This window comes from Peromyscus eremicus, unplaced genomic scaffold, assembly GCF_949786415.1.
Source record: "Peromyscus eremicus unplaced genomic scaffold, PerEre_H2_v1 PerEre#2#unplaced_82, whole genome shotgun sequence".
In the NCBI taxonomy this organism is placed as follows: Eukaryota; Metazoa; Chordata; class Mammalia; order Rodentia; family Cricetidae; genus Peromyscus; species Peromyscus eremicus.
Window position 1 is genome coordinate 18,453 of NW_026734322.1, and position 71,470 is coordinate 89,922.

The 71,470-nt window shown below is 45.3% G+C and overlaps 1 protein-coding gene and 1 long non-coding RNA gene across 2 annotated transcripts; both read left to right on the forward strand.

Moving 5' to 3' along the window:
- Window positions 1–16,273: 16,273 nt before the first annotated feature.
- Window positions 16,274–24,754, forward strand: LOC131901430 (uncharacterized). The gene is made up of 3 exons (XR_009376539.1): window positions 16,274–16,469; window positions 16,789–17,055; window positions 24,629–24,754. It is a non-coding gene; the product is annotated as an uncharacterized LOC131901430 (long non-coding RNA).
- Window positions 24,755–27,145: 2,391 nt separating this feature from the next.
- Window positions 27,146–52,884, forward strand: LOC131901432 (uncharacterized). Its single transcript, XM_059252583.1, has 6 exons — window positions 27,146–27,417; window positions 27,502–27,920; window positions 40,193–40,387; window positions 48,388–48,471; window positions 52,110–52,188; window positions 52,509–52,884. Exons 1-5 carry the CDS (start codon window positions 27,146–27,148, stop codon window positions 52,148–52,150), a joined length of 1,011 nt encoding a protein of 336 aa, XP_059108566.1. The 3' UTR covers window positions 52,151–52,188; window positions 52,509–52,884.
- The last annotated feature ends 18,586 nt before the right edge of the window (window positions 52,885–71,470 follow it).

Below are 71,470 nucleotides of genomic sequence, written 5' to 3' on the forward strand. Positions count from 1 at the left end.
CAAGGACAGAGATCCTCGAGTCTGGATTGTTTTTTATGTGATTGAGCCTGGAGGGTTACCTCCCCCCCCCCCCCCCCCCCCGCCAGAGCACGTCAGGCTGTCATTGTTCTTGGAGCTTTGTTGGTTGTCTTGTTGGGGCAAAGTTTTTTCGTGTGCCCTTGGTCTTGTGTGTAATGTATTGTTCTCATTGTTGACTTGACTGTGACGGACCCTATGGGACAGTTCCCTTCTTCTCTACTAGACCTTTGCCTAGCCCACTGGAAGGATGTGTGAGCCACAAAGGAGGGAACTGAGTTCCCCACCCCCACTCCCTGATTGAACTGAGATAAACAGGTAGCTCCTGCCAGGTGGGGCTTGCATACTGCAAGAGGGGCTTGCTGGCTGTGAATGAGGCCGTCGTCTCAGTGCTGATGTTCCGGTTCTTGGATTGTCTGTGTAGATGTTATTTGTTTCTGTCTACTAACCTCCCTTATTTTCCTAGAGGAAGAGGAGGAAAGAGAGGCATAACAAAGGCCATCTCCGTCCCTCCCTAGCTCTCTTGACTGCAGCCAGCCAGCTGCTCTCAGGAGGGTGGGGTGTGTGCTCTCCATACAGGCGGGCAAAGACAGGAACTTTGGACAGGGCAATGGGAACTGCCTGCAATTGACAAAAACTGTGTGAACACTAAAGAGAGAATCTGACCCTCCCTTCCTTTACTGTGATAACTTCAAGGTCTCTTCTGCCGGCCAGCAGCTTCTCTTGTTAACCCTTCTCTGTCCTGGTATTGCTTGAAAAGAAATGTTAAATTACCAGTTCAAGATACTGGGAAAATTATGCTTTTGTTTCCACAGGAAAAATAAAAATTTACATGGGTTTTGGTCATTTGAGTTCAATGGGTTACAAATACTTGCCATCATTTAAGAGACTTGGTTTCAAATTATTGCTGGTTAAGATAAAAAATAATGTTTTTATAAAAAATGACTTGAGATATATATAAAAAAAATGAAACATGTTTCAGATTTCTTTGTCTTGCTATTCTGCTGTTACATTGAGACTCCAAAGGGTCATAGTTGTAAAAATGTCTGTCTACTCTACAGGTATGAATGAAAAATGTGGCCACATGTATGTTTGGTTTTGAATGTCTGAGTTTGTATGTCCTTTGTGTTAAGAAATACAAGTTAATACTAGCCATCTGGCTATTCAGATACTAGTTTAAAGCATAAACTGTTCTATTTAAATAAAAAACTGAGAGGTATATTTGACTAATATATTTATAGGAGAATAAATTGGCCTGGTTATTGTTACCAAACAGAGATATTTTCAAGATCAGGCCTAGATTTGTTTGGCTCAGATACATTTAATAGATAATGGTCCTCAAAACCTGTCAAAGATCTGATAAATATGGCATTTACATTATTTGATAAAAAGCTTACTATAGCAAACAGAGACTCTGAGCTCCCCAGCTCCTAGCAATGACTCCCAAGGTCTCCAAAGAAGAAATGGAACAATGACAAGAAGATGCCACCTGAATTGTGGACAATGCTGTCCTGACACCTGTCCTGCCAACACTATGAAGACTATAGGAGCCTGGGATGATGACAGTCTGGGTAATGGATAATCTATGTTGTTTTTTAAATAGACTTAAAAGTCTGCACTCAGGTAAAGTTTATCCCTCTCAGATCTTTGATGACATTGATGACTGGACTAGCTATAGCTTTCTCAGCTTAGTAATTGATTGATCAATGAATTAATTAATTAAAGCTAATAAGTCTCTTTAAAAAAGGTTCTAAATATAGACTTACAGATGTTTTTCATTGGGCCAAGGAAATTTCAGTCCAATCTATATTTGGTTCTCTAGATAGAAAAGACACTATGGATTTCAGGGCAAATTGATAATACTACAATTACTAAGACTATGGGTCTAAAAGTTCCAAATGAGTTCATAAGTTTTAACTCCTGTTCCTAGTTTATATCTGTCTCAACAGGTTTCCACTTGGCTGACAGATACATCCAAGCATCATTTGCTGGTGACAACCTACTGCAAATGACTATGAGCCCTGAACTTGCTGAAAGCTGATGTGGACCAATTCAGCCAATACGCATACCATCTCTTCAGCTGGTCAATAAAACGTTCCCTCTTGTCTTTGACTAACATTCTGGCTTTCCAGGGCTTTGATAACAACGTCCCAATGTCAGCAGGAAGTAATTATAGAAGAGAGAAAACATCGACCCTGTTTCCCCCCCACCCTGGAATGTTAGCTCAAAAGGGAATTTCTTGTCATAGGGAACCTGAGATAAAGTTCCAAGTTGCTTGAGGATAAGGAACTCTGTCAGCCATCATAAGGCTTTTGGCCTTGTGCTTCTGCTAATTACTGTTGGCTCTTATATCACTGATGTCTTAACTAAATGATGATTCATGTCTGGGTACCACTAAACTGAGGATGCTAGCATTCCAATATCCACCTCTGAACCCATGACACACTTGCAGATGGCAAAAACTAAATAAGGGGAAGCTCGCTTTGCCATTGATAATGGGAAAACTCTTATGCTCTGGTCCAATTGGTCTCCGATATGGAATTCTTTGAGCAGAGAGGCAGATACACTCGAGAACCTGTGTCTATGACTATTGTCTTCTTGTTAGGTATTGGGGCATCACTGCAGGGATTGGTACAGGAACTACTGCCCTCGTGCAGAGTAACCACCTTATGCAGTTACAAATGGCTATGACTACTGACCTAGAGGCCATAGAAAGATCCATTTCTGCTCTGGAGAAATCTTTAACCTCGCTCTCTGAGGTTGTGTTACAAAACATAAGAGGTCTGGATTTACTATTTTTAAAGGAGGGGGATTATGTGCAGCCTTGAAGGAAGAATGTTGCTTTTATGCCGACCATACTGGTATTGTCAGGGAATCGATGGAAAAATTAAGGGAAAGGCTGGCTCAAAGAAAAAGGAAGTTTGAAAATCAGCACGGGTGGTTTGACCTTTGGTCCTTGGGCCTTTCAGTGGTTGACTCAGTTTATCAAAAATCAGATTGATTTGGCCTTACCACAACACGTCTCGATTCATTATCACAGAGTAGATTCTGAGGAGGCCGGCCAGGAGCCCCATCAAGGACTCAGATTCAGTGTCCTAAGGCCCTAACGTCCCCACGGTCCTGCTAGAGGGTACTCAATGACGGGAATAGTACAGGGCCCACGCCGGAGACAACAGCATACAGAGGTCGCCCGAGACCGGCTCAACACGGCATGCTGCCGAGCGTGGGAAGCCCCCTGTGTAGCCTAAGACAGGGACTCTCTCGGACCACCCCAATCACATGGACTTGATCCATTTTTGAGAAAAGAGGGGGAACTGTTGGGGACCGATTCCGGACAGCGGTGTCCTTACTTTATCAAACCTTACAAAGGCAGGAAGTTCCTGGCCTAACCTCGGGCTGTACAACTTCCTGGAGTACCTGCTAATCAGCCAGCTGCAGGGGCCTGGGACCAAAGTGACCTCACCCTCCTTTAGGAATTTTCCATCCTTCTCTCCGTGCTTCCCCTGTTCCCCCTCCCTGCCTGAAGCCCTGTTTATAAGCCTCAACACCCAGTCAATAAAGGAGACCTCGATGCAACTCAGACTGACTCTGTCTTTCTTTACGCGCCTGGTCTCCTTTCTCTCTCGCCCCCATTGATCTTTCAGGAGGTGCCTCCTCGGGTCTCATCAAATAACCTGGCCCGCGGGACTGGGCATCATGCAGGATACATGCAGGCCGCATACTCCTTCTTGTGTTCTCCTGCCTAGCTCCCTTTGCCTTAAACCCAGGGAGAACTCCCAGGGTCAAGTTCAAAAAGCCCGTTGTCCTGCACTGCCCTGTCCAGACATCATTTCAGCAGGAGGAACACTTAAAGAAGGCTCTGATATTAACAGAGGACACTATCTGTAGACCTAGAACTGCTCTGTGTGTGTGTGTGTGTGTGTGTGTGTGTGTGTGTGTATTGGATGTTTGTGTGTTCCTGGTTTCGTTGTGGCCTAATCCTGTGAGTGTCCATAAGCAGTGCCTGAGAGGCACAGTATGTAAGATTTATGGTGGTCAGGCCAGGGTTGAGGGAAGGACAGGTTGGCATGTAGTGGAGCCTTCTAAGGCTCCATCCTTCAGCTCCAGTTCTGGTGAGCACAAGGTTTTCAGTGGTGCATCCTGTGTGTGGTTTGGGGCTCAGGGGTGTGCCCGGGCATGGTGGCTGAGAGCATTGTGTCATAACCATCGGGTAGGTGGCAGGACTGTCCTTTGGAGTAGCCTGCCAGGCAGGTCTAGGAAGTCAGGGCCTCCAACCTCACCCCCTGCACCAGGAAGCTCCCCTTTTAGCCTCACCAAATGTCTCCAGGAGGCTTTGTAGAGATGGAGAGTTGGAAGACCACAGACAAGCTTGTCTCCAGGTGGCAGGGAGAGTGATTTCCTTCTAGGCTCCATCAAGAAGATGTCAGCAGCGTGGAGGATGGCTTCTGGAGACTTTCAGTGCTCATGGAAGGAAGGCTTCCCGTCTGGGAATACAAAGCATTTCCCAAATGAACATGGCCTAGCTACCTTGGATACCAGGGATGGGACTGTACATGGGAGACAGGGACAGAGGGAGACAGAGATAGAGGTGGAGGTGGAGGTAGAGGAGGATAGATAAATGAGAGGGGTTGGGGGGCAACAGGGAGAGAGAGGGGGGAGGGACAGGATGAGAGAGTGTGGGAGAGCAAATGAGAATCTACCTGTGGGGTGTTGGGTGTTCTATAGTTTGTGGCTGTTTTTCATGCAGGCTGGTGGGCAGACCCACTCTGTCTATGGACACTTTTTTCTGTTCCATGGGTCTGGGCCCCTGGTGGGAATTTTGTGTAGGACACCTGGAATGTTGTGGGACATCCATAAGGACAGACAGGGTGGGTGGGTGCTGCAGGCATCCTGGAGTTAAGAGTGAGAATTGCTTCTTGTCCCTCAGCTTTGATGTTACCTGTCCTCGGTCCACTTGAATCTGTTCAGAGAGCTGAGTCCTGTGTGTGCCTAGGCTCTTCTACAGGTAGGTGGGTGTCCATAGTGGATACAGAGTGTTCCATGCCTGACAGGGTCTTGGGGAAGTTAGAGAACGGAAAGAGAAGTTTGCTGAGTAGAGCCTGGTAGTTGGTATAGTGTAGGGTCGGGAGGTGGGAGGTTAGGGGTGGGAGGTGGAGGACTGTGCAGGGGAGAGGGATTGTGACAGAGCTGGAAGTAGGTCACAATGGTTGCCTGGTGTTTCCTAGGAGATGGTTAAGGTGGGGTCCTGAGCCCAGGGTTTGGTAGGCAAGAGGGCAGGTGAGTGCAATGTTTCTTCTTTTGATGTGTCCTTGTCTCCACCTCAGGGCCCTGGCTGGCCTGCCTGTTGAGGCGAGGTTGTGGAAGTCCCGGGCCCCCAGTGGTCCCTGCTTCTGGTGATATGGGGCAGCATCCACCTGAATTCAGAACTTCACCATGGAGGCCAAGGTTTTGGAAGGAAGCCCTTCTCCTCTCATATCGCAATATCAGACCATCGGAGCATGGGACAAGGGACTCAGGCCCCCGTCCCTGGAGTCTTGACCAGTGCACACAGCTGTCTGCCCTTTTGCCTTGTGTCCATCCGGGAGCGGCCTTCTGCCAGGTGGGACTTCGGTACTGGACCTAGCGTCTCATGGAGTTGGGTGGTCGTCTCACTTGGTTTGAAATCTTCCCGTGTGCTCAGGGTTCTGGGTCACCACCAAGGCACTGCCCTAGCAGGACCAGAGTCGGCCTGAGAGGCCCCTTTTTGGGTGGCCGGCTTGACCAGGAAGGGTGGGCCAGAAGACCCAAGGCCATCCTGGCAGCTGTACTGGTCACCCTGGTGGGTGGATTCATGTAGAAAACTGCTGGAACTCTGAAAGCTGCTTTGTGTGTGTGTGTGTGTGTGTGTGTGTGTGTGTGTGTGTGTGTGTGTCTGTGTGTGTGTGTGTCTGTGTGTGTCTGTGTCTGTGTCTTTGTGTGTGTGTGTGTGTGTGTGTGTGTGTGTGTGTGTGTGTTTGGGGTGAGAGCAGGCAAGGACAGAAATGCAGCTGTGAGAATACCTTGGCTTGACAGCTAGGGGCGAGGCTGAGCCCCTGGTCCCCAACCCCATGAGTATGTTTCTGAGGCTTCTCCCCTAGAATCCAGATGTGGTTTGTGGAGGACTCCCTTAGGGTCTGGGGCAAGCTCTCAAGTGTGCCTCCTCCCACATCCACACACACCCCGCTTGGCCCCTTCCATGACACCCTCCACCACCGGCTCCCTCTCCCCTCACCCCACCATACCCTCAGGCAGGGTCTTCAGGGGGTGGAACAAAGACCAGTGTCTCAGGGCAGTGCAGTGCATGGAGGAACCAATGGAGGAACCAGTTAAGGTCTGTGACCCCATTCTACACACCACACCCTTACCCCCTGAACACCCTCGGATCCCTAGCAGCCTCCCTATAGCCCCATGTCTGGCCAGTCCTAGCCTAGATGGTTGGCCTCCATCTTGGAGCTTTGTAGCCCAGCTTTTTTTTTGTTTTTGTTTTTGTTTTTGTTTTTTTAATTTTATTTTTTTTGCTTTGCAAAGAGTGGAGGGAGAGAACCCTTCTGCCTTGGCCCTTGGCATTCTCAGTGCACTGCTGCCATCACGCGGATTCAGTTTGCCGATTCCGCCAGCAAGTCCCTGTGCTTCCCCGGAAATCGAGGCCAGCAGCTTAGGGAAGGGCTCTGACCTGGGTACCCAGGACCAAAGCGGTTCCTCTTGTCAGCTCCATGACCCAGGTGAGTTGGAAGAGGAAGCAGGTGACCAGCTCCGGGCGGGCACTACGAGGCTTAGCTTGCAGGTCACAGAAGCACAGCCTCCCGGGTCCTATGGCCACCATGTCTGGCAGCAGGAGAGGACCTCTCCACAGGGGATTGTGCAGCCTGGGCTGCATGGGGGTCCTTGTGGGGAAATTTCCTACTCTATGCTGGCCCGCCTGCCCTTACTGTGGTGCACAAGGCCACCCCAGGACCCCCTAGCTTTTGTCTGAGCCTCCCTAGCAGTACCCACAGCTCACTTCCGGAGACCACAAAAACTCTGCCCTGCCTCTTTGGGAGGTTTTCAGGGTCTCAGGCCTGGTTGCTGGTAGCCACTGTGGCCAAATGTCTGTCATCCATTTAACTCCTCCTGCCATCCCCTCTCCTCTCTGACTGCCAGGCCTTCTCTCTGGCTTCCCTTTTGTTCCTTTTACAAATAGCTTTCCACTTGAGCTGTGCTACAGGTGGATTTCAGGGACTGGGACCTGTCACAAAATGTTCCTGCTCCAGAGTCACATCCTCAGATCCCTACAAGGGGTCTGAAAGCTCCCCCCGCCCCATTATCATCCTATGGAAGCTGGTTGTGTTTACCCAGTAAGGCAGTGTGGTGGCTCAAGGTGAATCCCAGTAGAAGCATCCAGAACAGGTTTTGGACTCAGGGGTGCTCACAAACAGGCCACGCAGGACTTAGGTGCCATGGAGGCCAGGTTTCACAGCCCCTACCTCCCCTGACAAGCCTCCCTTCTGGGATGCAAGACACATGCAGTCCAAATACTCCTTCCTGTGTTCTCCTGCCTAGCTCCCTTTGCCTTAAACCCAAGGAGAACTCCCAGGATAAAGTTAACAAAGCCACTTGTCCTACACTGCCCTGTCCACACATTATCTCAGCAGGAAGAACACTTAAAGAAGGTTCTGAATTTAACAGAGGACACTATCTGCAGTCCTAGAACTGCTCTGTGTGTGTGTGTGTGTGTGTGTGTGTGTGTGTGTGTGTGTGTGTATGTGTATTGGTTGTTTGTGTGTGCCTGAGTTTGTTGTGGCCTAATCCTGTGAGCGTCCATAAGCAGTGCCTGACAGGCACAGTATTTAAGAGTTATGATAGTCAGGCCAGGGTTGAAGGTGAAGGACAGGTTGGCATGTAGGGAAGCCTTTTAGGGCTCCATCCTTCAGCTCCAGCTCAGGTGAGCACAAGGTTTAGACTGGTGCATCGTGTCTGTGGTTTGGGTCTCATGGACGTGCCAGGGAACAGTGGATGAGAGCATTGTGTAGGAACCATCGGAAAGGTGACAGGACCAACCTTTAGAGTGGCCTGCCAGGCAGGTCTAGGAAGTCAGGGCCTCCACCCCCAGCAGTATGAAGCTCCCTTTTTAGCCTCATCAAATGTCTCAAGGAGGTTTTGTGGAGAGGGAGATTTGGAAGAGCATAGACAGGCTTGTCTCCAGGTGGCAGGGAGAGTGATTTTCTTCTAGGCTCCATCATGGAAGATGTCAGCAGTTTGGAGGAGAGCCTCTGGAGACTTTCAGTGCTCATTGAAGGAAGACTTCCTGTTGGGAGTGCAAAGCATTTCCCAACTGAACATGGCCTAGCTACCCTGGATACCAGGGATGGGACTGTACATAGGAGAGGGACAGAGAAAGACAGAGATAGAGGTGGAGTTGGAGGTAGAGGAGGATAGCTAAATGAGAGAAGGAAAGTAAGGTGAGAGCAAATGAGAATCTGCCTGTGGGGTGTTGGGTGTTTTCGTGATTGTTGGTGTTTTTTTTTTTTTCATGCAGGCTGGTGGGCAGACCCACTCTGTCTATGAACACTTTTTTCTGTTCCATGGGTCTGGGCCCCTGGAGGGAATTTTGGTGATGACACCTGGAATGTTTAGGGAAATCCATAAGGACAGACAGGGTGGGTGGGTGCTGCAGGTATCCTGGTGTTAAGAGTGAGAATTGCTTCTTGTCCCTCAGCTTTTATGTTGCCTGTCCTTGGTCTGTTGAATCTCTTGAGAGAACTGAATCCTGTGTGTGCCTAGGCCCTGCCACAGGTAGGTGGGTGTCCACAGAGGATACAGAGAGTTCCATGCCTGACAGGGTCTTGAGGAAGTTAGAGAATGGAAAGAGAAGTTTCCTGAGTGGTGCCTGGTATTTGGTGTAGGGTAGGGTCGGGAGGTGGGAGGTTAGGGGTGGGAGGTGGAGGGCTGTGCAGAGGAGAGGGATTGTGACAGAGCTGGAGGTAGGTCAGAATGGTTGCCTGGTGCTGCCCAGGAGACAGTTAAGGTGGGGGCCTGAGCCCAGGGTTTGGTAGGCAAGAGGGCAGGTGAGTGCAATGTTTCTTCTTTTGATGTGTCCTTGTCTCCACCTCAGGGCCCTGGCTGGCCTGTCTGTTGAAGCGAGGTTGTGGATGTCCCCGACCTCCAGTGGTCCCTGCTCCTGGTGATGTGGGGCAGCATCCACCTGCATGCACTTCACCTTGGAGGCCAAGGTTTTGGAGGGAAGCCCTTCTCCTCTCCTATCTCAATATTAGACCATCGGACCATGGGACACGAAGCTCAGGCCCCCCACCCTGGAGTCGTGACCAGTGTACACAGCTGCCTGCCCTTTTCCCTTGTGTCCATCCGGGAGCGGCTTTCTGCCAGGTGGGAACCTGGTGCTGGGCCTAGGGTCCCATTGAGTTGGGCGGTAGTCTCCCCTGGTGACACAATTTCCCGTGTGCTCTTGGTTCTGGGACACCACCACCCCACTGCTCTAGCAAGTTCGGGGTCAGCCTGGGATGCCCCTTTTTTGCTGGACCCTTGACCTGGAAGCTTGTTTCAGTAGACCCAAGGAGTTGTAAGGGTCACTCTGGTAGGTGGAGTCATGTAGACAGCTGCTGAATCTCTAAAAGCAGCTGTGTGTGTGTGTGTATATGTGTGTGTGTGTGTGTGTTTGTGTGTGTGTGTGTGTGTGTGTGTGTGTGTTTCTTGGGTGATGGCTGGAAAAGGGCAGAGATGCAGCTGTGAGAATACCTTGGTTTGGCTGCTAGGGGGCTACGATCCTGAACCCCAACCCCATGAGTATGTTTGTGAGGCTCCTCCCCTAGAATCCAGATGTGGTTTGTGGAGGACTCCCTTAGGGTCTGGCTCAGGCTCTCAAATGCGCCTGCTCCCACATCCACACACTCTCCCCTTGGCCCCTCCATGACAACCTGCACCAACAGTCCCTTCTCCCCGCACCCCATTGAAAGGACCAAGCAGATGCCATAACTGGCTGCTCAGTCTTCTCTCAGAGATCAGGCCTCAATTTCAGTTTCCTGAGACTTGAGCAAGCAGTTTCTGGGAGGGCCATGAACAAAAGACATAGTCCTTGCAGTAGCTCCCTTTCTGCACGCACTCTGACTGCTCAAAGTTCAGCCAGATGTTTACTTTCTGGGGCCCCTCACCAACTTAGAGTTATGTGCAGTACGTGCTTGGCCAGCCAGCCCCCATGGTGGCTCAAGGACAAAGCCTGGGACTTGTGCTGGACTGCCCCCAAAGCAATAAATTGTAACCACCAACCAGTAAATTCAAAGGTTACATAACCTCACCCAATTGAAAGAGAACAGAGATAAAAATAAACCAATCCGAGTTGCACCCGTGCAAAACTCCCCCAACCCCCCTGAAGGGCTTGTGGATTTTGCCTTTAAAAAAGCTAGCCACACAAAGAAAAAGCAAGTTCCTCCTGGCCTCACGACTACGAGTGAGTGCTTTGGATCGAGCTTCCCTGCCCGTGGCTTGTAAACAAACAGAAATAAACCATGCTGTTGCATTCTGAACCTAAGGTCTGTGGTGAAGTCTTTGGGGTCCCTATCTGGGCATAACACCCATCATACCCACAGGCAGGGTCTTTAGGGGCTCGCACAAAGCCAAGTATGTCAGGGAAAGTGCAGTGCTTAAAGGTTAAAATGGAGGAACCAGTTAAGGTCTGTGACCCCCATCTACACACCACACCCTCACATTCTGAACACCCTCGGATCCCTAGCAGCAGCCCTAGAGCACAATGTCTGGACAGTCCTAGCCTAGATAAATGGCTTCCATCTTGGAGCTTTGGCTTTTTTTTTGCTTTCCGTAGGGCAGAGGGAGAGCACCCTTCGCTCTTGGCCCTTGGCATTCTCGGTGCACTGCTGCCATCACGAATTTTCAGTTTGCAGATTCCGCCAGCAAGTCCCTGAGCTTCCCTGGAAATGGAGGCGGGCTGGCTAGGGAAGGGCTCCCGACTGGGTCCCCTAGGACCAAAGAGGTTCTCTTGCCTGCTCCATGACCCAGGACAGCTGGAGGAGGAAGCAGGGTCCAGGTGACCAGCCATGTCTGGGAGCAGGAAAGGACCTCTCCACAGGGGATTGTGCAGCCTGGGCTGCATGGGGGTCCTTGTGGGGAAATTTCCTACTCTGTGCTGGCCCGCCTGCCCTTACTGTGGTGCACAAGGCCACCCCGGGACCCCCTAGCTTTTGTCGGAGCCTCCCTAGCAGTATCCACAGCTCACTTCCGGAGACCACACAAACTCTGCCCTGCTTCTCTGGGAGGTGCTCAGGGTCTCAGGCCTAGTTGCTAACCCCTGTGCCCAAATGTCTGTCATCCATTTAACTCCCTTCTTTACATCCCCTCTCCTCTCTGGCTGCCAGGCCTTCTCTCTGGCTTGCATTTTGTTTCTTTTACAACTGGCTTTTCTCTTGAGCTGTGCTACAGGTGGAATTCAGGGACTGGGACCTGTTAGAAAAGGTTCCAGCTCCAGAGCCACATCACCAGATCCCTGTAAGGGGTCTGGACCCCTCAACCCTCCATCATCATCCTATCCAACCTGATTGTTCATACCCATATGGCTGTGTGGTGGCTCAAGGTGAATTCCAGTAGAAGCAGGCAGAACAGTGTTTGGACTCAGGTGTGCTCACAAAGAGGCCAGGCAGGACTTTAGGTAACATAGTGGCCAGGTTTTATGGCCCCTGCCTCCCCTGACAAGCCTCCTCTGTTTCATGCAGGACACACATAGTCCTGTCTTCTCCTGCCTAGCTGGACTTATCTTATACCCGGGGAGAACCCCCAGAGTGAATGTCGAAAACCTCTTGTCCTGAACTCACATGTCCAGACATCATCTCAGCAGGAAGAATACTTAGAGAAGGCTCTGAAATTAACAGAGGGCACTATCTGGAGTCCTACAACTGCTAAGCATGCAGGAGCGCTTTTGTGTGTGTGTGTGTGTGTGTGTGTGTGTGTGTGTGTGTGTGTGTGTGTGTGCATGTATACCTGGGATTATTGTGGCTCAGCTTTGGGACTTGGGGAAGGACCGGTTTGCATGTAGGGGAAGTCTTTTAGGGCTCTTTCCTTCAGCTGCAGCTCAGGTGAGCACAAGGTTTGAAGTGGTGCATCCTGTGTGTAGTTTGGGGCTCAGGGGGCTGCCAGGGCATCATGGATGAGAGCATTGTGTAGGAACCATCAGAAAGGTGGCAGGACTGTCGTTTGGAGTGGCCTGCCAGGCAGGTCTAGGAATTCAGGGCCTCCACTCCCGCCAGCTGAACATGGCCTAGGTACCCTGGATAACAGGGATGGGACTGTACATAGGAGTGAGGGATAGAGGGAGACAGATATAGAGGTGGAGGTGGAGGTGGAGGAGGAGAGATAAATGAGAGAGGAAGGTGACAGCAAGAGAGAGGGTGGGAGAGCAAATGAGAATCTGCCTGTGGGGTGTTGGGTGTTTTCGTGATTGTTAGTGTTATTTTCATGCAGGCTGTTGGGCAGACCCACTCTGTCTATGGACACATTTTTCTGTTCCATGGGTCTGGGCCCCTGGAGGGAATTTTGTGTGAGGACACCTGGAATGTTGTGGGAAATCCATAAGGACAGACAGGGTGGGTGTGTGCTGCAGGCATCCTGGTGTTAAGAGTGAGAATTGCTCCTTGTCCCTCAGCTTCTATGTTGCCTGTCCTCGGTCCACTTGGACTCTCTTGAGAGAGATGAGTCCTGTGTGTACCAAGGCCCTGCCACAGGTAGGTGGGTGACCACAGAGGATACAGAGATTTCCTTGCCTTACAGGTTTTGGGGATGTTAGAGAACAGAAAGAGAAGTTTCCTGAATGGTGCCTGGTAGTTGGTGTGGGGTAGGGTGGGGAAGCAGGAGGTTAGGGGTGGGAGGTGGAGGGCTGTGCAGAGGAGAGAGATTGTGACAGAGCTGTAGGTAGGTCAGAATGGTTGCCTGGTGCTGCCTAGGAGACGATTATGGTGGGGGCCTGGGCCCAGGGTTTGGTAGGGCAAGAGGGCAGGTGGGTGCAATGTTTTTTCTTTTGATGTGTTCTTGTCTTCACCTCAGGGACCTGGACGCCCTGCCTGTTGAGGCAAGGTTGTGGATGTCCCGGGCCTTAGTGGTCTATGCTTCGCATGATGTGGGGCAGCATCCATCTGAACGCTCATCACTACCAAAGCCAAGGTTTTGGAAGGAAGCCCTTCTCCTCCCATCTTAGTATTAGACCATCGGACATTGGGACACGGGACTAAGGCCGCTGACTCTGCATCCCTCACAAATGCACACAGCTGCCTGCCCTTTTGCCTTGTGTCCATCCTGGAGCGGCCTTCTGCAAGGTGGGAAGCCCAAGCTGGGTCTAGGGTCCCATTGAGTTGGGTGGTCGTCTCCCTGGGTGTAACACCTTCCATCCCACTGCCTTAGATAACCAGGTACAGCCTTGGAGGCCCCTCTTGCCGGGCCACCTTGACCTGGAAGCTTGGGTCAGCAGACCCAAGGCCATGCTGGAAGCTGTACTGGTCAACCTGGTGGGAGGAGTCATGTAGACAGCCACTGGATCTCTGAAAGCTGCTGTGTGTGTGTGTGTGTGTGTGTGTGTGTGTGTGTGTGTCTGTGTGTGTGTCTGTGTGTGTGTCTGTGTGTGTCTGTGTGTGTGTCTGTGTGTCTGGGGTGAAGGCTGGGCTAGGGCAGGGATACAGCTGTTAGAATACCCTGGTTTGGCAGCTAGGGGGCGATGCTCTGCCCCTGAACCCCAACCCCATTATTATGTTTCTTTGGCTCCTCCCCTATAGTCCAGATGTGGTTTGTGGAGGACTTCCTTAGGGTGTGGCTCAGACTCTCAAGTGAGCCTGCCCCCACATCCACACACTCCCCACTTGGCCTCCTCCATGACACCCTCCACCACCTGCCCTCTCTCCCTAGACCCCACCATACCCTCAGGCAGGGCCTTCAGGGGCTGGCCCAAAGCCGAGTGTGTCAGGGAAGTGCAGTGCATGGAGGTTACAATGGAGGAACCAGTTAAAGTCTGTTACCCCCATCTACACACCACACCCTCACCTTCTGCACACCACTGAATCCCTAGCAGCAGCCCTAGAGTGGCATGTCTGTCCAGTCCTAGCCTAGATGGTTGTCCTCCATCTTGGAGCTTTGGCTTTTTTTTTTTTTTTTTTTTTTTTTTTTTTTTTTTTTTTTTTGCTTTGTGAAGGGCGGAGAGAGAGCACCCTTCCCACTTGGCCCTTGGCATTCTCGGTGCCCTGCTGCCATCCTGCGGATTCAGTTTGCCAATTCCGCCAGCAGGTCCCTGAGCTACCCTGGAAATGGAGGCGTGCCGCCTAGGGAAGGGCTCCCACCTGGGTCCCCCAGGACCAAAGCGGTTTCTTGGCCCATTCAATGACCCAGGAGAGCTGGAGGAGGAAGCAGGGTCCAGATGACCGGCTCCGCGGGCGACATGTGGCTGGCTTGGGGTTCACGGAAGCACAGCCTCCCGGGTCCTGTGGCCGCCATGTCTGGGAGCAGGAGAGGACCTCTCCGCAGGGGATTGTGCAGCCTGGGCTGCATGGGGGTGGTTGTGTGGAAATTTTCCTGCCTCCGTGCCAGCCCACCTGCCCTTAAGGTGGTGCACAAGGCCAACCCGGGACCCCCTAGCTTTTGTCTGAGCCTCCCTAGCAGTATCCACAGCTCACTTCCGGAGACCACACAAACTCTGCCCTGCATCTCTGGGAGGTGCTCAGGGTCTCAGGCCTGGTTGCTAGCCACCTTGGCCAAATTTCTGTCATCCATTTATCTCCTCCTGCCATCCCCTCTCCTCTCTGGCTGCCTGGACTTCTCTCTGGCTTGCCTTTTGTTTCTTTTACAACTGGATTTTCTCTTGAGTTGTGAAACTGGTTGAATTTAGGCACTGGGACCTATTAGAAAAGGTTCCAGCTCCAGAGCCACATCCCCAGATCCCTGTAAGGGATCTGGAACCCTCAACCCCCCAAACATCATCCTATCCAACCTGATTGTTTGTACCCAGTATGGCAGTGTGGTGGCTCAAGGTGAATTCCAATAGAAGCTTCCAAAACAGTGTTTGGACTCAGGGGTGCTCACAAAGAGGCCTGGCAGGACTTAGGTACCATAGTGGCCAGGTTTCACAGCCCGTGCTTCCCCTGACAAGCCTCCTCTGTGTCATTCAGGACACACATAGTCCTGTCTTCTCCTGCCTAGCTTCATTTGCATTAAACCCAGAAAGAACTCCCACCATCAAAGGTCCAAAAGCCCCTTGTCCTACATTCTCATGTGCAGATATCATCTCAGCAGGAAGAATACTTAGAGAAGGCTCTGAAATTAACAGAGGGCACTATCTGGAGTCCTACAACTGTTAAGCATGCAGGAGCGCTTTTGTGAATGTGTGTGTGTGTGTGTGTGTGTGTGTGTGTGTGTGTGTGTGTGTGTGTGTATACCTGGGATTATTGTGGCCCAATACTGTGAGAAGTCATAGCAGTGCCTGAGAGGCACAGTATGTACGAGTTATGGTCGTCAGCTCTGGAATGTAGAGGAAGGACAGGTTTGCATGTAGGGAAGCCTTTTAGGGCTCCATCCTTCAGATCCAGCTCAGGTGAGTACAAGGTTTGGAGTGGTGCTTCGTGTGTGTGGATTAGGGCTCAGGGGCATGCCAGAGCGTGGTTGGTAAGAGCATTGTGTAGGAACCATTGGGAAGGTGGCAGTACCGTCCTTTAAAGTGGCCTGACAGGCAGGTCCATGAAGTCAGGTCCTCCACACCCACCACCATCACCAGGAAGCTCCCTTTTTAGCCACAGCAAAAGTCTCCAGGAAGCTTTGTAGAGAGGGAGATTTGGAAGAGCATAGACAGGCTTGTCTCCAGGTGGCAGGGAGAGTGATTTTCTTCTAGGCTTCATCATGGAAGATGTCAGCAGTGTGGAGGAGAGCCTCTGGAGACTTTCAGTGCTCATTGAAGGAAGGCTTCCTGTTGAGGAGTGAAAAGCATTTCCCTACTGAACGTGGCCTAGCTAACCTGGATACCAGGGATGGGACTGTACATAGGAGCGAGGGACAGAGAAAGACAGAGATAGAGGTGGAGGTGGAGGTAGAGGAGGATAGATAAATGAGAGAGAGAGAAAGTAAGGCGAGAGCAAATGAGAATCTGCCTGTGGGGTGTTGGGTGTTGTCTAGTTTGTTGGTGTTTTTTTTTTTTTTCTCATGCAGGCTGGTTGGCAGACCCACTCTGTCTGTGGACACTTTTTTCTGTTCCATGGGTCTGGGCCCGTGGAGAAAAATTTGTGTGAGGACACCTGGAATGTTGTGGGAAATCCATAAGGACACACAGGGTGGGTGTGTGCTGTAGGCATCCTGGTGTTAAGAGTGAGAATTGCTTCTTGTCCCTCAGATTCTATGTTACCTGTCCTCGGTCCACTTGGAATCTCTTGAGAGAGCCGAGTCCTGTGTGTTCCTAGGCCCTGCCACAGGTAGGTGGGTGTCCACAGAGGATACAGAGAGTTCCATGCCTGACAGGGTCTTGGGGAAGTTAGAGAACGGAAAGAGAAGTTTCCTGAGTGGTGCCTGGTATTTGGTGTAGGGTAGGGTCGGGAGGTGGGAGGTTAGGGGTGGGAGCAGGAGGGCTGTGCAGAGGAAAGAGATTGTGACAGAGGTGGACGTAGGTCAGAATGGTTGCCTGGTGCTGCCTAGGAGACGGTTAAGGTGGGGACCGGTCCCAAGTTTTGGTAGGGCAAGAGGGCAGGTGGGTGCAATGTTTCTTCTTTTGTTGTGTTCTTGTCTTCACCTCAGGGACCTGGACGCCCTGCCTGTTGAGGCAAGGTTGTGGATGTCCCGGGCCTTATGGTCCCTGCTTCGCATGATGTGGGGCAGCATCCATCTGAACGCTCATCACTACCAAGGCCAATGTTTTGGAAGGAAGTCCTTCTTCTCCCATCTTAGTATTAGACCATCGGATTTGGGACACGGGACTAAGGCCGCTGACTCTGCATCCCTTACAAGCATACACAGCTGCCTGCCCTTTTGCCTTGTGTCCATCCTGGAGTGGCCTTCTGCAAGGTGGGAAGCCCGAGCTGGGTCTAGGGTCCCATTGAGTTGGGTGGTCGTCTCCCTTGGTGTAACACCTTCCATCCCACTGCCTTAGAAGAACCGGGTACAGCCTTGGAGGCCCCTCTTGTCGGGCCACCTTGACCTGGAAGCTTGGGTCAGCAGACCCAAGGCCATGCTGGAAGCTGTACTGGTCACCCTGGTGGGTGGAGTCATGTAGACAGCCACTGGATCTCTGAAAGCTGCTCTGTGTGTGTGTGTGTGTGTGTGTGTGTGTGTGTGTGTGTCTGTGTGTGTGTCTGTGTGTCTGGGGTGAAGGTTGGGCTAGGGCAGGGATGTAGCTGTAAGAATACCCTGGTTTGGCAGTTAGGGGACGATGCTCTGCCCCTGAAGCCCAACCCCATTATTATGTTTCTTTGGCTCCTCCCCTATAGTCCAGATGTGGTTTGTGGAGGACTTCTTAAGGTGTGGCTTAGACTCTCAAGTGAGCCTGCCCCCACATTCACACACACTCCCTACTTGGCCCCCTCCATGACACCCTCCACCACCTGCCCTCTCTCCCTAGACCCCACCATACCCTCAGGCAGGGCCTTCAGGGGCTGGCACAAAGCTGAGTGTGTCATGGAAGTGCAGTGCATGGAGGTTACAATGGAGGAACCAGTTAAAGTCTGTTACCCCCATCTACACACCACACCCTCACCTTCTGCACACCACTGAATCCCTAGCAGCAGCCCTAGAGTGGCATGTCTGTCCAGTCCTAGCCTAGATGGTTGTCCTCCATCTTGGAGCTTTGGCTTTTTTTTTTTTTTTTCTTTGTGAAGGACTGAGAGAGAGCACCCTTCGCCCTTGGCCCTTGGCATTCTCGGTGCCCTGCTGCCATCCCGCGGATTCAGTTTGCCAATTCCACCAGCAGGTCCCTGTGCTACCCTGGAAATGGAGGCGTGCCGGCTAGGGAAGGGCTCCAGCCTGGGTCCCCCAGGACCAAAGCGGTTCTCTGGCCCGCTCCATGACCCAGGAGAGCTGGAGGATGAAGCAGGGTCCAGATGACCGGCTCCGGGCGGGCGACACGTGGCTGGCTTGGGGTTCACGGAAGCACAGCCTCCCGGGTCCTGTGGCTGCCATGTCTGGGAGCAGGGGAGGACCTCTCCTCAGGGGATTGTGCAGCCTGGGCTGCATAGGGGTGGTTGTTTGGAACTTTTCCTGCCTCCGTGCCAGCCCGCCTGCCCTTAAGGTGGTGCACAAGGCCACCCCGTGACCCCCTAGCTTTTGTCTGAGACTCCCTAGCAGTATCCACAGCTCACTTCCGGAGACCACACAAACTCTGCCCTGCATCTCTGGGAGGTGCTCAGGGTCTCAGGCCTGGGTGCTAGCCACCTTGGCCAAATGTCTGTCATCCATTTATCTCCTCCTGCCATCCCCTCTCCTCTCTGGCTGCCTGGACTTCTCTCTGGCTTGCCTTTTGTTTCTTTTACAACTGGATTTTCTCTTGAGTTGTGCTACAGGTTGAATTTAGGCACTGGGACCTGTTAGAAAAGGTTCCAGCTCCAGAGCCACATCCCCAGATCCCTGTAAGGGATCTGGAACCCTCAACTCCCCAATCATCATCCTATCTAACCTGATTGTTCGTACCCAGTATGGCAGTGTGTTGGCTCAAGGTGAATTCCAGTAGAAGCATCCAGAACAGGGTTTGGACACAGGGGTGCTCACAAAGAGGCCAGGCAGGACTTAGGTACCATAGTGGCCAGGTTTCACAGCCCGTGCTTCCCCTGACAAGCCTCCTCTGTGTCATTCAGGACACACATAGTCCTGTCTTCTCCTGCCTAGCTTCATTTGCATTAAACCCAGAAAGAACTCCCACCATCAAAGGTCCAAAAGCCCCTTGTCCTGCATTCTCATGTCCAGACATCATCTCAGCAGGAAGAATACTTAGAGAAGGCTCTGAAATTAACAGAGGGCACTATCTGGAGTCCTACAACTGCTAAGCATGCAGGAGCGCTTTTGTGTATGTGTGTGTGTGTGTGTGTGTGTGTGTGTGTGTGTGTGTGTGTGTGTATACCTGGGATTATTGTGGCCCAGTACTGTGAGAAGTCATAGCAGTGCCTGAGAGGCACAGTATGTACGAGTTATGGTCGTCAGCTCTGGGATGTAGAGGAAGGACAGGTTTGCATGTAGGGAAGCCTTTTAGGGCTCCATCCTTCAGATACAGCTCAGGTGAGTACAAGGTTTGGACCAACCTCTGCCTCCTAAGTGCTGGGAATAAAGAACTGTACCTCTGGATAGTATTTCAAAGTATTTGAAAATCTGAAAGTGAATTTCCCTTTTTTTATACCTGAACCTGTAAGCAATTATCCATTGTACTGATCTCTCCTCTTCTATTTTCTCCATTTTTCTTTTATTGACATTTCTGCCTTTACTTTGCTTTTCAGCACAGAATGATTTATGCAGGAAACATTAGAGAAGTAGGCTTGAGTCTTGATGAGTAAGCCTGGTTCAGAACCATGGAGAGCAGCCAAAGCAGTCCAAATGTGAGAGGTATGATTTGTGAAGGCCATGGTTGGCTTTGTTCCAAGGTTTTTAAATTGAATGTGTGTGTGTGTGTGTGTGTGTGTGTGTGTGTGTGTGTGTGTGTGTGTGCCACTTCTGTTCCTGTCCTCATAGAGACCAGATGAGGGCGCTGGGTTCCCTGGAACTGGAATTATAGGCGGTTGTGAGCTACCAATGTGGGCGCTGTGAACTGAACTGTAGCCCCCTTGCAAGAGCAGTAAGCATTCTTAACCACTGAACCAGCCCTGGCTTTGTTCTGAACAAAGGTCTGGAGCAGTGTCTGATGTATGCAAAGTTTCTGGAACTATCTGTCTGTGCCTCACTTCTTGGTTTTGGTTGAATGGCAATGCCTTTCCTTACTCAACCATCTCATTAGCCTAAATAATTAAAAAAAAATGTGTGTGTGTGTGTGTGTGTGTGTGTGTGCATTACACCATGTGTGTGTGTCTGAGTTATGCCATGTGTGTGTGTTATGTTGTGTGTGTCTGTGTTACACCATGTGTGTGCAGATGTCTTCATGTCAGAACAGTCCAAGAATTGAGTTGTGTGATTATTCTGAATGCTTATGAGAAAACTCCAAGGTAAGAGTCTTGTAAGTCAGTTTCTTCAAAACACAGACTTGTTCTTGGAATGTGTTACCTCCTCCCAGGTATAGCAAACAGGAGTGAGTAACTGGCTCTTGTATTTGTTTATATGCCTCAATGGAAAATATGTTTTTTGTATTGTGCAGCTTGTCCTTGTGATTGTACACAGGTTAAACTCATGAAAACTTTACTCATGTGACCTTTCTTAACCCTCAGAGTATAAATTGTCTGATGCTCTGAATAAAGTTGACTATTGCATAAGACCAGTCAGCCTCATATATTGGCTCCACTCTTCCAAGTTCCACCGCCTCTAGAGAAAGCCCAGCACATGCTAGAAGAGGGCTTTGGCACCCTTAAAGCTGCTGTCTGAGCCAGGTTCTGGGAACCAAACTCTGGGTCTTCTGGAAGAGTAGCAAGCACTCTTAACTTAGCTGCTGAGCCATATCTCAAGCTCCTAACTATGACATGTTAACACTTGGGAAGTGGAGGCAGGAGGATCAGGACTTCAAGGACAGCCTTGGCCACATGAAGATCTGTCTAAAATAAAATAAAATGTGGGCCAAAGTTGAGGTTAGCACAGTAGTAGAGGACTTGGTCTAGTGATAATAAAGCTGTCTGATCTCTAGAACTCTAAAGAATATGAACCAACATGTAGAATACAGGTTTATTATATGTGAGCATACTCCATATGTGTATATTGTGTGTGTATATGTATGTGTTGGGCACTAGATTGAACCCAGAACCTTGTACATGCTATTGCAGACAACAACCATTGAGCTACATATTGCCTTCCCTGATCTCTCTCTCTCCCTCCCTCCCCCTACCCTTTCTCTCTGTCCTGTTAGGGATTAAACCCAGGGCCTTTGTATCTTAGGCAAATGCTTTACCACTGAGCTACATTCACATCCCATAAATTATATATTTAAATCCTCCTTCTATTTCAATGCTTTCAGTTAGTATATCATGAAATATTTGAGTGTAATTAACTTAAAAGCTCCCTTTTATATTATGTGTATTGTTGGTTTCTCTGCATGTACGTCTGAGCACCACGTGTGTGTAGTGCCCACAGAAGGCATTCGATCCCCTGGGCCTGGAGTTACAGATGGTTGTGAGTTACTATGTGTGTGCTAGGAACTGAACCTGGGTCTCTAGTGATATCTATGTATTTTAGAATTAAAAATTTTTATAATTACAAATTACAATGTTCAACAGCACCATCTGCTGTTGGAAAAGGTGAAAGCAGCTAGTTTTGTTATACACTAAATTTGATCTTTACATTTAAAATAATTGGAAGTAAATACAGAGGTCTGAAGAGTAGACTTAGGTGTTCAGCTTTAAATGAATCCAGCAATTCTAGCCTCAACATAAAGTATTTATTATGTGTATATGATGTGTGAGTATTAAGTGCAGTGCCACAGTGCATATGTAGATACAAGAGGATAACTCAGTGGAGTGCTTCCTTCCTTCCACTATGTGGGTCTTGGGGGTCAAACTCAGGTCATCAGTCTTGGCAACAAGCATCCTGGCCATCTCACTGGCCTCTAGCCCCAACTTTGTTTTTTAAAAATATTTTTTAGGAGCTGGAGAGATGGCTCAGGAGCTAAGAGAACTTGCTCTTGCAGAGGACCAGACACTCATACACATAAAACAAAATTACAAAATCTTTAAAAATATTTTTAGGGTTTATTTTTAATGTTACCCCACAGGGGCCAGAAGAGGGTGTTAGATCCACTGGAGCTGGAGTTATATGTAGTTATGAGCTCTCAGACATGGATGATGGGAACCAAACTTAGCTCCTCTGGAAGAGTGGTAGTGCTCTCTTCAAACAAAATGTATATAGACACTTTGCCTGCTTGTGTGTTCATGTCTGCCTGGTGCAAGCCAAAATGTCTGTAGGTGTGTTTGGAACAAGGAAGCTTGGTGGGAAGGCAACTTCCTCACAGTGAAGCCTCTGGGATGAAGGGAAGCTAATTCTGTTTCTAGCTTCATGTTGACTATCCAGGAAAGTTAATTGCCCACATGGTTCACTTCCTACATCAGAAAATTGGTGACTGAAGGTGGTTATAGGGAGTTCAAGGACGCAGCTTTGCTGAATCATCACCCACACTAGGGCAGGTATTTTGATGATACAGCTACCTTAGAGTGATCTATGCATCTGTCAGTAACCTGGTTCACCATGCCTGGTGAAATGCTTTCTTTGGTCAGTGTGGTGGTTTGACTGAAAATGACCCCTAGAGGCTCATAGGGATTAGCACTGTACTCCTTGGAGGAGTAGGTGTGGCATTGTTGGAGGAGGTGTGTCATTGGGGGCAGGCTTTGAAGTTTCAGATGCTCAAGCCAAGCCCAGTGTCACTCTCTCTTCCTGCTGCCTTCAGATCTGAATGTAGAACTCTCAGGTACTTTCCCATGATCATGTCTGCCAGCATACTTCCATGCTTCCTGCCATGATGACAATGGACTAAACCTCTAAACTATAAGCAAGCTTCCAATTAAATGTTTCCTTTATAAGAGTTGCCATGGTCATAGTGTCTCTTCACAGCAATAGAAACCCTAACTAAGACAGTCAGTTATCAGCAATGAGTGGACATTTATTCACATCTCCCCAGGAAGATATCACCTGAATTTGTGTAAGTACACTCTGTGATGTCCAATGGTGACGGACTTGTCTAATGACTAGTGGGATGTGAAATTATTGAATGACAATTTTATGATTTGATTTTGTTTCTAACAAAGAAAACAGATTTCTTTATTATATTGAAAAAGCAAGTGGGCATGGCACTACCAGAAGAACCAACAGCTTGATTTGCTACCCTCCCTTCGTTTTTGTAGTACTGGAGACTAAACCCACGGCCTTGCACATACTAAGCAAGCACTCTACCACTGAACTATATCCACACCTCATGTCTTCACTTTTAACAGCTAGAGGCCAGGCATAGTTTCACATACCTGTAATCCCAGCAGGTTGAGACAGGAGGATCAGGAGTTCAAGGTCTACCTATGACCTAGTGACTTTGAAGACCACATTAAATTCACCCACTTTCTCTCTATATGTATGTATGTATACTTAGGAAGATGCTGGCTGCCAAGCCTGATATCCTGAGTTCCATTCCCAGACCCACATGGTAGGAGACAAAGGTTGTCCTCTGACCTCCACTTAGGTCATGGGTACATGAACAAATACAAATAAATAAACTTCTGTAATGAAATTTGAAAAAAAATATTAGTGTCTGGGATGTAGTTCAGTTGGCAGAATTCATGCCTAGAATGCATGAAGTCCTGCTTTAAATCTCCAGCAACCACATAAAAATGAGCGATCCCAGCCCTGGGGAAGTGGAGGCAGGAAGATTAGTTCAAGATCATCCTTGACTACAGAGTGAGTTGGTGGCCAGCCTGGGCCTGTCTCAGAAATAAATAAAGAAATGAATAAAAAGCTATTGGTCACAGACTATGAAGAAACACATCCAGAGATCCCTGGGTTGGAATTGGCTATGATGATTTCTGTATGGCTGCCTCCACGTAGAAGATGAGTCTGTTTTCAGTAGTAAAAGGGATAATTATTAGGTAGGAGCAGTCTTAAAATCATAGCTACGGAAGAAGGCAATGTGTGGTTATAGAGAAGCCAATGATTAGTTGTGGTGAGATATATGATTTTTATATTTGGCTGGTAAACATTCCCATCTTTAGTTTGATAGTCATAAATCATATCTTCCTACCTAGAAGAATAGAGATATGACCATGACTTGCTGTGGAATAATCTTTTTGTACACTATGAATATGTATTACTCTCATTGGCTAATAAAAAGCTGATTGGCTGATAGCTGGGCAGGAAGAGATTGAGCGCAAGAGAATTCTGGGAAGAGGAAGGGCAGAGTCAGAGAGTTGCCAGAAAATGCGGAAAAGCAAGGTGAGAATGCCATACTGAGAAAAGATACCAAGCCACATGGCTAAACATAGATAAGAAATGTAAGAGTTAGCTAGTAACAAGTTTGAGCTATCGGCCGAGCATTTATTATTAATATAAGGCTCTGTGTGATAATTTGGGAAGTGACTGCTGGGTATTTGGAAACAAATGGTTGGGACAGAAAACATCTGATTACAATGACTAGCCATAGCTAATAATAGCTAACCTTCCTGGAACTTGATTGGCTCAGGAAAAGGCATATGGCAGTGGGGTGGACAGACTGATGCTGGGAATGTGAAGTTCCATTTCTGTTTAATTTGTTAAAATGAGAATGTGGGACCTGGGCACATGGGCAGGCCCTCCACTGGGGAGAAAGGTCCCCGAGGAATGAAGATGGAAGCAGAGATGTAAGGGGAAGACTCCTGCTGATGAAGCCTGGGGTTATTCTTGTCCCAAGGGCCCTTTCCTGTGAGCTATGAGTCTCTTTTACCTACACTTGGTTTAAGCTAGTATAATTTGAACTTCCGATTTAAATTTTTTTTTTTTTTTTGAACAGGGTTTCTCTGTGTAAGAGCCTGGCTGTCCTGGAATTCACTTTGTAGACCAGGCTGGCCTCCAACTCACAGAGATGGGCATGCTGCTGCCTCCCGAGTGCTGGGATTATAGGCTTTCACTACCACCTCCCGGCTACGTTTTTTTTTAAATCACAGGGGATTAAACCCAGAATTTCATGTATCAGAGACAAGTGCCCTAACGCTGAGCTATATCTCCAGAATGTTTTCACATTTATTTATTTTCCAGCATGTTTTACATTTATTTATTCTTACTTTTAAAGACAGGGTCTTATGTAGCCTAGACCTTGTGGAAATCATCTTGCCTCAACATCTCAAAAGCTGGGATTACAGGTGTTAGCCAACACACACACACACACACACATACACACACACACACACACACACACACACACACACACACACACACACACTTTCATACTGTAGAGCAGGCTGGCCTTGAAATTGTGCTGGTGCTCCTGCTTGTCTTCCAACTGTTGGGATTATGGGTGTAGTTACCACTGCCTAGATAACATTTTTGTTTGTTTGTTTTTTGAGACAGAGTTTCTCTGTGTAACAGCCTTGGTTGTCCTAGAACTCACTCTGTAGACCAGGCTGGCCTTGAACTCACAGAGATCTGCCTGCCTCTGCCCCCTCCCCCCAAGTGCTGAAATTAAAGGCATGTGCCATGACCGCCTGGCTCTAGATACACTTTTTGATGTTGTTGTTAAATACAGAGTCTCATGTATTCCAGACTAACCTGGAACTTGCTATGTAGCTGAGGATGACATTGAACATCTGTCTATCTGCCTCCACTTTTCCAGTGCCAAGATGACAGGCATGTTCCAGTATGCTCAGCTTACATTTTCCCCCAGATTCAGTCTTACTGTGTATTTCAGGCTGACAATCTTGTTTCAGCCTTGATTTTTTTTTTTTTTTTTTGGCTGGGGGAGTGTTCCAAGACAAGCTTTCCCAGAATAGCCCTAGTTGTCCTGGATCTAACTTTGTGGACCAGGCTGGCCTCGAACTCACATAGATCCACCTGCTTCTGCCTCCTGAGTGCTAGGACTGAAGGCATGTGCCACCACTACCTGGCAATTCCAGCTTGGAATTACTGGTATGTATCACTACATCCAATTTTAACTTCAGATTTTTTTTTCAGATTTATTTATAGTACATGTGTATATGTCTCTGTATGGTTATGTGCACATAAGTATAGGTGCTCTTAAAGGTCAGACAAGGGTGTCTAGTCCCCTGGAACTGGAGTTACTGGCAGTTGTGGGCCACCTGATGTGGATGCTGGGAACTGAACTCAGGTCCTCTGCAAAAGCAGTAATTGCTCTTAACCACTGGGCCATCTCTATCCCCACTAACTTCTGTTTTGATGTTGCAAAAGTCTTGATTAAAAAGTCTGCTACCACTGGACATGGTGGCACACACCTTTAATCCCTGTACTGAGGAGGCAGGCAGATCTCTGAGTATGAGGCCAGCTGGGTCTACATAGCAAGTTCCAGGCCAGAAAGCCAAGTGGTGGTAGCATACTCTTTTAATACCAGCACTCCAGAGGCAGAGGCAGGCAGATCTCTGTGAGTTCGAGGCCAGCCTGGTCTACAGATTGAGTTCCAGGACAGCCAGAGTGGTTACACAGAGAAACCCTGTCTCAAAAAAATGAAAAAAAAAAAAAAAAGTCTGTTAAGGTGCCCACTGTAATGTTATCTCTTTTAAGGCAATACTCCCCCTCCCCTTCTCTTGAGACAGTGTCTCACTGTACACAGCTCTAACTAGCTCGTAACTTGCTACATAGACCAGGGTGTTCTCATACTCACAGAGATCTACATGCCTTTGCTAATAGCCAGCTCTAGTGCCTAGTCTAGTAAAACTCCGTTCCCCATTCTGTCTTGTGGCAAGCCTCTGGTAATTCTCTTTTAGCTAGTCCCTTTTAGGCGTGGGTCATGTGATTATGGGGGCTGACAAGTCTCAAGTATGCAAGAATGGCCAGCCACACAGTATATAAGTACTGGTTTCTCCATTGCCACGAAGTAAACACTCCAAAAAGGAAAAGGAGAGGCGGAGCCAGGCGTGGTGGTGAAAGCCGGTAACCCCAGTACTTGGGAGGCTGAAGTAGGAGTTCCAAGACATCCAGACAGCCAGAACTTCATGTATGAGAGACAAGTGCACTACGTCCTAGCCTGCGTCTTAAAAAAAGACTGACAACGAAGACAGCCTTTCCCAGAGATCCAGAAAAATGGAGTTTCCCCTTACACCCCGTGCTAACTAAAGCACCCTCAACAGCACATTTTCCCGCTCGGTGGTTGAGCACACGTGTGGCAGACCGCTTCTAAAAGCACACCGGTGCTCAAAGGATACACAGTCCGCCTTTAGCACCTCCAGAGGGAACTCCTAGGCACCTGGCTGGCAATCAGCACCCCTTCGCCCTCAAGCAGTTGCCGCCCACCAAGGGAAAGGCGGGGCGACCTGTCAGAAAGTAGCGCGAAGTTACATCAGTTGCTTACTGCAGCCAGATGAGATCTTTGGGGACACCAAGAAGGTCAGGCCCGCGTGAACAGCCATCACCATTACAGACTTGCCCGGCACCCGCGGGAGAACCTGTCCAAAGCCTGCGCGCCCGGCCCGCTCGGCCACGCCCACCCGCCTCACAGCCCCGCCCCCAGCCAATAGGGGAAGCCACTCGTCACAGTATTTCCGGTTCCAATCTTCCTACGGGCTTCCGTAGCTCCCTGTTTTCCAGGCATCGGCTCTGGCCCCGCCCCTACCGCGTCTTTGACACAGTCACGTGAGGGGTGCGCGCGGGGCCTGCCGGGAGTAGTGCTGCCGGCGGGTCAGGGTTCGGCCCGACATGGCGGTTCCTGTCGGACAGTGACCAAGGCTTTGCCGTCGGGAGGACCGAGTGGCGGTGGTCGGCGTCCCCACCGGCCAGGGTGGGATGCAAAGCTTCCGGGAGCGCTGAGAGGAGGCGGGGACGGGCCCAGGCCCCGGAAGCCGAAGCAGCGGCGGCTACGCGCAGTCTGCTGCAGGCTCCGGAGTGGGGCCGCACCCGGCCGGGCAGGCGGCGGCGGCGGCGGCGGCTGCGGCAAGCTCGGCTCCGAGGTGGGGCGGAGGCCGGGCGCCGGGCCGCGGCCATGGCCCAGTGCGTGCAGTCGGTGCAGGAGCTCATCCCCGACTCCTTCGTTCCCTGCGTCGCCGCGCTGTGCAGCGACGAAGCCGAGCGGCTCACCCGCCTCAACCACCTCAGCTTCGCCGAACTGCTCAAGCCCTTCTCCCGCCTCACTTCCGAAGGTACGTGGTGTTCTTCCTCGTCCATCAGCTGCAGCCGAGCCGTGGCCGAGAAAAGGAAGTTGGGAGCAAGTAGAGGACAGAGGGGCGGCGGCCCGGGGCTGCGGCTGACGAGGGGCGGCCAGCGTCTGTCAAGACCGCGCGCTCCTGGCCACCCCGGTTTTCTAAGCGCAGTCTTCCTCGGACGAGCCAGGTCATTAAGTCGTGAAGATAAACCTGAGCCCCTGCACAAGGGAGTCGAGACTGTTGTTAACAGTCACCGAACAGGATTTGGTACTTATTAGACAGCTAAGGTAGAAAGATGCAGCCTCCAAAACGGAGTTTAAGAGAAAAGATCTGCCATGTCCCTTCGTCGAGTGTTAAATTGGACTTTTAAAGTTACCTTGTTCGTGGCTCGTCTAGTCTTGGGGTTCATCTCTGTCTGGACTTCTGTTTGGCTGTTTACTTTCCTCCTTTCGACCATTCAAACAGGTTCTAGCTATACAGCAGTTGGCCCAATCTCAAGAAAAGCAAGCAAAAGTATTACATGAATAATAATAAAAGATGGGGGCTGCCCTGTAGCTCAGTTGGTAGAGTTTCTGCCTAGCATGCTGGAAGCCGCTGTCCATTGGCTTCTCAGCACCACACAGCACACCTGTGATCCCAGTGCTCGGAGGCAGGAAGATAAGAAGGTTAAGTCTTTCCTGGGCTATGTATGTGGCATGTTTGAGGCCAGCAGGGATACATGAGACTCTACCTAAAGAGAAAAATGTAACAATTAAAAAGTTTAAAGAAAAAAAATGACAAAGGATAAATTGTAGTAATAATATAGATGTTTCAAGTTATCTAGATTTATGGGGTTAGAACAGTTCAAGCGTTTTGTCCTTTTCATATTGGTGGTTAATCATAAGAAATATATTCATATTTAATAATTATTTTCTTTCTCCAGCTTTATTGTTTATTCTTGCTAATTTTTAAGATGAGTTTCACTCTAGTCCAGGCTGGTCTGGAACTCACTATATATATATATATATATATATATATATATATATATATATATATATATATATATATATTTATTTAGCTTGGCAAGTCCAAACTCCAGGCAGTCCCCCTGTCTCAACCTCTTGAGTGCTGAGATTACAGGCTTGAGCCACCATAACTGGCTCTTTCTCCAAGTTTTGATTTTTTTTTTTTGTTATTAAGGAAAAAAAAATCATATTTAAAATTTTATTCAAGTGGACAAGAGAGATGGCCCAGTGGTTAAGAGCCCATGTAGCTCTCACAGACAACCAAAGTTTGATTCCCAGCACTCAGTGTGTGGTGGTTCAGAACTTCCTGTATCTCTAGCTCTGGGGAGACTCGCAAGTCGAGACACACACACACACACACACACACACACACACACACACACACACACACACGGAGACAACCAAAGTTTGATTCCCAGCACTCAGTGTGTGGTGGTTCAGAACTTCCTGTATCTCTAGCTCTGGGGAGACTCGCAAGTCGAGACACACACACACACACACACACACACACACACACACACACACACACACGGAGACTCGCAAGTCGAGACACACACACACACACACACACACACACACACACACCCCAGAGAGGAGAGAGAGGGAGGGAGGGAGGGAGGGAGGGAGGGAGAGAGAGAGAGAGAGAGAGAGAGAGAGAGAATTTTTAAAAGTTAAACATTTTAATTTAAGTATACTCTTAAGTGTGGTTTAACTGCTGTCTTTAAAACAGAACATAGCAAAAAAAAAAAAAAAACAGGTAAAGTTCCTTGGAAATTTGAGAGTTGTTTAGGATGAAGGGTTCTCTTATAAACTTTTATCAAATAACTGTGGTCTTTATTTGGTTATGGTGTTTATCCAAATACACGCACGCATGCACACACATATAGTGCTATACTGTTGGTTCCTGTGTTTACATGCTTCAGGCAATCTTTAGGACACTTGCTGCTTTGCAGGTTTCCTTTTGTAGTTAGGGAGGAAGGAAGTATCCAAAAAAATCCAACTTTGAGGGGCAGAGAGATGGTGTAGTGGTTAAAAGCACTTGATACTCTGCAGATGACCATGGTTCCATTCCCAGCACCCCTTGGCAGCTTATAACTGTAGCTGCAGCCCCAGGGGATTCAGCGCTGTCACCTGGCATAGCACTGTTCACAGGTGATGCGCTTACATACATGTACACATAAAACTAAGTTAAAAATTTTGTTGTTGTTTGAGACAGGGTTTCTCTTTGTAGTCGTGGCTGTCCTGGAGCTCACTAAGTAGACCAGGCTGGCCTTGAGCTCAGATCTGCCTGCCTCTGCCTCCCACCCTCCACCACTGGTGCATGAAAGTTGTATACCACCATGCCTAGCTAACCCGAACTTTGATAGTTCCTGGATTCTCTTCAGCTCTTCAGCCTATAGTTTATTCAACATTGCAGCTATTCCCATGCTTTACAGCAGTAGTTCTCAACCTTCCTAATGCTGCAACCCTTTAATACAGTTCCTCGTGTATTACTTCATAACTGTAATTTTGGTACTGTTTTGAATTGTAATGTAAATATCTGATATGTGACCCAAAGGGGTTGAAACACACAGGTTGAGAACCATTGCTCTAGCGTTACTAAGAACAGCAAACCTCTGCATTTGTAATTCAAATGGGGGTGGGGTTGATAGGTCTGAGTATTAGCTCAGATTGACCTCTGTTTTTTACTGTACCCCAATCTAGCTTCACCGTTGAGAGCCTCTTGCCTCAGCCTCCTGAGTGCTGGGGCTACAGGTGTGCGCCACCACTCCTTGTTTCAGTTTATATTAAACTTTCCCGTCTCCCGTATCGAGGTTCAAATCCAGGCTCCTACACGTGCTAAGCAAGGGTTATCTCACTAAGCTATGTTTCTAGTCCCTCTTCAGTCTTGAATTCATAAAAAATGAACCCCGGAAGTCAATTTGACTTTGTGTGTGTTTTTTCCTGATGTGTTAAGAAAAATAAACAATGCTAATACCTGAGACCTGTTTCATATAGCTTTTTTTTTAGTCACCGAGTCTTTTGTTATTTCCACTTACTAATTGTCATTATTGTTGCTATTTTGGGACAGGGTTAGTTATGTAGTTCAGGCTGGCCTTACCTCACTATGTAGCCCAGGCTGGCTTCCAGCACACAATGATTCTCCTACCTCAACTTCCTACATGCCAGCATTACAAGTGTACACCACCACCTGGCCATTGTTGCCTTTTGAAATTTGAGGACATTGAGATATAGAAATAATAGCTTATCTGCAGTTTTGTATCTAGGAAAGATTTAAAAACAGGTAGTGTGACTCAGGATATTGTGATCTGAATAATCAAAATCATCTAATTTCTTGGGTGTGCTTAAAATTACTTTTTTATACTGGAGAGCAAGGTCTCATGTAATCTAGGCTGGCCTGGAACTCTTGATCTTCCTGCCTCTATGTTCTAAGGATTAGGATTACAAGGGTGTGTTACCATGTCAGGCCTCATATATATAGTTAAAATTTTTGGTAACCATGATAATACATAAAGAAAAAAGTAGCATATGTTTTCTTTTGATGCTGAAGGTTGAACTTGGGCCTCTTGCACTAACCTTTTTTCTTTTGCACATAGGTATATTCCCAGCCCTGGTGGGATTAGTTCCAATAATGTAACTTATTTGATCCATGTATTTCCAAAGTTTTGGCAGATTTATTTCAATAGGTATCCAATATAAAAGATATAAGTGGGAGGTTTTGCATTCTTTTTTGTTGCTAAAGTGTTTTAAAAATGGTGTGCTTTTTGCTTAAATATCCTCTTTTGTGAGTAGGTGCATTTTTAAGGACTCCGTAGGCCTTCTGTGATGTTGCGGGGATAGAAGTGAACTTGTGTCCACTTGTATTTCTCCTTGAAGCATGGGAAAGATTAGGAAGGAGTACAGTGAGGTGGTTGATAGACAGAGAGGTGGTGGAAAGACAAAAGCATTCACCATGTATTCAAGAAGGAGTGAGGTAGAATGGTGTCTTAGTTCCTCTTGTTCCTGTGATAAAATATTCTGACGGAAGCAGCTTGAGATACTTGAGATATTTTGGCTCACAGCTGAAGATACAGTCCATCATGGCAGAGAAGTGAAGACAGAAGGAGCCTGAAGCATCTGGTCACATTGCATCCACAGTTAGGAGCCAGTAGTGATCGCAAACTCTAGTTTCCCATTTTATACAGTCCAGGGTCCCTTTTAAGGAGATAGTTCCCTCTACAATCAAGATGGATAACCATCGTAATCAAGCTAACCCTCCAGTGGCATGCCCAGTCTTCCAGGTGATTGCAGATTCTATGATGTTTGCAGTTAAGACTGCTGTCAAATGGTTAGGTCAGAAGGTATAAATTGTAGTCAGTGTTTAGGGGAGAGTAGTGGGAAAGCAATCTTGTGGGGTACAGAATTCAGAGGAGATGCTGGGGAGAGGAGAAGCTGAGTTTCAGGAAGGGGCTTCTAGATTTCATTTCTAGTGGTAACTGTGAGGCAGTCTCGAGTTCTTGAGCAAGGCCATTGAGTTTGTAGTTTATAAGGGTCATATGAGTTGTTATAAATTTTTAAAAAGTTTAAGCTGCCATGGTACAATGTCTGTAATCATATTGCTTTGGAGGCTGAGGCAGGAGGATTGCTTGCTTGATTCCAGCTTGAATTACATAAGGAAACATTCAGAAAAGAAGAAAAAGTTCAAAGGTAATTAAGATATAGACTACAGTGTCAGCATAAAAAAATTTGGTAGAACATTAATTTTGGAGGGGGGCTGGGAGTTCATATAGGGGAGGTGGAATGGGTATATAATAAGAATATGGATGTATGCATGTGTGAAATTCTCCAAGTTAATGGAAAATAATATATTCAGAAATTTGGTGTAACATCCCACCGCCTTTTTGTTGCTGGTAAATAAATTTTGGGGCTTTTTTTTCCCTTTATGGAATGTGTGTCATATAGAGATTCTTCAAAGATTGTTTTTTCCTTAGGAAGTAAGTCATAAGAATATCATTTAGGTAGTACAATTTCAGGATCCAAGTAAAACAAGTTACATTTTCTTTTTTAAAAGATTTTCTTTTATTTTACAAGTATGGGTGTTTTTGCTTGCATGTGTGTCTGTGCACCACATGCATTCATTGACAGCAGAGGTCAGAAGAGGGCTTTGGATCCCCTGGAACTGGAGGAGGTACAGAGGGTTGCTAGCCATCCTGTGAGTGCTGGGAGTTGAACCCTGGTCCCCTGGAAGAACAGCTCTTACTGAGCTATCTCTGTAGAGCCAAGTTAAAATTTCTTTACTCAGAGAAAGGAATGTAAACAAACAAACAAGACTAGATTTTATTTGTGGCCAGCAGGTTTGTTTGATTTGCCCTGACTTCTGAGATCAAACTTTGTAGCAGGAATCTTAAAAAGTTCTTATTAATAAAATCAAACCTGAGCCAGGTATTGGGGTGAAGCTGGAAGATCAGAGAGACAGAACAAGCCACAGCTAACCTCACCTGGCCAACTTCTCAGCTGATCTTGTTTCCTCAGCCTGGAAGCCTCTGTGTCCTCATATCCGAACGGCTCTCAGCTGAACTGTGCTGCTCAAAACCTAAAAGCTTAACCAGCCAAATGCTTAACCAGCCAAATGCTTCTAGTTTCTGGTCCTCACGCCTTATATACCTTTCTGCTTTCTACCACCACTCCCTGGGATTAAAAGCTTGCTTTCTGGGATTAAAGGCGTGAGTCACCATGCTTGGCTGTATCCTTGAACACATGGATTTCTGCCTCTGGAGTGCTAGGATTAAAGGTGTGAGTGCCACCATTTTCTAGCCTTTGTATCTAGTGGCTGTTCTTTCTCTGACCCCAGATAAGTTTATTAGGGTGCACAGTATTTTGAGGAACACAATACCACCACAAAACTTGGCTTAGTACAGTCAAGTATTTCCAGAAGATTTATCTTTAGGCTTCAGTAGAAAAACACATAGTTTAAATATTATACTGAAAAGACAGTTACTAGAAGAAATTTGAGTACCATTTTTGTGTAGGACCTTAAAAATAGCTATTAGGCTTCAAGTACATGTAAGTTAGATGATAGCGAGCCAGTTAAGGTTTCTTGCATGTTTTTAAAACCTATGAAGAATTAAATACACTGAATCTACCAATGAAGCACAGTTCAATGGTTTTGTATGTTCTTGATGTGTGCTCCAGATTTAACTTGTATTCACTGTTCACACATTTTGTGATCCTACGACTTCTTTTCTATGATGCTGGAGATTGAACTGGGACCTTATGACACTACGGGATGCCTGTTTTCGCTTGTAAATAGTACTGTAGCTACCAACATAAAACAAACCCAGTAGCGTCTTTGGAGGGTCTGTGTCTCCTACTGACGTCAGGCCTTTTTTTTTTTTTAAACCTTACAGGTCCTTTGCATGTATATTATGGCTTCCAGTTTGTCTGTTTGTTTGTTTGTTTATTTATTTATTTATGGGATTCCTGTGTGTGAGAACGTGTGTTTCTGTATCTGTATGCATTTTTATGCTTTTTCTGTGGCTCTTTTTCTTGTTTGGTTGTCTTGTCATTTTAAGATTTTTTTTTATTATCTTTTTGTATTTTAATATTATTCCTTAACTGCCTATTTGTTTTCTAACTAGAGACAGAAAGGGTGTATAGATCTGGATGGGAGGAGAGGTGGGGAAGAACTGGGAGGAGTATGGGGAAGGGAAACCATAATCAGAACATATTGTATGAAAAAAATGTATTTTCAATTAAAAAAAGGATTAAAGAAAAACAACAACAACAACAAACAGAGCTAGGGATGTACCTCAGTTAGAGTGCTTATCTAGAGTGCGTACGCCCTGTATTCATCCCTCACCACCATAAAAGAAAAACACAAAATTTATGTACTGCTGAGCTGTGTCCTCAGTCCTCTAGTATTTTCAGAGATTTGTATTGGCTGTAGGCTTCAAAGAGTTAATCATGCCTTACTATTTGTTTGATGGTAGTTCTCTAATAATTCTAAATAGTATTTCATTGTATCATTTTAGATGTGTTTTCAGAAAATTTCACTTTAAACATTAACTTTAAATTACAGTTTCGGAAGAATGTACGCTAATGTGTTGAAATTGATTAAATTTATTTAAGTGATTAAAAAGAATAGATTGTAATTCCTCTATAAATTTGAATAGTTTTTCTGCACAGACTAGAGAAGTTTGGCAGATAAGTTTAGGAAATGTCTTTGAAAGGCAGCTTCTCTAATTTATTTTCTTTCCGTTTCCCACCTGTTCCTCTTCTTCCTCATCTCCATCCTTAGCTCCCCCGACCCTCCTTCTCTATAGTTTTAGGTCTGGCTGGCCTTGAACTCCTGATTCTCTTGCCTCCACCTACCAAGTGGTACTACAGGTATGCACCACCACACTTTTCTTTGTTGTTATAACCATCATAATCATTTTTTAAGTTAAATTTCTTTTAGTTATAAACTTTGCTTTTTTGTTGTTGTTGTTTTTTCTTTTGATATTCAGGGGTCAGGACCTTTATGAGTTACCTCTACCCCAAACCTAAAGCATTTCATCCTAGCACTGTTTTCGTTACTTTTCTATTCTTGTATGAAATACCTGACAAAAACAACTTGGGAAGAAGGGTGTATTCTGACTCTAGGATATAGTCTACCACAGTGAGGAAGGCAGCAGGAGTACAAGGAGGTGCTCGTGCCACTCTGTACTTAGGAAGGCAGCTCTCTTCCTCTTTTCCATTGATTTCTGAGACCCTAGCCCATGGGATGGTGCCACCCGTATTCAGAGTGGGTTTCCTCCTTAGTTAACCCTGTCTGTGGACACCCTTATAGTCAGACCCAGATATTTAGTCTCCTAGATGATTCTAGATCCTGTCAAGTTGACTCAATATTGACCACCACACATCTTTCCCTTGTCAACTTGATACCCACATAATATCACTTTAAACATTTTAATCTTTTTTTCTATGTTTACGACTGCTGATTCAGAGGTCAGAAGAGGCTGTCTGATTCCCTGGGACTGAAGTTACAGATGGTTTGTAGGTCTCCATGTGGATGCTGGGAATTGAACTTGGGTCCTCTGGAAGAACAGCTTGTGCTCCTATCTATTCCCCCCACACCTCCAAAAAATCACTTTAAAGCCATAACCTTCTATCTTTTGTCCCTATAGGCACATAAAAGTACTTTATAATGTAAAATGCATTCGGTCTAAATTCAAAGGTTCTTATAGTTTTTAACAGTACCATACTATTTTGAAGTTAAGTACAGTTTCTTCTGAGACACTGATGTCTTCACAGTGAGCCCCTAAAAAATAAATTACAAAAACAACAACCAGATGACATACTTCAATGTGGGATGACACAAAATAAACACTCCCATCTTTAAAGTAATGAATGAGGGTATAGCAAGGACTATTTGGACCAAGGCAAGACTGAAACCCAGCGGGGCAAACATCAAATCCTACAGCTCTTTGTTGGGTATCTGGGACTGTGCTCCTGGTAGCTTGGGTAGCTCCACCCTTCCTGGTCTGCCACCTGCAGCACATGCAGTCTCTCAAACCAGTTTCACTCCATTCCTGTAGCTTTCCTCAGCAGATATCCCATTGCCCTGGTCTTTTTGTGGCATCCCAAGGTCTCCCAGTGTTGCGTAGGCTTCACCTTCTCAGCTTCACCTAGTGGTCTTTTAGGCTCTCTTAGCAGGGAATCCAACCCCGCCACACATTGCTGTGCCTCAGTGGTGTTTTAGAACCTTGGCCTTCTATGTCCCTTCATTCTTGCAGCTTCCATGCCTGTAAAACTAGTACCATGTATATGATGCTAAGCATTGCCAGCTAGAGATAGGCCCCTGGACCACAGTTAATTGTTGCCTGTGCCTTCCAGGATGACTCCAGGGAGACAGTTTTCCCTGTAGTTGTTCTTGAGCAGGGCACCCTTTCAGTAGCATTCTGTTTAGACCCCTTTAAGGGAGTTTGGATTTTCACAAGATGTAGTACTAAAAGGATGGAGTCTTGCTCTCTGGGCACTTTTCCTATTGGTTCAGTTCAAAACAGGTTTCTCTAGAATTTTGCCAATCTCTAATAATTACATCTCCTTTCTCACCAACATGGCTTGTCTACAGCTTTATTTTTTTACACTTATATATTTATTGTATGTGTCTGTGTGTATGTGTATAGGCGCTCGTGTGGAGGTCAGAGGAACTTACGAAGAAGTTGGTTCTCCTCTTCTAACATGTAGGCTACAGGGATCAAACTCCAGTCTCTGGCTTGGCAGCAAATGTTTTTACCTATTGAATCATCTTGCTGATCCCTTGCTGATCAGCTTTAAATTCCTTTTTCTCAACAAATGGCATGGTTTTTTTTGGTTTTTTGTTTTTGTTTTTGTTTTTTTTTTTTTTTTTCTATTTTGCTCCATTTGTTCTCACTGTAGACCTGGGTAAAAGTAGTGTGCAGTAATCAAGACACAGCCCAGATGCTGTCTGGCTTGATATCAGCCAGCCATTGAATTCAGCCTCACTGAAGTTGTTAGAACATAGGCAGTGGCAGCCAGATTCTTTGTCAGAATATAACATGAATGGCTTTTAGCCTAGTTCCCAGTGGAGCCTTGTTCCCCTTTGAAACCCCATAAGCAAGACCGCCATTGCTGATGTTTTTCTTGGCAATCTGATTTCCAAATTCCTACCAGAGTGGCATGTTAAACTCTTCTTACAACATTCATATGCTTTTTAAGTCCCAGAGTTCTAAGTTCTTTGACATTCTTCTATGACTGAGTCTCAGAGGCCTAACAATCACATAGTCAGGTGTATCACCACAACTGTCCCACTTCTGCTGTCAGTTCTATATTAGTTCTTTTTTCATCGCTATGACAACATACCTGATAGACGTATCATAAAGGAGGGAAAGTTTATTTTGGCTGACTTTGGAGCCTGTAGTCCATCATGGGAAGATGACAGCGGGAACAGGAGGCTGTTTGGTCACCTCCCATCCAGTCCCCAGAGAGAGAAATGAGTGGGGGTGCTTAGCTCACTTTCTCTTCCTCCTTTATTCAGCTTGTGACCTGAGCCCATGATGTGATGCAGCCCATATTCAGGGTGGATCTTCTCACTTCCTGAATCCAGTCTAGAATCAGGCATACTCGGGTTTGTCTTCTGGTGACTCTGGATCCTGTCAAGACGACAATATTAACCACCACAACTACTCCTATGTTGATGTAACTAGGTAATTAATCTCTAAGGTGAGTGAGAGAGAGAGAGAGAGAGAGAGAGAGAGAGAGAGAGAGAGAGAAGAGAGAGGTTTCTAGTTTGAATATAAGACCTAGAGTATGCTAGGAAAGTATATTATAGCATTGTTCCCAGCCCTCAAAGGAAGGTTTGCTACAGTTTTTGCTGCTTATAGTATTTGTTACTTATAGAGCAACCTTAAGGAAAATACTTGCAGAGTATGTTCCTGATGATTTCAGAAGTATACCATAGTACTCTGGCGGTTCTCTTTCTTTTCCTTTCCTTTTCCCTTTTCCTTTTCTGTGTCATAATTATACAGTTGGGAAGTTTCAATTATTGAGGGAGGTCTGTGTGTACTTAAATAAGAAAACAATCATCATAGATGAATGCAGAGCATACAATAACTTCATCTCCACTGTTCAGCTACAAAATGCAAAACTTGTCATCATTTTAAACCTTTGTGTGTGTACATGTGCATATGTGTGCCCATGGTGTGTGTGTGTGTGTGTGTGTGTGCGCGCGCGCAGAGCAGAGGAAAACCTTCGGTGGCTGTCTTTTCCTTCCACTTTGTTTGAACAAGGGTCTCTTTGTTCACTCCTGCATGTGCTATGCTAGCTGACCTGTGAGTATCCCAGGATCCTCTTGTTTCCGACACCCATGTCTCTGTGGGAGTGCTAGGATTATAGACATATGGACTCCTGTGTCTGGTTTTATGTGGGTTCTGGAGATCCAAACTGTGTTCCTCAGCCTTGTGTCTGCTTTTTTTCGTTTTCTTTAAAATTACTGTAAGTTAGGTTGTAATCCTCCTTCTTTCTCTTGGTTTTCTTTCATCTTTAAATAGTCAGGTCAGCTACTATGAATACACTTTGCACATAACTTAAAATTATTTTTTTAAATCATTGTGTATGTGTGTATGATGTGTATGAGTATGTGCATGCCATGTTGTGCATGTAGAGAGCAGAGGACAACTTGCAGTACTTGGGTCTCTCTTTCCATCTTGGACTCTGGAGATTGAGTTGTCCACTATCTCACGTATGTTATTTAAAATACACGTGCAAATATTCAAAACACATGCTATTTGATATTTTATTTTATTACTATTATTTATTTTTGGTTGAGACAGTGTCCCATTTTGTAGTTTGGACTGGCTTTGAACTTAGAGCAAGGCATTTCTTTGGCCTGAGTTGCATGAGTGATTGAATTATAGTTATGAGCCACAACACCTGAGTAATATTTTAATATTTTATTGTCCCCCCCCTTTTTTTTTTCTACCTCTGAAATGTATCCCTCATGTTCCAAGGCTTGCTTGGAACATGGTTTGTACACCAAGCTGCTTTGGAACTCAAAATAATCCCTGTGTTTATGCCTCCAGAATGCTGGGATTATAGGTATGTGTTCCACACCTGGATGAGCTTTATGTTTTTAAATTTAAAATTTTAGAAGTGTCTGAGGAAGCACAAGAAATTATGGAAATTTAGTTTGTAACTGATTAAATTATAAATAAGCCTAGATGTAGAAATGCTTGTGGGGAGCTGGGCATAGTGACATATATCTGTGATCCCAGCATTTGGAAGGCTGAGACAGTAGGATCACTGTATGTTCAAGGCCACCCATGCTTCATACAAAGATCCTGCCTCCAAAAGCCAGAAAAGTGTCTGGGTACTTTATGGGTGGTGGTTTTGGACAGCTCTGAATGTAGGGGAAACAGGGCCTATAGGGAAATTGTGTAGCATTGTGTGAGAGGAAGGAATATTTTTTTCCTCTTTGAGACAGAGTCTCACATAGCCTAGACTGGCCTTGAACTCTTGATCCTTCTGCTTCTATTTTCCAGGTGCTGGGATTATAGGCATGTGCCACTATGGCTGTCTAAGAGGAACGAGTTTATGGTTAATAGGTTAGGCATTTCTTTTGGTTTGTAAGGGAAAAAATGTAAACCAGTTGTATCCTGGAAGAATATTCTTTTAATTCTTAGTTTCTGATTTGAGATTCTTCTGTGTTTGAAAACCATTAACCCAATTTTGGTTTATGATACATTATACTAAGTTAATTTAAAATTTCTTTCTCTCTTTTAAAAGTTCACATGAGAGATCCTAATAATCAACTGCATATAATTAAAAATTTGAAGATAGCAGTAAGCAACATTGTCACCCAGCCACCTCAGCCGGGAGCCATTGGGAAGCTTTTGAATGATGTCGTTTCTTGCAGCCAGCCTGCAGAAGGATCAGTGGCTAATGTGATTACAGCGGGGGATTATGACCTTAACATCAGTGGTATGTAACAACTGTTGATATTTTTTTTAAATGGAAATTTCTTTTGTTAGGAAAATAATTCTTTGTCTTGGAGACCTTTCATTCAAGTACTTTATGGCTTACAAGGTGCTAGAGCTGGGCCTATAGAGCAGTGCTGAAAGACACTTTCACAGCCAGGAAGGAACTTCTTTGTTTCTAGCACCTGTAGTAAGTAACCTAGGGTAATCAGTGTTTCGCGATAAAACTAATAATAGATAACATGGTTTTTTTTTGTATGATTTGATATTGTTATTAAATGAAAGGCATGTTATTATACTTTTAATCTTGCTTCGTGTTAAGTGGAAATGTTTATAAAACAGATGTAAGTACATAGTTTTATAAGTGCTTCTTACACTGGTTTAGGTAGTAAATGTTTTTATAATAAGACTGATAAGGAAAATAACACGTTAATATGTAGAGTGAGTTAATATTTGATGTGATTCTTTTCTAGTATCCAAAGTCTTATGAAAAATACATAGTGAATTCTTAAAAGGGAAATATTAGAAATATTAATATCAATTAATGTAATTAATCTAATTACAATCTCTCAACTGCTTAAAAACAGCAGCTTACTTTTTTTAGGTTGGTTTAATTTAGTCTGACACTTTTATACTTCCTAATTGTATAGCTAAAGACCTTCCTGGGCCAGTGAGATGGCTCAGCTGGTATAGTGTTTGACATGAAAGCCTGATGACTGGAGTTTGAGGCCTAGAACTCGTGGGAGTGTGGTAGGAGAGATTTGACTTTACAAAGTTGTCTTCTGACCTCCACATAGGCACTGTGGCACAATGCACCCCTATACATTAATATAATAGTGATGATGATGATGATGTGGCACAATGCACCCCCATACATTAATATAATAATGATGATGATGATGATATAATAATGATGATGATGATGTTGTGGCACAATGCACCCCCATACATTAATATAATAATGATGATGATGATGATGATGATAATGATAATAATGGTAAACCAAAATTTGGTAAACCAAATCTTGCCTCTATGTACAGAGAACTTAATGGCAGGTTGTAGGTCAACATGATAATTAGTCTATAAGTATGTATACTTACAAATATGTGTAGAATTACTGTTTTAGTCTTCCATACCTTTCTTTGCCATTAATTTTAATTTCAGCAACATAGATCAATCTGATAATTTCATTTTATCTTTTTTTATTTTATAATGCTAGGATTTGTCCCAGGACCTTAAAACATGCTAGTCAGTCAGCTTACCACTGTGCTATACCAGTCAAAAGAATTTGAATTTTTAGATACAGGATTAGTCAGTTTCTGGTATAATGTATTTTAATGTGATGGAAAATTTTACATATTTACCTGAGAAATGGTAGAATTTGAGATTTGTTTCCCTGTCATCAGTGTTGAGGTATGAGAGGCAAGGAGTCAGATGTTAATATCTTAATCTTACATATGACAAGCCCTGAGTTAATGGGGTAACTGAGGTAGGCTGCTGACAGTTTGAAACTTTGTCTCCTCTCTGAAAACATAAACTTGACTAGACTCCTTCCTTCTTCTTCTTCTCTATCCTTCCCCTGTCTCCCCTCTGTCTCCTCTTCTCCCACCCTTTCTCATGCTCTTGCTCTGTGAGACAGTCTCACTGTGTAGCCTAGATGGCCTGAAACTCACAGTAATCTACCTACCTTTTCTTCCTAAGTGCTGGGATTAAAGGTGTGCACCATCATGCCCAGTTCTTTCTTTCACAGGGGAAGGCTTCAAGCTTTCTGTGTAGCTGAGGCTGCCCCTAACTCCTTCATTCTCCTCCTCTACCTCTCAAATGCTGGGATTTTCGGTGAGTACAGCCTCTTCCAGATTTTGTGAAGCTATTTTATAAAGTCTTCCTCTTTTCTTTTTTTCCTTCCTTTCTTCCTTCCTCCCTTCCTTTCTCTCTCTCTCTCTTTTTTTTTTTTTTTTTTTTCTTTTCTTTTCTTGGAGATAGGGTCCTGGCTGGCTTGGAACTCGTGACAATCCTCTTACCTCAACTTCTCAACAGGCCTGCACTGCTAAACTTAGCTAGGCTCTTAACATTTTTGGTTTTCAGATGTATTGATTTTCTGCTATGCACTTTGCACTGATACCTAGAAATGTATAAGACATGCGCTATAAGCTTACAGTCAAGTAAAGAGATCATTATTAATCAATAATCATAATACATTCTGATTTATAATATGTTATAGAAATAATGATTGTAGTAGAGATGACCTATCTGTCATGCCAAAGTGCTAAGAGGATACAGACAGGAGTTGCCTATCATGTATGAAAATAGTTTTATGGGGGTTTGTTTTTTTGTTTTTTCCCTTTTTTGGAGATAGGGTCTTGCTAAGTATCTTAGTTGCTTTTCTATTATAATGACAAAACACCGTGACCAAGGCAACTTATAAAAGAAAGAAAACATTTAGTTGGGAGCTTGCTTACAGTTTCAGAGGGTGAATTCCTGACCATCATGTTGGGGAGCATCAGTAATCAGAGAGCTTGTATCTTGAGGCAACAGCCGTGAGGTAGAGAGATGACTGGATTAACATGGGCTTTTGAATCCTTAAATCCTCCCCTCTCCCCAGTGAGACACTTCCTCCAACAAGGCCACACCTCCTAATCCTTCTCAAACAGTTCTACCAACTAGGGACTAAGCATTCAAACATGTGAGCCTGTGGGTGTCATTCTCATTCAAACCACCACACTAGGTTTCCTAGGCTGATAGACTGACAGACTGACCGGCAAGCCTCCAACTCTTGTGCTTCCTACTTCTGTTCCCCGGCTTTCTGGGGTTGATTGGCATTGTCTTAGTTAGGGTTTCTGTTGGCTTTGAAGAAACATGAGTCTATGGGGGCCATACCTATTCATACCACCACATTCTACTCCCTGGCCCTCATAGGCTTGTAGCCATATCATAATGCAAAATGCATTTAGTCCAACTTCAAAAGTCCCCATAGTCTCTCACAATCTCAACAGTGTTTAAAAGTTGAAAGGTCAAAGTCTCTTCTGAGATTCATGTAGTCTCTTAATTGTAATCCCTTATAAAATCAAAAAGCAGATCACATACTTCTAACATAATGGCATAGGATATAATTACCATTCCAAAATGGAGGAAATGGAACATAATAAGGAAATACTGGACCAAAGCAAGACTGAAAACCATCTGTGCAAACTCCAAACTCTGTATCTCCATGTCTGATGTCAAAGTGCTCTTCAGATCTCCAACTCCTTTGAACTTTGTTGACTATAACACACTTCTTTCTCTTGGGCTGTTTCCACTCCCACTTGGCAGTTTTCCTTGGTAGGTATTTCACGAGTCCAGCATCTCCAGCATCTTGGGGTCTCCGAGGCAATCTAGGCTTCACTTTCATAGTTTCACACAGTGGCCTCTCTCGGCCTCCCTTCAGGGATACCTCTGACACATGCCTGGCCTCAACAGCTTTCCTTAGTCGCAGAGGGAGATTCCGTAACCCCTTTCTTCTGTCCTTAATACTAAAGCCAGAACCACTTGACCGAAGTTGCCAAGTTCTGCTGCTTACTGAGGCAGGAACATGGCCCCCTTATTTAATTATATCTTCACCAGCTTTCTGTTTTCCATGGTTTCCTTCGCTCCCTAAGTTTGATTGTCCTGAAACTCTATCTGTAGACCAGGCAGGCCTCAAACTTAGTGATCTGCCTGCCTTTGCCTTCTGAGTACTAGGATTAAAGTACTGAAGTTTCAGTTTGTTCCATCATGCCTGGGCCTAAGCTGTTAATTCCTTTTCACAAGTTGGAAGCTTAATTGGGTAGGCTCTTGCTCTGAATAAAAGTTACCACTCCTTTTATTCCATTTAATATCTTTAATCTGTTTATCTCCTTGAATACAGGATTTATTTCCATTCTGCTTCCTGATACTCCTTTTCTCCTCAAATTGTATATTTTGTGTTTTTCCTTGTTCAGCTTGCTTTATAAGAGTGAACACTAATAACCACACAATATAGCCTATACTAGACTGTTTTGAGATTTCCTTTGCCAGCGCAATTAATCCAAATTTCTTCACTTTAGAAGCAGCCACATTCTTAGCCAAAACATCATAAGAACAATCTCTAGGCCACGTATTAAAATTCTTCTCTGAAATCTCTTGAGGTAGCCCTCACAGATCTAGTCACCCCCAGCACTACTGTCTTCTCTGCTCCTACTAGTATGATCCAATAAGCAGTGCTTAAAGCATTCCACTGCTTTCCTAACCCAAAGTACCAAAGTTCACATTCCTCCAAATAAAAGCATGGTCAGGCCTATCACAGCAATACCCCAGTCCCTGGTACCAACTTCTGTCTTAGGGTTTCTATTGATGGGAAGAGACACCATGACAACAGCAACTCTTATAAAGGAAAACATTCAATTGGGGCTGGCTTACAGTTTCAGAGGTTTAGTCCGTTATTGTCATGGTGGAACATGGTGGCATGCAGGCAGACATGGTACTGGAGAAGGAGCTGAGAGTTATAAATCTAGATTTGCAGGTAGCAGAAGGAGAGACTGTACCGGCCATAGCTTGAGCATATCTGAAACCTCAAAGCCCACCCGTACAGTGACATACTTCCTCCAACAAGGTCATACCTCCTAATAGTGCCACTCCCTATGGGCCAAGCATTCGGACATGAGTCTGTGGGGGCCATACCTATTCGAACCACTATAGTAATCCTTAAAATCATTTTGTTCAGTCTTTGTAGTCTCTTAAAGTTCCTGAGTAGGACTTTGAATTGGTTAGATCAGTTTTCAAGTAATTCTTTATCACGATCTTCTTCCAGAGTCTTTTCTGTATCACTGATGTCATCAGTAAGGACGATATCATCCCCCAGGGAGTTGAAAATTGCTTTGGGGACAAAATATTTTAGTTATTACACAGGTTCTTATTTCTCCAAAGGGTCATGTCCCTGCATGTTCATGTATAATTTCAAACATTTTTGGGCCAGGGATATAGTGTAGTGAATGAGCATATGCATAGCATATGCATGACCTCAAGCTGGGGAAAGCTGGAAGGGAGGGAGTAATGAGGAAAAAAGAAAGTCTAGAGACAGCAGAGAATGGTGGCTCATGCATGTAATCTAATTGGGCAGGAGGGTTGCTCCCAGTTCAAGGCCAGCCTGGGCTACATAGTTCCAGGCCAACCTGGAATACACAATGGGACTCTGTCTCAAAACAAAAATACTCACTGGTGAAAGATTAAAAAAAAGTTGGAAAATGTTCATCTACTCCATCCTGGACTATTGACTCCAAGGCACTTTCCACAGTTATCCTAGAGATTTCCTTTCCTTCTCTTACTTTATTTTACAAATATTAGTGTCATCATCCTCATTATTATTGTGGGTGTATGTGTGTATGAAGTGTGTACCATGATGCATGTGTGGTCAGAGGACATTGTGAGGTCTTTGTAGGTTCTGTGGATCATACTCATTTTCAGGCTTACATCAAGTAGCAAGGGCCTTACCTGCTGAACCAGCTAGTCAATTTTTCTTTCTTTATACTCTCTCTTTCATTCAAACCTCTCTCTCTGTCTGATCTTGCTCTGTGATACATGTTGCACTAGAACTCACTGGCTCTGGCTCATTTCCAACTCAGTGCTGGATTCTTTTGCTTCAGCTCCTGAAGTTTAGGATGATAGGCAAGAGTAACCGGGCTTGACTCATTTTTATCTTTTGTGGTGTATATCTTTGATTTGATGGAGGGGTCTTCCTTAGTAGCTTTCTGGGAAAGGTGTTTAGAAGATAATGCTTTTTAAATATATTTTTTTAAGAAATTAAAAATTTCTTAGAATGCTTTCCTTTTATTTTTTGTATGGGTGTTTTAACTGTATGTATTTCTGTGCACCACATGTACGCAGTGCCTATGGAGACCAGAAGAGATCATTGGATCCTCCAGGACTAGAGTTATAGATAGTTGTGAACCACCACATGGCTCACCAGGTTCTGAGAACAGAACTTGGGTCCTCTGGAAAAGCAGCTAATTCTCTTAAACAAGGAGTCATCTTACTGGGTGGTGGTGGTGCATGCTTATAATCCCAGCTCTCGGGAGGCAGATGCAGGCGGATCTCTGTGAGTTCGAGGCCATCCTGGTCTACAAAGTGAGTTCCAGGACAGCCATGGTGGGTACACAGAGAAACCCTGTCTTGAGAAACTGAAAAAAAAAGTCTGTGTGTGTGTGTGTGTATAATGTATTTTTAAAAAAAAATCATGAAGCCATCTCTCCAACCACTTAGGATAAAATTTTTGAGAAGTTAATGAAAATGTAGTTTATGATTGACTGATGGTTTACCGGTACCGGTTAGAAATGCTTCAGATTTGATACTTTTCCTCTGAGCTTTTAGTGTTGTTCTTAAGAACCCTACTTATTTTCAGCTTTAAATAACTCAGAAGAGGCTCTTTGCTCTGCTGTTTGAGATGCACATTGGGCCACTTAGGGCTTCTGAGTTCCCGGGAGTGAGCAATTGTAACCATCTGGTCACTCATGGTCTTTAGTCCTGGGAATGTTCTTGAATTCTTTATTTCTTCATTTTTCTTTCCTGGAGCTATTCTTAGTTGGCTGTAGAATTTGAATTGATATTCAGTGTTCTGATCATTTTTATGAATATTGCAGAGTTTTGTCTGTTTACTTTATAAGGCTCTTCTGTTGAAATTTTAATGTTGTCTTTTTTAAAAAGATATTTCTTTGAGACCAGGTGTGGTGGCACATGCTATTAATCCCAGCAGGGGCAGGAGGATCTCTGAGTTCGAGGACAGCCTGGTTTACATAGTGAGTTCCAGGACAGCCAGGGCTACATAGTGAGACCTGGTCTCCACCCCAACCCCCAAGATATGTATTTGATTTCTGTTTTCTTTCTTTCTTTCTTTCTTTCTTTCTTTCTTTCTTTCTTTCTTTCTTTCTTTCTTTCTTTCTTTCTCTCTCTCTCTCTCTCTCTCTCTCTCTCTCTCTCTCTCTCTCTCTCTCTTTCTTTCTTTTTTAAGAATGTTAACTCAGGATATTGATAGATTAATTTTAATTCATTGTTAGTGACCTTTTATTTTTCAGTTTTCTTTTATTCTGCACCTTTTATCTCGTTCATATTCTTTTTCTGTTAGGTCTTTTTCATGTTGAAAAGTTCTTCACATTTGTTGAAAACTTTCTATTTCACATTGAGGTGTTCAGATGTTTACTGGGTACAGGGAAAACTCATCAGTCAGTTCTTCATTTTGTGGTGAGGCTGTGTAGAGTTGGAAGTGTCTGGTTTTCAGTTTTATTACAATTATTTGTAATTGTTTTCTTTGGGGCCATATAGTTTCTCTAGAGGTGAATTTTTTTAAATTGCTGTTTGTTAACTATGGAACAGATTTAATTTTAAGAATTTTGTTAAAATGGTTTTCTCTAGATGGTTTATAGGAATAGTATAGTTATTTGATTGTGAAAACTTATTTAATTACATTACTTGTATTCTCAGAGGTCTTCCAGCATTTCTACTTAAGAGAGTTTGTGTACTCTCTGCTTTTAAAAGCAGGCAGAGATACTACTGAAGCTGAACTGTTTAGACAAATTTTTAGAAAAAACCCAACTATTAGGATAAACGAAAAGAAAAGGAGTTCTTCAGCTTCTCGCTTCTCCCTTATTACTTCAAAACAACTCCTTTCAGTTTATTTATCTGGCTGCTGGGGATTGAGCCTCAGGCCCTACACATGCTAAGTATAAGCACTTTACCTTACCACTGAGCTACATTTTGTCTCTGGAAACTTGGAATGAGATACAATAAAGTACGGAATTAATTTGAATAAGGTACCATCATGACAGATTGGTACCTTGGGGGTTATTTTAAAAGCTTATTTATCCATTCTAATGCAGCATTAGTTAAATGTCCAGAAGTTTCCATTGAGGTTTTGCTGTTAGAGGGAGTTGGCATACTTTTCACTCATTCTGTTTAAGCAGTAAATGTTAGATATTTACCTCATAGCTTGGCTTAACGGTGCCGTATTTTCTTCATCAGATCGGTCAATTAAAGCTAGTGTTCCTTGGTACAGTAATTGGAAAGACACTTTCATGGAATTGAAAGAATCCTCGTTATATACAGGTATTTCTTGTGATGGGTCTCTTTTTCCAGATTGTTCTCATGTTACTCCTTATCCAGATTGTTCTCATGTTACTCCTTATCCTTATCCTGCTGTCCCCTTTTCTAGTACTTTTTCATATTTGTACCAGTTAATCTGTCCCTGATTTTTCTGATGTGAAAGTGGTCTTGTGGTACTCTTTAAACTTTTACTTGTTCATCATCTATTATCTATTTCTTAAATCCATACATTGCTCTGGAATAGTCTAGTTTGAATTGCATCTTCTTTTTATAAAAATGAAAAACATACTCTCCCTTCCTTACCGAGACAAAATACATTGTATAGAGAAATGCTGGTTTCAGTCTCCCTTTGAAGCTGAGAATGACCTTGAACTCCTCATCTCCTGAATCCCCCCAAGTGCTTGCTTAAGGAAATATTCACAGGGTATCATGGCTGCTATTTCACTTGCCAATAAAAATAGGAATAGGAGCAAAATAGTGATTTCATCCCAAACTATGTACAAGCATTTTTAAGGTGAAAGAATGGTCATTAAGTGTTCAAGTCTTGTGTTAAACACAAAATTTAAAAAGTACCATTTCTTCCCATTTCTTCCCATTTCTTATAAAGAGCATAATTTGAAAAATACAACAAAATTAGTTTATTGGCAGTTAACAAAGTTAAAGGTGGACAGAGGAATCACACACTTCACAGCACCTCAGGAAAACATGTGGTTGAGGGGAAAAGTTACTTGTTCACCTGAATGTGACCTGTCTGAAGGATGAAAACTCATTTCTGCCTTGCTTCATGAACCTTTGCTTAGTGTTCACTGTCTGTTCCTGCAGTGCTCATGAGTGCGTATCTTGTCCTTTCCTTTTTTATTTAATTAAAAATTATAGTAGTTTTATACATAACTATGTTCATAAAGTTCTAAAGTCAAATCATGAAACACAGTTGGGAGTGTAGCTCGGCGATAGAGTGCTTATCTATTGTGCATGCCATTCTGAGTTTGATCCTCTTAACCCCATGTAAACTGTGCGGAAGGATAAACCTGCAGTTCCAGCACTTGAGACAAAGGGTCAAAGTGTATTAGTTTCATTTCTGTTGCTCTCGTTAAATACACTGACAGAAGCAGCTTAGGAGAGAAATGGTTTATTATGGGGACGAAATGGCCTCAAGGCCAACCAGTCATGTTATTTTGGAAGTACTGTAGTAGAATGAGAATAGGAAATAGGGCCAGCCTAGAACACCTCAAACCCTACCTCTAGTGAATTATTTCCTCCAGCAAGGTTCCACCATTTAAAGGTGTTCCATAACCATCCCAAACAGTGCCTCCAGCTGGGACCAAGTATTCAAATACATGAGCCTATGGGGGACATATTCAAACCACACTAAGGATTATAAGATCACCCTTAGCTGCACAGTGAGTTCAAGCCAACCTGGGATATATATATGAGACCCCTGTCTCAGATATAAAAACAAAAGACTAAACCCATAGTTCAGAGAAAGCTAGCCTTCCTCCGTCTCTCTCTCTCCCCACTCCTCTTCCTTCCCTCTCTCCCCACTGCTTTTTCCTTTCTTCCATTCTCCTTTCTTCTTCCTGAGAGAAGGCTCTTTTTTTTTTTTTTTTTTGGTAGTAGCGCTTGGGATCAAGCCCAGGGCCTCGTGCATGCTAGCTAATGTCCTACCACAGAGCTGCGTCCACAACCCACATGTGTTAGGTTTATCTTTTCATTATTTGTCTTTGAAAATATAAACAAATGGGTGTAACCTTTCATGTGTTTTTCCCTGTCTTACACAAAAATGCATACTTTTTTGGCTGCTACTTTGTTTTATTGTTTCTTGAGACACAGCAGTCTGGCACTGTAGCCTTGGTTGGTGTTGAACTCATAGCCATCTTCTTGCTGTCTCAGACTTGTAAGTGCTGGATTGACAGGTATGAGCCACTAATGCCTAGCCTTGGCTGTTGCAGATTTTACTTCACAGCCTCATGCTGTTTCCTCTTCCTCTTTTAGTTGCATAGTATACCATTTAATGGATGGACCATAGTTTAGTCCTGATAATATAAGACTCTTCTAGCCTTGTTTCCTTAATTTTTTTTCTTTGATATAGAGTCATATAGCCCAGGATGGTCTCAAACTCCTGATCTTCCTGCCTCTACCTCTGGTTGCCAGGGGTGCAGGAATTTGGCATCACATTTAACTAAAGTTTATTTATACAGATAATACAGTATGGCATAGCTGTTTGGAAGATCTACTACCAAGCAGAAACTTACTCATAAGACTACAGTTTTTTTTTCTTTTTTTTGTTGTTGTTAATTTTTTAGCAATAGTAAGGCAGCAAAGGTGGACAAATAAGCAAAATTGGTATAGATATATAGTCATTTCTGCGAAATATTTTGTTACTTAATAAAAATTTTTGATATTTCTTCTGTTGGTATAGGTAGTAAATCAATGAATTTTTTAGCTGGAGATGATTTTTAACTGATTTGGAGGGAAGAATATGTTCTGATAGTGAGGAAACTAGTTTCCTGTTGTGACAAATACATACAGTTGTGTCATTTATTGTCCATTTCCATGAAGATGGTAGTATTGTTGGGAATTGTCTTAATAATGTCCTCCTAACCATACTGCAAATATGTGCTTTTTTTTTTTTTTTTTGTGTGTGTGTGTGTGTGTGTGTGTGTGTGTGTGTGTGTGTATGTGTGTGTATACCTGGGATTATTGTGGCCCAGTACTGTGAGAAGTCATAGCAGTGCCTGAGAGACACAGTATGTACGAGTTATGGTCGTCAGCTCTGGGATGTAGAGGAAGGACAGGTTTGCATGTAGGGAAGCCTTTTAGGGCTCCATCCTTCAGATCCAGCTCAGGTGAGTACAAGGTTTGGAGTGGTGCTTCGTGTGTGTGGATTAGGGCTCAGAGGCATGCCAGAGCGTGGTTGGTAAGAGCATTGTGTAGGAACCATTGGGAAGGTGGCAGTACCGTCCTTTAAAGTGGCCTGACAGGCAGGTCCATGAAGTCAGGTCCTCCACACCCACCCCTATCACCAGGAAGCTCCCTTTTTAGCCACAGCAAAAGTCTCCAGGAAGCTTTGTAGAGATGGAGATTTGGAAGAGCATAGACAGGCTTGTCTCCAGGTGGCAGGGAGAGTGATTTTCTTCTAGGCTTCATCATGGAAGATGTCAGCAGTGTGGAGGAGAGCCTCTGGAGACTTTCAGTGCTCATTGAAGGAAGGCTTCCTGTTGAGGAGTGAAAAGCATTTCCCTACTGAACATGGCCTAGCTAACCTGGATGCCCAGGATGGGACTGTACATAGGAGCGAGGGACAGAGAAAGACAGAGATAGAGGTGGAGGTGGAGGTAGAGGAGGATAGATAAATGAGAGAGAGAGAAAGTAAGGCGAGAGCAAATGAGAATATGCCTGTGGGGTGTTGGGTGTTCTTTAGTTTGTTGGTGTTTTTTTTTTTTTTTTTTTTTTCATGCAGACTGGTGGGCAGACCCACTCTGTCTGTGGACACTTTTTTCTGTTCCATGGGTCTGGGCCCGTGGAGAGAAATTTGTGTGAGGACACCTGGAATGTTTAGGGAAATCCATAAGGACACACAGGTTGGGTGTGTGCTGTAGGCATCCTGGTGTTAAGAGTGAGAATTGCTTCTTGTCCCTCAGATTCTATGTTACCTGTCCTCGGTCCACTTGGAATCTCTTGAGAGAGCCGAGTCCTGTGTGTTCCTAGGCCCTGCCACAGGTAGGTGGGTGTCCACAGAGGATACAGAGAGTTCCATGCCTGACAGCGTCTTGGGGAAGTTAGAGAACGGAAAGAGAAGTTTCCTGAGTGGTGCCTGGTATTTGGTGTAGGGTAGGGTCGGGAGGTGGGAGGTTAGGGGTGGGAGGTGGAGGGCTGTGCAGAGGAGAGAGATTGTGACAGAGGTGGACGTAGGTCAGAATGGTTGCCTGGTGCTGCCTAGGAGACGGTTAAGGTGGGGGCCTGGGCCCAGGGTTTGGTAGGGCAAGAGGGCAGGTGGGTGCAATGTTTCTTCTTTTGTTGTGTTCTTGTCTTCACCTCAGGGACCTGGACGCCCTGCCTGTTGAGGCAAGGTTGAGGATGTCTCGGGCCTTATGGTCCCTGCTTCGCATGATGTGGGGCAGCATCCATCTGAACGCTCATCACTACCAAGGCCAATGTTTTGGAAGGAAGTCCTTCTTCTCCCATCTTAGTATTAGACCATCGGATTTGGGACACGGGACTAAGGCCGCTGACTCTGCATCCCTTACAAGCATACACAGCTGCCTGCCCTTTTGCCTTGTGTCCATCCTGGAGTGGCCTTCTGCAAGGTGGGAAGCCCGAGCTGGGTCTAGGGTCCCATTGAGTTGGGTGGTCGTCTCCCTTGGTGTAACACCTTCCATCCCACTGCCTTAGAAGAACCGGGCACAGCCTTGGAGGCCCCTCTTGCCGGGACACCTTGACCTGGAAGCTTGGGTCAGCAGACCCAAGGCCATGCTGGAAGCTGTACTGGTCACCCTGGTGGGTGGAGTCATGTAGACAGCCACTGGATCTCTGAAAGCTGCTCTGTGTGTGTGTGTGTGTGTGTGTGTGTGTGTGTGTGTGTGTGTTGTGTGTGTGTGTCTGTGTGTGTCTGTGTGTCTGGGGTGAAGGCTGGGCTAGGGCAGGGATGCAGCTGTTAGAATACCCTGGTTTGGCAGCTAGGGGGCGATGCTCTGCCCCTGAACCCCAACCCCATTATTATGTTTCTTTGGCTCCTCCCCTATAGTCCAGATGTGGTTTGTGGAGGACTTCCTTAGGGTGTGGCTCAGACTCTCAAGTGAGCCTGCCCCCACATCCACACACTCACCACTTGGCCCCCTCCATGACATCCTCCACCACCTGCCCTCTCTCCCTGCACCCCACCATACCCTCAGGCAGGGCCTTCAGGGGCTGGCACAAAGCCGAGTGTGTCAGGGAAGTGCAGTGCATGGAGGTTACAGTGGAGGAACCAGTTAAAGTCTGTTACCCACATCTACACACCACACCCTCACCTTCTGCACACCACTGAATCCCTAGCAGCAGCCCTAGAGTGGCATGTCTGTCCAGTCCTAGCCTAGATGGTTGTCCTCCATCTTGGAGCATTGGTTTTTTTTTTTTGTTTGTTTGTTTTTTTTTTTGCTTTGTGAAGGGCAGAGAGAGAGCACCCTTGGCCCTTGGCCCTTGGCATTCTCGATGCCCTGCTTCCATCCCGCTGATTCAGTTTGCCAATTCCGCCAGCAAGTCCTTGTGCTACCCTGGAAATGGAGGCTTGCCGCCTAGGGAAGGGCTGCCGCCTGGGTCCCCCAGGATCAAAACGGTTCTCTGGCCCGCTCCATGACCCAGGAGAGCTGGAGGAGGAAGCAGGGTCCAGGTGACCGGCTCCGGGCGGGCGACACGTGGCTGTCTTGGGGTTCATGGAAGCACAGCCTCCCAGGTCTTGTGGCCACCATGTCTGGGAGCAGGAGAGGACCTCTCCGCAGGGGATTGTGAAGCCTGGGCTGCATGGGGGTGGTTGTGTGGAACTTTTCCTGCCTCCGTGCCAGCCCGCCTGCCCTTATGGTGGTGCACAAGGCCAACCCAGGACCCCCTAGCTTTTGTCTGAGCCTCCCTAGCAGTATCCACAGCTCACTTCCGGAGACCACACAAACTCTGCCCTGCATCTCTGGGAGGTGCTCAGGGTCTCAGGCCTGGTTGCTAGCCACCTTGGCCAAATGTCTGTCATCCATTTATCTCCTCCTGCTATCCCCTCTCCTCTCTGGCTGCCTGGACTTCTCTCTGGCTTGCCTTTTGTTGCTTTTACAACTGGATTTTCTCTTGAGTTGTGCTACAGGTTGAATTTAGGCAGTGGGACCTCTTAGAAAAGGTTCCAGCTCCAGAGCCACATCCCCAGATCCCTGTAAGGGATCTGGAACCCTCAACTTCCCAATCATCATCCTATCCAACCTGATTGTTTGTACCCAGTATGGTAGTGTGGTGGCTCAAGGTGAATTCCAGTAGAAGCGTCCAGAACAGGGTTTGGACTCAGGGGTGCTCACAAAGAGGCCAGGCAGGTCTTAGGTACCATAGTGGGCAGGTTTCACAGCCCGTGCTTCCCCTGACAAGCCTCCTCTGTGTCATTCAGGACACACATAGTCCTGTCTTCTCCTGCCTAGCTTCATTTGCATTAAACCCAGGAAGAACTCCCACCATCAAAGGTCCAAAAGCCCCTTGTCCTGCATTCTCATGTCCAGACATCATCTCAGCAGGAAGAATACTTAGAGAAGGCTCTGAAATTAACAGAGGGCACTATCTGGAGTCCTACAACTGCTAAGCATGCAGGAGCGCTTTTGTGTATGTGTGTGTGTGTGTGTGTGTGTGTGTGTGTGTGTGTGTGTGTGTGTACCTGGGATTATTGTGGCCCAGTACTGTGAGAAGTCATAGCAGTGCCTGAGAGGCACAGTATGTACGAGTTATGGTCGTCAGCTCTGGGATGTAGAGGAAGGACAGGTTTGCATGTAGGGAAGCCTTTTAGGGCTCCATCCTTCAGATCCAGCTCAGGTGAGTACAAGGTTTGGAGTGGTGCTTCGTGTGTGTGGATTAGGGCTCAGGGGCATGCCAGAGCGTGGTTGGTAAGAGCATTGTGTAGGAACCATTGGGAAGGTGGCAGTACCGTCCTTTCAAGTGGCCTGACAGGCAGGTCCATGAAGTCAGGTCCTCCACACCCACCCCTATCACCAGGAAGCTCCCTTTTTAGCCACAGCAAAAGTCTCCAGGAAGCTTTGTAGAGAGGGAGATTTGGAAGAGCATAGACAGGCTTGTCTCCAGGTGACAGGGAGAGTGATTTTCTTCTAGGCTTCATCATGGAAGATGTCAGCAGTGTGGAGGAGAGCCTCTGGAGACTTTCAGTGCTCATTGAAGGAAGGCTTCCTGTTGAGGAGTGAAAAGCATTTCCCTACTGAACATGGCCTAGCTAACCTGGATACCAGGGATGGGACTGTACATAGGAGCGAGGGACAGAGAAAGACAGAGATAGAGGTGGAGGTGGAGGTAGAGGAGGATAGATAAATGAGAGAGAGAGAAAGTAAGGCGAGAGCAAATGAGAATCTGCCTGTGGGGTGTTGGGTGTTCTCTGCCCCGCCTGCAGGGCTTCAACGTGTTCTGGACCACCCTAAGGATGGAATGATAGGGACAGGAGATACAAGGAAACACACCAAGTCTGGATTCTGATCAAGGTGCAACTTTATTTTTCTCCAAGAGGTTTTATATAGTTTCTGCAGGGTGGGGGGAGCAAGAAGCTGTCATCTGCATAAGGTGGGGCAAGCTAACATGATGTTTGCATAGGATGTTTACAGGGTGAAAGGGTCAAGGGCTCTGCCTCAATGTCCTGTCGCTAGGCAACCTGACTGTAAGATGATCTAGTTCCCTGTCTTATGGGGGTCTGTATTTTTCCACTAACTAGAGATTCTATCCTTGTCCCTGACATCTTCCCCTTTCTAGTAATAAATCTAAGGGCCAACATAAACCAGGTTTGAATGGTCTAAAAGGAGGACTCTGAAAGAGGCTTTGTATGGAGGATTACAGAGGCCCTATCCCTCTAAAGGTTGTGAAAAAAAGGTCCGAGAGGGAATGTCTCTCCAGACTCAAGCACCACAGGCGTCCCCATAGTGCAGGAATCAATGGACCGTACAGTTTTTTGAGGGAGCGGAAATGGGTAAGCGCAAGGCTGTTACTGCACAACCGCTATGCCACAGGGCATATAATCCAGGCTCTCGGGATTTGGGGTTACCATGGTCCCCAGCCTGTGCAGTCCCAGCTGCACTCCAATCATGCCTTGAGTGAGCCTTTTTCCCACACACAGGTGCAGCCTCCCCCGAGTGAAGGGGTCTGTGTGGGGCATCTCTCATCAGGGGAAATTTCAACCCTGGAGTCCTGCATATCAAATCAGTGGTAATGAACCTGGATCTGACTGGCTGGCAGGTCTGTTATTTGGCTTCGGATGAACCGAGTGAGCCAGGAAAGTGCCCATGGCCCAAAGGCAAGGACCAGGAGCAGGCCTACAACAGGTCCTAGGAGGGAGAGAAAAAGGGTTGTTAGCTAAGGGAAGTTGGAAAACCAATTCTAGAACCACCCAAGCTCTTAGTCTCCTTTTCTCTCTCTCTCTTTTTTTTTTCTTTTTCTAGTCCTTTTCTAACCTTCCATACTGTCCCTGACTATCTTGGTGTGGTCTGTAAAGAAGCAACATTCTTCTTTGAGCCCAGTACAAAGACCACCCTGTTGTAGAAAGAGGAGATCCAGGCCTCTCCTGTTCTGTAAAACTACCTCAGCTAGGGAGGAAAAGGATGACTGGAGGGCTGAAATTCCCTGTTCAAATTGAGCAATATCCTCGTCTATGGACAGTCAAAGCTCAGATTAATGTTGGTTGGACAGGACCAGAGAGGCAATTCCTGTGCCTGTTCCCATTGCTCCAAGCCCCAGAAGGACTGCTAAGGTGATGGCAGTAACAGGCTCCTGTCAAGGCAGTCGTCTCAGCGTGGCTTCTCTTCCTAGAGATCTAGGAATTGATCTGAGGAATAATAGGTTAGTCAAGGTGGAAGGGACCTAAGTGCCCTGAGTGGCATCTCTGGTGCTACCCTGTTTGTTGTGCTACCTACCAGCCACAGGCTGTGTCAAGCTGGCCCAACACGGCTATGACCACCTGTGACACCAAGGCCAGCAGGTCCGACAAGCCTTTCTGACACTTTGGATAAAAATTCAGCACTGCCCTTGGAAACATGACCCCTGCTGTCAGACTGGATTTGTGACGAGCAGTGTCACAGCCCAGAACGTGATTGACTATGGGACTTGTATACTGTGTGAAAGGTCTCAAACACAGTTTGCTGTAAAGTTCCCACTGTCCCCCCCACAGGAACTCTGAGCAGAGTGATAACAGAGCTAAAGGGCTGGTGGGGGTTGCTGTGGGTGAGGACAACAGCCTGGAGGGCTTGTCAGAGGGACAGCATTTAAAACAGAAGAAGTTTCCTCAGGAGAGGGGCTATCTGTCCTGGGCAGATCAGGTATATTTACAGCTCTAACCAGGCGTTCTGCATCTGGGAGCAGAGTGTATCCTGTCAAGAATGCAGGCCGAACCTCGTCCCCAAATAAGAAATAAGGACCGGGTCGAGGCCCTTCCAACGCCCCGTGAGGGGATCTCGCCACAACGCTAGTGGCCGGGTGGCATCTGGAGAAGGGTGCCAGTGCCTGTCAGCGGCAGAGTGCCCTGCAGCATCTAAGGTGAGACTAATTGAAGGATTATTAGACTGCCCGATTCCTTTTAAATCAGTGAGGGATGGAACCAGTGGCCAAGCAGACGGCCAGTGAGACTGTGAAATGACTGTGGTGTTTGTCCCTGTATCCAAGATACCCTGAAACTTCTTTCCCTCTATAGTAAGGGTGAGAGTAGGGCGATCCTGAGTAACAGGCTGGACCCAGTAGGCATCCGAGGAGCCAAATCTAGCTGACCCCCGAGGGGTATTTGTAATTGAGGGATTATCACAGACAGAGGAGGGTAGAGGAACTAGCTGTGCCAGGCGCGTACCTTGAGGAATCGTGACCATGCCATTTACAGCAGTGGCCAGAATCTTAATTTCACCTGTGAAATTACTATCTATTACGCCAGGGTAGACCTGGACCCCTCGGAGGGCCGCAGAAGCCCGGCCAAGGACAAGCACACAAACATTAGGAGGTAAGGGCCCTGTGACCCCTGTAGGGATGACCTGAGCCCCTTCAAGGGAGTTTAATACTGTTTCGGCGGCGGCACACAAGTCCAATCCGGCACTGCCTGGAGTTGCTCTCCGGAGGGAGGAGAATGGAACTGGGGCGGGAGAATTTGTTGAGGCTGGGGAGTTAGGGGGTGAGTGGACCTCAAGGCGCCAGGGTGTGCTCTTGGAAGCATTGGGGCCAGGGGCTGGCCCCTTTGGAAGTTTCCCGGCACCCTCGGAGGAAGGGGCTGACTGAGGTAATTGACTTTTGACCTGCATTCTGTAGCCCAATGACGGCCCTTGTTGCAGCAGGGGCAGAGAGTGGAAGGCAGGGCCCTCATAGAGGTGGCCTCCTGAGCCGGCTGGGCTAAGGGCGGGAGGCTATGACCTTTCTGGGGACATTCCCTAGCGAAATGTCCAGGTTGTTTACAGAAGTAACAGATGCGGGCTCCAGGCTGTTGTGAAGCCCTGAGGGTGGCACCGATTGCTAATCCCATGGCATGGGCGGCACCAACACCTGAACAGAGTCTCACATATTCAGACAGGTCCGCTCTGTTTTTATGAGGGCGGAGGACTTCCTGGCAGGCAGGGTTTGCATTTTCAAAGGCCAAGTGTTTAACAAAGGTGCTTTCGTGTTTGTTCGGCCCAAAAAGTCTCTCAGCTGCATCATTTAAGTGAGAGACAAATTCACTATAAGGTTCATCAGGGCCCTGACGAATCTTTGCTAATGAGGTGGTAGCCGAACCCTTTTGGGGCTGGCGTTTCCAGGCCGGGACCCCGAGTTTTGAATCTGGGCCAGGAGGCCAGGAGGGAATTTTGCCTGTGCTGCGTTTGTATCCTAAGGGGGGTTGCCGAGGAGTTTCTTTAGTGTCCAAGTTTTTGAGGACGGCTGTTCAATTCCAGAGGACAAAGTCACCCCAGAAAGAGATGCATGGGCAAGAAAATACCAGTCATTAGGGGTCAACCAGTGTTCGCTCTGATTTTCCACCAAGGCTAATGTAAAAGGAGCTGTAGGACCATACTGAGCACAAGCAGATTTCAGCTTTTCAACAACGGGGAAATTTAATTTGTGATAAGTCTGTCCTGGCGGGGGGTCCTCTGGTGATGGCTCATCCTCCTCCTCTGCCTCCCCCTCCTCCCATTGATCTTCCAACCCCCCTGAGGAGCCCCTCTGGATGGCCGCCTCAGATGAGTCCCCAGAGGTCTGGCTTCTGGTAACAGGAATTGCCAGGACAGGCTGAGGCTTACTCTTCGATTTACTAAAATTTTGAGATGGTTTTAGCGGACCAGGAGCCACCACTTCAAGGACAAGATCTTTAAATTCTTTGTCAAGAGTTTTCAATTCCCTTAAAAGCTCAACATCTTCCCTACGATCCTGGAGGGCCCGTCGCAGTGAGCCGAGATCTGGGACAGGGGGAGCCAACTCATCAAGAATAGGCCTGCAAAAATAGGAAGATGGAAAAACATAGGGAGGGGGTATTGAGGAACGGGGAATTGCCGAAGATTTTTGAGGTGGTATAAAAGGGCCCAAGGACTCCTGTGTTAAGGGGAGATTTTTCCAGGGGACCAGTCTGGTTTATGGTAACGGGCCACCCCTTTCTCTAAGGAAACCTCCTCGGTGGATTCTAGAAGGGAGATAGAGGTCAAATTAACAGAGGGATGAGGATAGGCAGGAGCGGGCTCCTGGGGATTGTTAGGTTTAAAAGTCGTGAGCATCCCCTCTTCCATAAAGCACAGGTCATGAACCGAGGGACAGACTGAAGGCGGACCAGAAAGCGCTCAGGGGGTCTTAGGGCAGGTAGAGGGGGAGCGAAAGGCTTCTTTGAAGATTTTTTCTCCTATATTAATAAGCTTTTGTATGTCAGGGGAATATTTATAGACCCTGAGAATGTCATTAGTAATCAACAAAGGCTTTAAGGTCTTTTTTCTTTACCCTAGTTCCTTGTATCTTGAGGGGCTCATTTAGGTCAGAAATAAATAAACCTTGTGATGAAGTTGCCTGTCCCATGGCTTGTCACTTTCTTTCCTGCATCGTCTCCGCTCTCCACCAGGATCCTGTCCTGAACCGGGCAATTTCAGGGGGATCCAACAACTTCACCAAGGCCTTGGTCTTCCTCCAGGAGATGACATTCGGAATCCTCAAGAGGTGGTTTCATCCACGATGGGTGCCAGTTGCCCCACCTGCAGGGCTTCAACGGGTTCTCGACCACCCTAAGGCCGAAATGATAGGGACAGGTGATACAAAGGAAATACACCAAGTCTAGATTCTGATCAAGGTGCCACTTTATTTTTGTCCAAGAGGTTTATATAGTTCCTGCAGGGTGGGGGGAGCAAGAAGCTGTTATTTGCATAAGGTGGGGCAAGCTAACAGAATGTTTATATAGGATGTTTACAGGAAGAAAGGGTCAAGGGCTCTGCCTCAATGTCCCGTTGCTAGGCAACCTGTCTGTAAGATGATCTAGTTGCCTGTCCTTAGAGATTCTGTCCTTGTCCCTGACATTGTCAGGGCCTTGGAAGGCTAGAATGTTAGTGAAAGGTAAGGAAGCAATTTAGAAACCGCTGGTTCATTGACCAGCTGAAGAAACAGCATTTGCATCAGTTCGATTAGTTTATATCAGCTTTCATGAAGTTCAGGGCTCATACTCATATAGAGCAGGTTGTCATTATCAATTGATGCCTGGATGTATCTGTCAGCAAAGTGCAAACCTTTTGAGACAGATATAAACTAGGAACAAAAGTTAAAATTTATGACCTTATTTGGAACTTTTAGACCCATATAATGCAAGCCTTTATGTCATCAGACCTTTATATTTCTCAGACCCTTGTCAGGACCATCCAACTTGTCAAACAATACCTGAATAGGGGAGTGTAGATTAAGAAAAGACAGAAAAAACAGAGACATACAAGAAAGAGAGACATAGGATAGATTTGGGAGGACTATCACTGAATACTGTTGTATCCAGTTTATTCTGCCCAGTGCTTATATACAGCCAAGCAATAGACAAGGGAGCATCATCAAAGAGTACAACATTGTTACACACTTCTTTATCTGGAGGTCCTTTGGGTTCAAGGATCAGTTAAGCCACTTCCCTGCAACACAGATCTTAAAAAGTATTATTAATAAAAAACCAAGAGCCAGATATTGGGATAAAAGCTGAAAGAGAGGTAGAGAGCAAGCTACTACATCTTAGCCCTATGAAATCCACTGCCAAAAGAGAGTTAGCTCCTCTCTGCACCCTGCCTTATTACTTCCTCTCTTCAGAACCTCTTGACATAGTTACTGACTCTCAGTATGCAGAAAAAGTGGTCCTACATATTGAAACTGCAGAATTTATCCCTGATGAGTCAGAATTAACTTTGTTATTTATTCATTTACAAGATATAATCAGAAACAGGAAGTATCCCTTATATATAACTCACATCCAATACCATATGAGTCTGTCAGGCCCTTTAGCACAAGAAAATGAGGAGATTGATCAACTATTGATAAGAAATGTACAGGTGACCTCAGAGTTTCATTAAAAAATCATGTCAATAGTGAGGTTTTAAAAAAGGATTTTTTCATAACCTGGAAACAAGCTAGGGAAATTATATGGAAATATCCTACTTGTTCATTTTACAATCAGACTCCACTACCCAAAGGATGTAACCCAAAGGGCACTCAGAGGAATGAAATCTGGCAGATGGATGCATTTCATTTTGTAGAATTTGGAAAATTGAAACATGTGCACCACACCATTGATACCTACTCAGATTTCCATGGGCAACTGCTCTGAGTTTCAAAAAGGTTGATTCTGTAATCCAGAAATTGCTAGAAGTTATGGCCATCATGGGTATACCTATATATGTTAAACCTAACAATATCTAGCCTGTGTCTCTGATAAAATGAAACAGTTTTTTGCTTATTACAATATAAAACATATTACAGGTATACCACACAATGCTACAGGAGAAACAGTCAGAGAAACATCAAATTGAACTCTAAAGGGTATGCTAAATAAACAAAAAGGAGCAACAAAATCCCCCAGAAATAGATTACATAATGCTTTATTAACTTTGTATTTTCTCAATGCGAATGAGAAAGGAACAATAGCTGCGGAGAGACATTGGATAATAGAAAAAAAAATTACAGAGTTAAATCAGCCTGTATATTTTAAGGATGTGCTGACTTCAGAATAGAAACCAGAATATGTGTTACATTGGGGATGAGGTTTTGCTTTTGTTTCTATCAGAGAAGGTAAGCTATAAATACCATCAAAATTGATAAAGGGCCGGGCGGTGGTGGTGGTGGCAGCGGCGGCGGCGGCGGCGCATGCCTTTAATCCCAGCAGAGCCAGGCCAGCCAGGTCTACAGAGTGAGATCCAGGAAAGCTACACAGAGAAACCCTGTCTCAAAAAAAAAAATTATGGGCTTGGGGATTTAGCTCAATGGTAGAGTGCTTGCCTAGCATACGCAATGTCCTGGGTTTGATCCTCAGCTCCAGAAAAAAAAAATTGATAAAAGTTCGATTTTAACAAGACAGACCTCTTAATTAGAAGAGGTGATAGTTCCTCAACCAGCATGACCATCCAATTTAAAGTAACTTGGCCTACTGGTTTTACATCACACATAAAATTCATAAGTCTTACTAAATGTTTGTTTTTGCTCTTCTCTACAAACACTTATCACAAATGGTGTTTATGTAGTCCCAGATCAATTAAAAATTAAAGCTGGCTTTGGAGTTGGATAATGACTCTCTCCTTCTTTAAAGCCAAGCATGTTGTTAAAAAGAAAATGCATAATCTCTGTATCATATCAGAAGAATCAACAGATATGAGGCAGAAGAAAGCCAAAATTAAGGGACGATTCTATTCCCACTGTTCTCATAATACTTTGATGCTATTTTGAGTCTTGAAACTTTCCTTAAAGTATGAATTTTATATCAAAATTTATATATATATATATATATATTTGTAACTCAACATAAATCCAGTTACTCTTATCCTGATAGAAGAGAAAGTAGGAAGTAGTCTTGAACACATTGGCATAGGAGATCACTTGCTAAATATAACACCAGTATCACAGTCACTGAGAGAAACAATCAATCAATGGGACCCCTTATACCAGAGAAGCTTTTGTAGAGAAAAGGACACAGTCAACAAGAAAAAGTGACAGCCTACAGAATGGGAAAAGATCTTCACCAACCCCACATCTGACAGAGGGCTGATATCCAGAATATATAAAGAACTCAAGAAATTAGACATCAAAATATCCAACAGTCCAATTAAGAAATGGGCTATAGAGCTAAACAGAAGAATTCTCAACAGAGGAAGCTCAAATGACTGAAAGACATTAAAGGAATTGCTCAACCTCCCTAATCATCAGGGAAATGCAAATTAAAAGGACTGTGAGATATTACCTTACACCCATCAGAATGGCTAAGATCAAAAACACTGGAGAGGATGTGGAGCAAGGGAAACACTCCTACATTGTTGGTGGGAATGCAAGCTTGAACTTTTCCACTTTGTAAATGAATATGGCGATTTCTTAGAAAATTGAGAATCAATCTCCCCCAAACACAGCTATATCACTCTTGCGCATACACCCAAGGAATGCTCAATCATACCACAAGGTGACATGCTCAGCTATGTTCATAGCAGTATTATTTGTAATAGCCAGAACCTGGAAACAACCTAGATGCCCTTCAACTGAAGAATGGATAAATAAAATGTGGTACATATACACAATGGAGTACTACTCAACAGAGAAAAACAATGACATCATGAGGTTTGCAGGCAAATGGATGGATTTAGAAAAAATATCACCCTAAGTGAGGTAATCCATACTCAGAAAGACAAACTTGGTATGTATTCACTCATAGGTGGATAATAGATGTAAAACGAAGGATGACTAGAGTGCTACTCACAACTCCAGGGAGGCTACCTAGAAAACAGGACCCTAAGAAAGACACAGGAATCACCCAACAACAGAGAAATGAATGAGGTCTACATGAGCAAACTGGACTTGAGGGGAGTTAATGAAGGGCAAGTGTCTGGAGAAAGAAAGCTTAGGGGAGCAGGAGGTCCCAGCTGGATCAGGAACAGAGAGGGAGAACAAAGAAAAAGAGACCAAGATAAATGAAGACCCCATGGGAATAGGAAGAAGAAAAGTGCTAGAGAAGTCCCCAGAAATCAGCAAAGATACCTCCACAATAGACTGCTGGCAATGGACAAGAGAAAGCCCGAACTGACCTTCTCTGGTGATCAGATGGCTAAACACCCTAAATGTCATGCTAGAACTCTCCTCCAATGACTGATGGAAGTGGATGCAGAGATCCAAGGCCAGGCCCCAGGTGGAGCTTCAGGAGTACAATCAGCGAGAGAGAAGAGGGATTGTATGAGCAAGAGATATTGAGACCATCATTGGAAAAAGCACAGGGACAAATAGCCAAACTAGAGAAAACACATGAACTATGAACCAATAGCTGAGGAGCCCCCAACTGGATCAGGCCCTCTGGATAAGTGAGGCAGTTGATTAGCTTGAACTATTTAGGAGGCCCCCAGGCAGTGGGACCAGAACCTGTCCTTAGTGCATGAGCTGGTTTTTTTGGAGCGCAGAGCCTATGCTTGGACTCTTTGCTCAGCTTGGGTGAAGGGAGGAGGGAACTGGACCGGCCTCAACTAAATCTACCAGGCTGAGCTGAATCCCCAGGGGAGTCCTTGCACTGGACCAGATGGGAATGGGAGGTGGATTGGGGGGAGAGCGAGGGGAGGGGACCCGTAGTAGGGAGGACGGGGGAATACATGGCTGATACGTAAAATTAAATTAATTATAAAATTAAAGAAAATGAGCCGGGCGGTGGTGGCGCACGCCTTTAATCCCAACACTCGGGAGGCAGAGCCAGGCGGATCTCTGTGAGTTCGAGGCCAGACTGGACTACCAAGTGAGTTCCAGGAAAGGCGCAAAGCTACACAGAGAAACCCTGTCTCGAAAAACAAAAACAAAAAAAAAAAAAAAAAATTAAAATGAAGTGCTTCTTCCATCAAAGTGCTAAAAGAAAAAAATCTGTTTTTGCAAGCTTTGCTAACTCTGATGTCTGCCCCCAGCATGTAACAGGATCCTCTTAAATTCTGATTTTTTTTCAGTGGAAAAACTTTTACAACTCCCAAACATATTCTGTTACAGTAGTTTATTTAAAAATTTTTCACCCATTTAAATTGGGGCAGTTCACTTCCACTCAAACAAACAAATGTTCCAAATAAGAATAACAAGACAGAGAAGAAAATATTAATAACTGGACTTAATACATACTACATGAGTTATAGTAAGTCACCAAAATCGTTTATGTGCTTTTATTAAAATACAACAATGGGCACAGGTGGCATTTATTTGTTATTAGGTTAGCCAGAAAAGGATTAGAATTCTGAGATTAGAACAGGCAAACACAACTCTATATTTACGATCAAACATTTTGATTTCTACCTTCCCTCTCCATCTTCTTTACTTTTAGCATCTGAAAGTGGCTAATCAATAAAGAATAGCTGGCTGGTGAGTCTTTTCAAATAGCAAAGGACAGGAACTATGCACAATATTTGGTAACAGTCATGAAGGGAAGTGTTCATTTTTTTCAACCAAGTGAAGTGATACTCTGCTCTAAAGCATCATTTTCAGCATTTTTGTAAGTTTAATATCTGATTCCTTTGTTCCCAGAAAGAGATGTTCTCCAGAAATAGATGTGCAGCTTAGGTCATATAAATGCTAGCTTGTAACCCCACACACAAAAAGAAACATGAAAAAAAACAAAGTCCCACTTATGAAGGAAGTGATTTTATAAGTCATGCCTTGTGACAGCACCCATCTCCATGGTGTATCCCAACCCATCTTTCTCTAGGTAGAAGAAACTGACATGCAGAGAGGCTAAACTGCCAAAGACATAACCAAGAATTTCCTGGGTGTGCCTGCTGTCCTGCCCTTGTTTTGCACTCTGTTCCTCAGACCTGCATTCTAAAGCTTTACCTGTGGCTATTTCAGACCTTATTCTCCTTGGATAACCTTTCATGTAGCTCAAAAGGGCCTGTTTCATGTCCTAGGAGGAGAAGGAAAAAAATCAAAGTGACTTTTCACATCTGATAAGGTCTATTTACTTTCAAAGGAGGAAATTTGTCAAAGATCCGTTTACAGAAACCTTGTTGAAGAGACACAGAAGTTAGAGTGATACCGACAAGTTTTCACTGGGATCTATGTACATCAGCCCTGGAGTTAATCTCCAATATAAGGTAACTAGTGGACACATTGCCAGTCATTACTTATACCCCCCGCATACCTGGAATTTATGGTGTTACATTGCTCTCAGCTTTAAGGAGTCTCTTCTGACCTTCAAGGAAGGACATAGCATAAGATTGAAATTCATTGTCAAGACAGTGGATTCAGACCCAGTTCCCCATATCTGAAAATTCCAATGGTCAGGAAATTCAAGGAAAAATACATTCATTGAAGTGAAGCTTGTATATAACACATTAGAAGAATTTAGCATGGTACTTGTTATGGCAAGACAATATCAGGGGACACTTATTGACAGGGACAAGTGGTTTGTGAGTCTTTGGGTGTCTCTGGGTCTTTGTAAAACTGTGACAGGGAAACACAGGTTGGGTTCAGGAGGAAGTAGGATCTCTTCTTTTGAGACAGATAAGGTGCTGTTGAGCATTTCATGAAACACCATCTCACTGACTTGTGAAAACCCCTCTGTCATATAGTGCTTTCTTAATATCTTTATTGCACTGAATTATCAGGCACAGCAACTTAGAATGGGAAAAATTGATCATAGCCCACAATTCCAGGTAATAGTTCCATTTATGAAAAATCAGGATAGGAACTCAGCTAATCATGTCACATCCACAGCCAAGAGCTGAGATAAACAAATGTAGCATGCTACCTGTTTGCTTACGCTTATGTTCTAGCTTCTTCATACTTACACAGTACAGGTTGCAGACAATGAAATGATTCTGCCCATTTTAGGGAGTCTTATCTTATTCAACAGTTAATAAAATCCCAGAGACAAGTTCAAAGAAAAATCTGATCTATATAATTCCTATTGAGGGTCCCTTTCCCAGGTGACTAGTTTGATTCAGTCTAATAATAAAAACTAAGAATCACACTGCCCCCCCATCACTGCCAGGATTTGAGGAGATTTCTGCCTACATTCAGAGCTGTGGTCCTCAACCTGTGTGGGTCACCACCCTATTGGGGGTCGCATATCAGATATACTGCACATCAAATGTTTGAATTACAATTCATAACAGTAGCAAAATTAGGGCTGGAGAGATGGCTCAGAGGTTAAAAGCACTCCTTGCTCTTCCAAAGATCCTGAGTTCAATTCCCAGCAACCACATGGTGGCTCACAACCATCTGTAATGATATCTGGTGCCCTCTTCTGGCCTGCAGGGGTATGTGCATACAGAATACTGTATACATAATAAATAATAAAACTTTAATAAAACAATAGCAAAATTAAAGTTAAGAAACAATGAAACAGTTAAGTTTAGGGCTCACCACAACACGAGGAACTACTCTTCATGCTATTTAAAAATTTAAAGGGTCAGAGAATTGGAAAAAAAAAATAACCATTGATCTAGAGTGTCCAGTGGAACCCGAGTGTCTGTGTTGCTAACTATGAAGGGGCTTGCAAAGGATTTTCCTGAATATACTTTGCTCTACGGGAAACTCATGTTCTGTGTGGAAGACTCCAGCTATCTGACCATCTTTACTACCCAGTAATAGCAGACCACTTTGAGCTACTGAACAGAGAGTACAACACCCACTACACATATGCTGATAACACAGATTTTAGTCACATTGGGCTCCATGACAATATCACGCTCCTATGGGTACTTGTTCCTAAGCTGTATCAGCCTCTTCCTCTAGCATAACTCTGCCTAGCTGTTTCCTGTAGACTCTTTACCAGGAAGTTGTTTAACAAGTGTCCTTCTCAGTCAGCATTAAGTCTATAATGTCTTGTGGCTAAAGAGATAAGGAGATGTAGGTACTTTTTTTTTTTTATTTTACATCTTTCTTGTATTTTTTTTAATTTTTCATTATTAAGAAATTTTCTCCTCACCCCACATACTGTCCACAGAGCCCCCTTCCTCCCTCTACCCACCCCCATCCCTCTCTCCCAAGCCACTGCACATCCCCACATCCCCCAAATCAACGTCTCCCATGCGCAGTCAGCAGAGTCCAGAACACTGAGCCTAGGCAGGTCCAACCCCCTCCACACTAAACCAAGGCTGTTCAAGGTGTCACACCACAGGCACTGGGTTCCAGAAGCCTGCCCATTGACCATGGATAGATCCCTATCCCCTGTCTGGGTACCTCTCAAACAGTTTGGGCCAAACAACCATCTTCTGTATCCAGAGGACATAGTCCAGTCTCATGGGGGCTCCACAGCCACCAGTCAACAGTTCATGGGTTTCCACTAGTGTGGCCAGTCACCTCAGTTACAGGTACTTATGATGAACTTTAGCATATATAAATTTCTATGATATTATTGCCTTGTGTACATAAAATTTCAGTAGCAGATAAAGATTCAGTTCTACACAGGGAAAGAACTGAAGGATGTTCAATCAATCAGGGAGAGATCTCTGGCTTTGGATGAAGGGGATGCTGAAGGGCTTCCCTTGTATCCCAGCAGAGGCTCCTGCAAAGGAAAACTTGACATCTAGTGTAAGGAAAGCTCTTAGCAATATCAGTTCCTATGACATCTGCAGCTCTTCCCTAGACATTCAAATGTATCCTGGAGAGCCCTGGCATCCTCTGTGATGTCACTATGTTGTGGCAACACCCACTGTCCTTGGGAAGTTTATTCAGTGCCTTCACCATTTACTGATGAACATGATGGCATACTGAAGAGTCTAATTCAGAAAGAGAATGGAGAGTTTAGAGAAACCAGAGAGTGACTGAAGAAAGCTGACCTTCAGCCTCAATGTAAAACATCAAGAAAGAAATGGTCAAGAGAATCATGAAATGAGTTCTGTGCAAGAATAGGGAATCTTCCTGGAGGAAGTGGGCTTGTGCTGAATCTTCCAGTAATGGGGAACAGAAAGCTGGAGTCTCTGGGAACCAACAGAACTTCCCTGCTTGTCATGCCTCTTAAAATTCAAGGATTCCAGGGTATTAATTGTTCTGGTTCAGAAGTCGGGAACTGGTAAGGCCAATGCTTTATGCTGGGAACTCTTGGCTTTCATTCCTTTTGGTAGATAGGCATTGATGAGACCGACATTAAAGTGGGAGAGATTAATGAGATGTGCCCATTTCAAGGCAGGACATCACTCTACTTCAACCACAATGGCTAACTTTAGTTACTTCCCAGCTGCTCTGTGTTCCTCTGTTGTCAGTGAGGTGACTTGTTGAGTCTGGTGACCATGTTCTGACCTTATATGTCTTCTCCATCAATAGTTATATGGTTAGAGTGACCTCTCAAGATATTTGGGGAACCTCTAAATGACTGGGGTGATTATGAACGATGGCAATTTTTTTCCTGACTTGTTAACCCACAGGCTTGTGGACTCTGCAGCGAAGCTGAATTCTGCGTCTGCAGCTGTGAATGAGCCTGAACAGGCTATCTCCTTAGTTACTTGGAGCATGTGCTATGAGGGCAGAGAAAACCAGATAGCTGGGATAACCACTTCCCTTCAAATAGAGGAGACAGCTGAGTTCCCCAGAGGGGGCATCTGAAGCACAGGACAAAATCATTTGCGGTGTCACCGAATCACTGGTAAACAAGCTTTCTCAAACATTTGATTAGGACTCAGGGTGGTCTGTTCATTATCTTTGCCTTATGATACTTCAAATTCATTTATGTTCATCTACCCACAAGGAGCACCAGAGAGCCACCATCCCACCAAACCTTCCTCACCAAGATGCAGGTGAAGCAGAAGGTGCAGACTGACCACTCAACTACAGGAAATGACCATTGAAAGAAAGTAACAGTGAGATCGCCTGATCTTTATCACAGAATAGAGCGTGAAGAATAGGTATTCATTCTTTCAAACCCTGTGGTTTCAATCTCAGGTTCATTCTGTCATCATTACTTCGTTTTATATAAGGTCTGTGTTTCTGGTGGGCTGCATCTTCAGGGTATGCCTTCAGGGTAGGCCAAAATCATGTCTCTGAACTTCTCCCAAAGGCAGAACCTCAAATGTGGACAGGAATGACATGAGGACAAAGACTATTCTGCTTCCTCTAAAAAGAAACAAAAACAGAGCCTGTGGCATGAGTCATAGTACTCACGGACTGAGGCAGTAGTATGAATTCCCAGCATGACTTTGAAGAGATTCTATCAAGTGCTGGCTAGTGTGAGATGTTAGTTGCTGTGAGTTTGAGTTAATTTTTTTGTTACTTACTTTAAAAGGCCTTGTAAGTTTGATTCTCCAAGCAGCAGTTGGAGAGGCCTGGTCACACCTCTAAATGTGTCCATATAGGGACTCAGACTGATCCCTGCTCCTTTTGTTCCCCTCTGAGAGGACACACCTGCATTCATTTGTTCAGCATCCAATTGATAGAGTTCTCCCACTCTCACTCAGTCTCTCTTTCTCTGCAACCAGAATTAAAGATGACTGTGTGCTTTTATGTGTATGCTGGAAATCAAATTTTTGCCTAGGTCCTCTTTACTAGCTAGCCTGTCTGCAGCTGAGTTGCAATCTGGTTACCCTTTGCTTTACATCTATTATCCACTGATGAGTGAGGACATACTGTAGATTAACCAACCATCTTATTAAATAAGAAACACAGAGCCAATACAGAGATGAAGCCAAGAGGTCAGAGCAATAGCTAAGAGCTAAAAACCTTACCCTTCACTGTTGCTGTTGTTGTAACTCTCTGAAAAAGAGACCTACTTCCTGTGTCTGTCTTTTTTATAGAGTTTCTGTTCTGCCTTCTCATTGGTTGTAAACCTAACCACATGACCACCTAGTCACTCCCTGTCTATGCAGACCTCCAGGTCTTCTATGTTTGGTATTGAGATTAAAGGCATGTGTCTCCAATACTGGCTGTATCTTTGAACACACAGAGATCTTCCTAGCTCTGCCTACCAAGTGCTGGGATTAAAGGCCCAGCTCTCTCTATGGCTTGCTAATACCTCTGACCCCCGGGTAACTTTATTAACATACAAATCACATTTCAGCACAAATAAAATATCGTTATAACATACCATGTTTGTCTTTCTGAGTCTGGGTTACCTCACTCAAGATAATATTTTCTAGTTCCATCCATTTGCCTGTAAACTTCATGATGTCATTGTTTTTCTCTGATGAAT

Excerpts from the sequence above, each read along its gene's own strand:
- LOC131901432 (XM_059252583.1), top strand. The coding sequence starts at position 27,146 with ATGAGATCTTTGGGGACACCAAGAAGGTCAGGCCCGCGTGAACAGCCA. Across the intron at positions 27,921-40,192 it reads CTCCCGCCTCACTTCCGAAG|TTCACATGAGAGATCCTAAT; the intron begins GTACGTGGTGTT and ends CTCTTTTAAAAG. Across the intron at positions 40,388-48,387 it reads TTATGACCTTAACATCAGTG|ATCGGTCAATTAAAGCTAGT; the intron begins GTATGTAACAAC and ends TTTCTTCATCAG.